Source organism: Protopterus annectens, chromosome 2.part2, assembly GCF_019279795.1.
Source record: "Protopterus annectens isolate FY-2018-M chromosome 2.part2, PAN1.0, whole genome shotgun sequence".
Lineage (NCBI taxonomy): Eukaryota > Metazoa > Chordata > Ceratodontiformes > Protopteridae > Protopterus > Protopterus annectens.
The window spans coordinates 179848856-179920944 of record NC_056730.1 but is presented as its reverse complement, the minus strand read 5'-3'; positions in this window follow the sequence as shown (position 1 = coordinate 179920944).

Below are 72089 nucleotides of genomic sequence, written 5' to 3'. Positions count from 1 at the left end.
AATGTCATTTCACAATGGCCAAACATAGCATGCAAAACTGTGGATATATCTCATAAATCTCAACAGTGAACATATCTGCACCTACCCTCTGTGATGCTGTAGTCTCCACACCTCACTAATGTCTGTCTGAAAGAGTAAGAAAGGGGCCAAGACCTACATGAAGGCCTTAAATATTGCCCTGTGGTCTCATGTCATTGGCCAATGAAAGTGCAGCCCAGTTGTTTTGGATGCAGTTATCAAGTCTAAGCCATGGAGTGGTGCACAGGCAATCATCTGTCAATGAGTATTACCTACGAAAGGCAATCAACTGCCTATGGGAAATAGGTTTGTAAGTTGCTTTACCAAGGAAGACCACAATTTAGCAAGCTATGTTCTTGAATATTTGCTCACAAAAGGATTACATCACTCTACCAGGTATGCAATACAAATCCCCATATAATAGGAGGATGCAGTTATGGGGAATAGGGATTACAACCGTAGGCCTGTAGTACATCTCTGGGAATAACATCTTAGTGATACTCTGCTGTCCAACATCTACAGGCATGCCTCTCAACTGTGCCTGCTGTGACTGAATTCACAACTGTGGCCCTCTCCCTCCCTCCTACAATTGTTGGCTCTTGTACAGAATCTAGTGGATTATGAGTTAGACATATGGACAATAAGTAAGGGTGGACACAGCTGTAATATCATATAATGTACTGTCATTCAGCTCCTTTCAGTCTCTGAATGTCACACAGGAATAGTACAGACATTATAAAGGTGTCCTTGACTGTCCCTGATGTACTCAGGCTAGGTCACTGTTTGTCGACATTCGTATCTCATCACCTGAGAGCTATGGCTAACATACCTGGAAACCCTCTATAGCAGCAATTCAGGTAATAGCCATTATTAGTGGGGAGACACAGGCCCAAACTCAGCAAAAGAGTGCACATATTGGTCATACAAAGTGAGAGTAAGAAAAGACTAACAGATATTACTGCAGCATAAGTGTATTCTGAGGGGTCTGGCATGCGGCAGGCAGATTCTCTATATTCTGACAACAACCATCAATTATTGGCCAGCCATTTTCCAGACATCCACATGTTTGTGTTGAAACGACCACATGTATCAGGCACACTTACACATTATGCAATCATCTGTGTACTGGACACAGATGATGCCTACAGGGAAGATATACTACAGCAGATTTGCATTGCTGTCTGTTATTGTGGCACACGGGTGTTGCTGGACTGTCCCCATATACTTGTAATAACACACATCTATTTGTCTGACAGGGCTGTATGGCACAGTAGTGGGACTTTGCCCATAGGGGACACACCACAGTAAACAGCATTGATGGGTGTGGAGACATACAGCACACTCTGTCACAGCACACAGGGACATACCTGGTATTGCTATTATGTTGGTGATAGCCTCATACATAGTGTGTTGATACACTATGGGTATGAGGTAGGAGGTAGCAGTGGATAGTGCAGGCAATTTAGGTTGTGCAGGGTCTGTACATAGTGGATGTCTATGTATGTGGTCCTGTGATGTGTTCCCCTCTTGTTGTCTTTCAGGAAGTATTTATCGAAGGAGGCACCCACCATTTTCAGATTCTGAAAATAATGTTATCCTGGATGGCCTCAGACTGTATCATAACATACTGCTGTCCAGGAGTCACCAGCATCATGAACGATGTGCACTGTGAGCTGACCTCATCACAGCAGTCAAGCAAATAGGGCTACAGGATAGAACCTATGAGCAGGTCTGACACCTGGCAAGAGATATGGTCAATGCTGCTCAGCAAAGAGTTGCCACTGTGGCCAGGTACCATGCTGCCACTGGTGGAGGGCCTGCAACAGAACAATCACTCTTGGCCACACAGGAATTCCTGGTGAACCTAGGATCAACCACCAGCTCCTAACCATCTATCACCCAATACATCCTGGAGGTGGGTGCCACAACATCCACATCAGAGGAGCATCCAGTTAACTTCCTGTGTTCATCATTGTAGTACTGTATAAGTCATTGTGGCAGCCTCTGCATACTAGTACATGGGTGCCAGGTCTATCTGCATTGGGAGGTTTGGTTTTAATGCACAGTTGTGCACACATACTCAGAATGTCAGCAATGTAGGCAGTATCACATTAGTCACTGTACATATTGATATACGCACATATGTCCCTGTGACAATACCACATTCGTTATTGCTGACAATACCTCTCCCTCACATTTCCATAGGTTTGTCAGGTGTGACTGAAGTCCAAGGTCCTGTACCTGGTAAGTGTGATACTGTAGTTTTACAGATCATATATACACTAAGAATGTTAAGGGCTGCCATTTTGCCCTAGGCACAACTGTTATGGTTAGCCAGAGTACAATACTTGCATGTTCGATGTGGGAGGGGTTAACTGAAGTGTATTGAATGGTAATCCCAGTTGTGTATTTGCAGGAGCAGTAACACATTTGCACTTATTTTTGAGAAGGACTATGCAGCCTGCTTTACAGGTGGCAATCACTCACAGATGTCTGCTCGCAAACAACATGGAAATGGTACATACCTGAGTCAGTGACAGTATAACTGGGATACTATGGTCAAGATGGGTGCACTGTGTTTTAGGTGTAGGTCTGTCAGATACACTGACATATTGCTTATCTCACAGGTGTATAGTACTGGCAACATTAACCAGATGTAGCTGCAGTGCATGTTATAAAGGGCCTGTCTTGTCTGTGTATGTTGTAGTCTGTTTGTGTGTTGTGCATGGGATCGGAAATAAGATGTGGTATGTGTAATGCAGTTGTGGCTCCTCACGTGTGTGTGTGTGTGTGTGTGTGTGTGTGTGTGTGTGTGTGTGTGTGTGTGTGTGTGTGTGTGTGTGTGTGTGTGTGTTTTTGTGTGAGTGTGTGTGTGTGTGTGTGTGTGTGTGTGTGTGTGTGTGTGTGTGTGTGTGTGTGTGTGTGTGTTACTATACATAATATTGCAGGTAGTAATGTACTCGTTTTGTCTTCTTCCTCACAGGTGAATGTGGGGGATGGAGTCAGTCCCCCTCACAACCTGATGTCAGTGTCTCTTCGGACTCTGATGATGATGGTGGCCATAGTGAAACACAGGTGGGGTTTTCATAGGCTGAATCTGTCCCATGGGTTGACATCCTACTTCCTCTCCCATTGTCCTCACACACAGTCAGCATTTCCACACATACCCAGTCTGCTGAAGCCACAGATACTGGACAGCCAGACTGTGGCAATATCGAACAGGAAAGTGTGGCAACTATGGCATCAGTGAGTGTAGACACTGGCCATAGCCAGAGGGTTGGCCAAATCCCACTCAAGCAAAATGACCGGGGTGCTTGGAGGAGGACTGCTGCCTATCCACCACCTGTCAAAGTGTTGCATCAGGGGTCACTCGATGCATGTTTTGATCCATCATGAAGGCACAGGCACGTTCAGAATGCAACACCAGATGGATGCTCAGGATTATGGATGCAGCACAGTCTAACATCTGTGACTCCCTCCACCACATTAGTAATGCCATTGATCATTTCAATGATGTAGTGAACAGATGGTGGGGTGAGACACTGTCAGTCTTTCACCGCACATTGTCTGTGCTGGAACATCTGGTTGGAGTAGGGCATCAGACACATGGATCTAGGTAAGCAACAGCATCTGCTGAGAGTCCACGTGGCTGTGCACAGTGATGCACCCATAGTGGCAGTATCTCCAGCACTACAGAACGGAGTGTGCTGTCCACAGCACAATGTGGCAGGCCATGGGCACATGGTCCTGAGCTGCCCCGTGGGGGATAGAGGCCCAGCAGATGCCAGTCACCATCAGGTACTAGCACTGCATCTGACCCCGGGCATGGTGGTGTCAGTGCCACTCCTGGCAGAGCCAGTTTCCATGTTCATGGCCAGAGATGGTGAACTGTCCACTCTGTCATGTATGGACCACAGCTGTCCAACATGTGCATGTATAGGGCTAGCACTGGGCTTGACTGTGTAGCTGCACACACTCAAACATCACTGCCACATGTAGGTCACCAACAGACACGCACGACACTTCTCCATGGCTCAGCTAACCAGCACTCCTTCCTGGCTCATACACATGCTGTCAACTGTTTGGCACTGCCTAGGCCTCTGGCACCCCCACATCACACCCTGTGCATGTGACGATACCTGTGCCGCATCCCTGCCATCCATGACATTGATGCAGGGACATGCAAATATGTGTCTGATGTACAGGGTGACTATATTACCTTAAATTTAGCATTGTAGTGCAGTAGTGTTATGCCATGACAGGTACTGTATGCTGGCATGTGTCATGAGTACATGTTACAGTTTGTGTACCTATGTTGCATGATGTTAGATTGGTGGTAGTGTTGCAGAATGACAGGTGTCTTACAGGACTGTGTATGTTTCTGTTCCAGGGTCTCAGTGGCTAAGCTATGGAGACTTAGTGGGAATACAGAGGTACACAATGGCATGGCAGCACAGCAGACATATGACATCAGCAAGGTATGGCTGCACACATGTGTGGTTACCTAGGTGCATATGTGTAGAACAGTGAGTCAGGGACAATGGGCCAGTCATCATAATCATGTATGCATACCCGGTGATAAGGTCTGCTACCCTTGATATGTTTCACCTGCATTTTCTCTACCTATAAATGTAGGTGGTGGTGGATAGCATTTATGCATAGGTAGATGTGAGCTATATAGAGCCAGCAGCTAGTCACAGGGCAGTAAAATGTATGACAACTGCACACCCATATGTGTACTGCTGCATGGAAATATACTTGTATACTCAAACACACAGACTTGCCCTTAGAACCCCTTCCTATCTATTAGTATACACTATAGCACTAGGTATGTATTGCATGTGCCACAGAACTTATATGTTTTAAGATTGTTAGCCAGTGCTGTTAAGGTGGATGACATCAGCAGGCCTTGTAAAGGAGGCCAATGGGGAGGCTGACAGGTAGTCACAGGGCCTGAAAATGTATAACCATTGCACAGAGATAAGCGATATAGGCATGTGTACACTGCTGCAAAGGGATATATTTAAACACACACAGTGTTCCCTTATTGAGATAGATTAGAACTCCTCTGTGTGTATATATATATATATATATATATATATATATATATATATATATATCTACATATCTATATATATATATATATATATATATATATATATATATATATATACATACACACACACACACACACATATATATATATATATGCCACATACTGATAGGGTAATCATGTGAGGGGATAGGGAGAGACAGATATGTGTACATAGCTCCAAATAAATTACTCGAACTTACACCAAACTGCTGAAAAAATGCCACAAGACAACTTGAGACTGCCGGTTTTATTTAAACGCTCAAATAAAAACACTTTTTTCGTCCCACCTGAATGTAGGACTTCTTCAGAAATACAACAACACAATGTCTTTGGGAACTTCTATATATAAAGTTCGCCCCAAAAATTTAAATACCAACAAATCCTTAAGCTTTTAAAGAAACATGCCTAAAATACAAATACAAATTTTTTTTACTCTAAAATGTTATTTGAAATATATTTTGTACTCCAACATCCTTGGAATACATCATAAATACTTTACAAATAGAAATGCAGCATTTCTAAACAAACATTGAGTTATAACAATATATAATGTCGAGCGATCTGACTTGTTATAACTCAAACTCGTTTTTTCAGCATATGTGTACATAGCTGTCTGTATGCACAGACATGTTTTCACATCTTCAGTTCTTTAGGCAGATGAGGCATCAGACATGGGCTCAAGTTAGCTAAGTGTAGCAGCATGTTCAGTGTGACTGTCAGTACTGTGAAGGTGACTCCAGGCCAGACCTACCTGTACTCCAGTCCAGGAATTTGCGTGCTGCAGCCAACTGGCTGCTGCACCTCCCTAATATTTTCTCCAAGGGATTCCCCGGCTGTGTGATGACTGTAATATATGATTCAGTCCTATCACCGTAGAGATTCTTATAGACTATACAGAGTTTTGCATCACATGTATGGTACGTTTTACATAACATTGTGATTTTCTGGTACATTAGTGACAAATCATTATAGACTGACATTAGGAAATGATGACAGACCTCCATACACATCAGGAAAATCATGCTAATGCAAGACCTGTTATTCTCTGAACTTTCTACATTTGTCTGACCAGTAGTTAACACCTTCTCCTTATATTTGGGCCTTTGTTCCACTACTGTTCATGGCTTTGTCCAGATTTCCTGCTCTAAGTGGCTGTAGGTATGATGTGATTTGGGTACATGATGTATCACCACACACAGGGTGACAGTCTTCACACCTTTCACTGTACATGTTTTTGCAGGCTGTCCAGCATTCCGCCCCATATATCTGCTCTGTTCCTCATACAGTTGTAGTTTTCCTGTAATATACTACTAAATGGAGCACACTTGAATTGTTGTAAGTAATGATGCAGTTAAGTGATGGCCTTTATATCCTGCTGCTACTCTGACCTGTTGCAACCTGCTGTTATACTAGCTACTTTCTAGGTTACTCACGGTATGTATCATGTCTGTATGTTTGGCCCTCTGTCCCTCCATTGTCTCTGGCTTTGTCTAGCTTTCTTGCAGTAACAGATTGTGGCATATTGACAGTCTGTGGGAGTCCTACCATATGAGTACCTCACATGCAAAAGGTAAGCGCAGCCAGCTTTGAACCCTCAACACCATCAACCATACTACTGTATTTAGCCCAGTGAGCTACAACAGCCACCAGAAAATTAGGTTTAATTCCTCACACTATCAGCAGCAGACAGCATACACATTGGCCCCTGCATATTGTGGAGAATAGAACATGTATTGTGGTTTGCTGATATATCCTTGCAAACATACTCTTACTGCAGTATGGGACCACTGATGTGTTGGGGGTAGGGGACTCTGCTATCGACAGTCGTGCATCTGTCCTATGACCCCCCTGTTTGGCATCTCCCTTTCATACTGCGGTGGGTTTTTCAACCATCTGGCCTAATACATATTATGGGACAGTCAGTAGTAGTGGACAGAGTACCGGTTGCCCCACGTAGCTGTTAGTTCTCTGCAAGTAGCCCACTAGCCCACTCTATTCCCTTGCGTACATTTATCAGGTCCATACATATGTTATCATAGTCTAGTACCCTGTACATTTGTTGTAAAGAAGAGTGACTTACCTTGTGAATGCAACAGTTGAGATACCTGTGTTTCAGGGTTGACTCTGCCTGATGCACACACTACACAGCCAATACATGGTAAGGTACAGTTTGTGTGGTGTGGCTGGTATCCTTTTTATTATGTATGTGAGTAGGAGTAAGGTGTCAGTCCCTAGGACCTGAGGTTGTCAGTGCATGTGCTATGTGTTGCCTCTTTGCCAAGGCCAGGGCATACTGGGCATGCCTACACCTGCCTCTCTGAGTCCCCCCTGTGGGTGTGCTGTGGGGACCTAGGCAGTGGTGGGGGGGTTGTATGTCCCCTCCTTGTGATGATCCTGCCACTGCTGTTTCCGCAGGATCATATTGTGTAGTATGGCATATACTGTGCACATCTTGTGCACATGTGGCTGGAGGGTACTGCAGGGCTCCACCAGATATATCGAAGCACTGGAACTGTGAGTTGAGCAGCCCAAACATGTGCTCTATGATGTTCCTAGTTTTGTGTGTGCCTCATTATGGCATACTTCAATAGGTGTGTGTGCATTTCTGATGGGTGTCATCGTCCACGGTTCCAGTGCGTAACCAGCATCCCCCACTAGATGGCCATACATAGGATCATATCATAGGATCATAGTAAGTTAATAGGCTATTGGCCCTGAGGCCCTTATAAGCCTAGCCAAGAGTTTATCCCATGTTTACACAAGTCAGCACCCAAAGCCCCTGTCCAGCAGGGACACAGGTGGAATCCCAGGGGTGTATTTTCTGTTTCCCATCCAAATATATGTATAAACATACAGGGTGTACCCCTGGCAAATATCTGGTACAGCTGTGATGCATGCCAGATATGGGAGTCGTGATAACTGCCAGGGCAGCTAGCACACACATTCATGATACTGCCCCGGGCATTGCATATGACCTGGCAGCTGATGGAGTGATACCCTTTGCGGTTGATGTAGACTCTACCCTCCTCACCAGGTGATGCATTGATGTGTACATGAGTGCAGTCTATGGCACCCAGTACCTCAGGGTAGTGTGCTACATGATAGAAGAGAAGCATACTGCTGGCCCTCTCCTAAGAGGTGCAGGGTAAATAAATGTGCTCACTGGCATGTGTTTGCATGGCAGCCAGAAAATGCTGGAGTACTCTGGATGCTGATGCTTGTGACACCCCATCATGTCCCCAGTTAGTCTTTGAAAAGTACCTGTAGCTAGTATTCTAAGGACTACATATACCTTTGTTTCCACTGGGATGGGTTTCTGTCTGTTGGCTCTGGGTCTAGGTTGTGGGTGGCAGAGCTCAGTGAGTTATTGTAGTATGTCCCTGTCCACCCTGTAGCACTCTACAATATCCAGGTCATGTAGCTCTAGGAAGGTTATCCTGGGCCTGAACACTCTTCTCCTTCTCAGTCTAGGCCTATTATCAGTAGCAGTATCAGCACCAACCTCAGCATCTAGCAGATACAGATGTAGCAGAGCTACAGTAGCCCCTAGCATTCTCTCAGTTAAAAATCCCAAGTCTGTACTCCAATGGTGCAGAGTATGGGGGAAAAATTAGATTGTAGGGTGTATGCATACTTTATAGTGCTCTGCTGCAAATGCAGCCTGTGTGATTGGCTATCTATGATGCATTCCACTCCACCTGCAGAGTACATCACTGAAGGGTTTGACTGGCACAGTTTAAGCGGAACAAGGGTCATCAGTAATTTATACATGATTGGCTTTCCTAGGCAATTTTTTTAACTGCCTTCCCTGCTAAGTAGTGTGGCATGATGTGCAACCCCAAGCAGCAGATATAAACAATGCTCAACCCTCAGTGGACACAACCCCATCGATGGGCATGCTCAGCACAGTGGCACGCTGCGCAAACATGCTCAAACACACTCAAACCAGCTAAAACACAAGCCCCAAAGCTAAACAAAGCTTAGCAGCACTGGATGAACTCTTCCCCCCCCCTGGTTAGCTGAGAGGTGTGCTGTGTAAACAGGCGTGGCTGAGCTCCAGTGTGCTTAAAAAGATAGTGACACACCTCCTTTTGATGTCAGCTAGCTCTCCTGTGACACCAATATGGTTCTGGGGCTACACAGATTTATCTGCAGACACGGTAACCCACTTTTGCTATTCAGTAACCCCAGCTCATTTGCATACAGATCCACGCACACAACCTGGATACTATACTATTCCAGGGCCTGCCTCCTTAGCAGCCATAGATATCTAGCATTGTACATACTCCATGCAAGGCCCTATAATGCATTATTGCCACATATTTCTTATTGTCCGTTTTTACACTTTTTACTATTTTTTTTTTTTTTGCATAATGGCATGTTTGAGTACAGCTGCATGCTGTGCAAATGTAACATGTGTATGAAAAATGAAATTATTTTGAATTACTTTTTGGACACACAGGGCATTGTTTTGACATATCTGTGCCTACTATGCATTTTCTGACCTTCTAAATGGGCTTTTACAGCCCCTGTTCAATTTCTAATTTTTTGTACACAGAAATCTTCTGTGTGCACTTTGAACACCAACACAGGGTCTGCAGGACTGCCCATCTGCATGCTGGATCACTCCAGCACCCTCATTTGCATGCAGTTCACCCGCTTTATCTATCCTTTACAACCAAGGAAAAGACTGAACTTAGCTGAAGTATTCACCTTATTCCTTCATTCAGACTTACTGTCAGCAATCCACTAGAATTCTCTACCCAGATGGGTCTGTGGAGAGGGAGATTAAGGTATTAAACACTGAATATGAAATTCCTTTATGCTGATTTAACCTAATAATCATCTTTTTGACTACATTAGTCTATTACAGGAAATATTACAAAGGTGCTAAAATAAGTGCATAACTGCTAGTATTTAGTGAGTTTTTGAACAATCGCTCATAGCCTAACCAAAGAATTAACAATACCACCAGATGTTTACCCTGATATGTAAAGGAGAAGAATTAAAATTGTATCAAATGTTTACCTTAGCAGGATCTCCACAAAAAAGGGATCATTATTAATCATTTTAAAACTGTCACAGTATGGACTTGCAGCTAAGGACAACTTAAATTCTATAAGTACTGGCATGAAACATAGAGACAGCATAAATGAACATTCAAACTGATACCAGAATCAGTGCAATGACAAAAATAGCAAGACAGTATTGTGTTATCTCTCTGGAACTAGTACACTTTGAGGTACCCTTAAGCACTGATACTCACCTTAAACTCAGAGAAGCATAAGTTATATTCCCATGTAATATATTACATAATAGGGGGTAATTGGCTAGGCTTAAAATGGCCCATAAGGGCAATTAGCCTAGTACTAATCTATGAACCTATGAACCTGTAATGAACGAACAAAGTAAATTCACATGTTCTTGACAATATAACTTTTTAATATTATCATGAGTAAAATCTTACCTGCTGGTAGCATAAAGGTAAGTAAGGCAGCAATGTATATTAGCCAGTTTCTCATGGCTTACAGACAGGAGGGCAATATTTTCTGAGACAATCTGTGAATAAAGCAGACAAGACAGCCTTACACTTTTTGCTTTACTTTACCTAGACTTACTATGCAGTGCCAGTAGGTCAGTTGTAAAAACTGTGAGTCATAAAGACCATATAAAATTTTATTTTTCAGAGTTATGGTCCTGTTATATTCTGGTTATATTCAGGGAACAAAGACATTACCACATTCTGAAGACACATTCTCAGAAATAAGTATGGACAGATCCTACAATCACAGACCCCTGTTTGCCCCTACAGGGTTAGAAGAGATTTATACACATGCTTTGAATGTGTTAAATGGAAATTATTGTTTAGTAAGTCATTGCCATTAGGACCAGGGAAGTCTAATACATGAATTTGCAGTTGGTATCTCTTTAATAACCCTTTATCCATAATTTTGATTGTCTGCAATGTATCATATGGGTTTCCATATTCAGGCAATTTTCTAGCATATTAGCAAATTGTTCAACACACCCACATAAATGTTCTGTGTATCTTAATTCTAACAGCTGTTAGCAGTTTTTAACAGTACAGAAAATGATGTAAAGGATATTGGATTCTGTTCAGAAATGGTTAAAAGAAGACTGGAGCATAGCTCTCAACCTTCCATCTCCAGAGTGTGGGACATTACTTCCCATAATATGTAACAAAAGGGCAAAATGTGGAATACTTATTAACAGCTTACTAACAACTTCAACTAAAAGATAGATAGATAGATAGATAGATAGATAGATAGATAGATAGATAGATAGATAGATAGATAGGTAGGAAACTCACAGGATGGTGAAAATGTGTTACTGTGTGCCTATAAAAGATACTGTTGATGAACTGATATAATTCAAAGTTATTTAACATGGATATCAGTTTAAAAAAACTCCCATCACTGAATGTGGGTCTGACACTTTCAGTGTGGAACTACATAAACAGCCATGTGCTGTTACATGGGAATAGCTGGGGATCCTGATAAACCCCAATCCTCTGAATTGCTCAGCCAAGTTATTTTTTTCTGCTAGGAGGAAAAAGTTGCAGCACTGACCCACTCATACCTAAGTAGCCATGATATTGGTATGTCCAGTGGAACCATGTTTGTTTGTGTGTGTGTGTGTGTGTGTGTGCATGTTTTTATGAGCACGTGTGCATGCAGGCATGTCAGTGTGTGTTCATAGGTTCATAGGTAAGCTAGACACCCTTGCAGGCCATTTTAAGCCTAGCCAATTTCCCTTTTTGCATTCACAATAACCAACTCCATTTGGTTCATAATTATATATTACTCTTAATGAGAATAACGTGGATCATGCTGTAGATAATTTGAGAGGACTCATGCATGGGATAAAACATTTAGGAGCTGCCTCTGGCTATTAGTAGTACAGGCGTCAGTCCTGGAGTAGATTTTCTGTTTCCCATAAGTAGATCTAAGCTGTACTTGAATATGGACTGGGATGAATTTTGATTTATGTGGATGGGGAATCTTTTCCAGAGCACTGATACCCTCTGTGAGATATATATATCCCTCCAAATCATTCTGTAGGTGTTGCAGAAGAATTTTAGAAACCTAGACTGAGTATTTATAATGCCATTTGACTTGGTTATGTGCAGTAAATCCATCAGTAATAATCAGGGGATGCCTTGTATGCCAGATAGAGGTCACCTGTTAGTGTCTGGACAAATATATGCCAAAGGGGGCATTATGTTCGATGAGGGCTCACTAAAGGGAGACAATGACATCCCTAGATCTGTACAGAATCTCATTGTTTATAAGCTGTGCAATATAGAAGGTCTTTCTTACAATAATGGACATATAAGTTCCAAAATACCAAACAACTGGGTGAACTCTTAGGAGAGTATTGTCAGTCCAGAAGTTCTCTATGTTAGATAATTTTCCAAATGATACAATAATGTATTTTTTGGCATTTAGCTTTAGTCCATGATTTTGGCACCAGTTATTTATTTGGGACAAACCTTCCTGCAGGATGGCCAAGTCATTTGGGAATTCAATGACTGCTCCTAACTTGCAGTCATCTGCAAACTTAGTCAGCCAGAGACCTTTGGTATTGGCTTTTACCTCAGAAAGGTAGATGCCACATAGACTGGGTCCCAGCAGAGAATGCTGTGGGAGTCCACTGGTGACTGGTTTCTTTATGGAGGTAACTTCTCCTGTGTTGGTTATCTGCATCTTATCTGTGAGCCAGCTGGAATTCCACTGGGTGACAGAGGGCTTTATTGCCAGTTTATTTAGCTTTTAAACTATGCCTGAGCGGGGAACTGTGTCAAAAGCTTTGGCCAGGTTGAGGTATGCAGTGTGTACCATTTTGCCTTGATCCATTGCTATGGTAACCTTTTCAAAAAATCCACCAGATTTTTTATTAATTTCTTTTTTTCATTTTTTTCCACAAGTACATTTTGAAGTGTGCATATGAATGGTTATTCCCATTAGTGTATGGGGTTTGTTTGTAGATGCTTAGATGTACATGCATGTCTGATTCTGTAGGGGAGTGCCTGTACTATCATTATGTGTAGGCTAATTAAAAAGATACTAGTACAGTCAGGTCTGACAACATAAAGTTCCATTTAGAGACATTTTAATGAGTTGCAGAACTGCTTGTGAGGTTTTTCTGTGTGCACCTTTACCAAGTCTCTGAATTGGAGATTCTCACCATTGAGCTAATTGACCAATCTCCATTGACTAATTAGTGTGGGCAGAAAAATGAACTAAAATGGTAAAATAAGTACCAGGAGCTACTCAAATAACAATGCTATTGAACAATTCATTCATAGTGATGAAATATTGGAATTGTGAACAAAATAAATCACCTGAAGTTTCTCAAACAGCAGTGCTGCTACCCAATTCATTCAAATGCAATTGGAGAATTCTTTTTTCCATTGCATATTGAAATACATTCAAAATATGAACATGTAAGCAGTTTGTGTTGAGGACAAACATAACCTGAAATAGTGCAGTGATTTGTAGTACAATCTTCTCCAAGTTACTAGCAATAATGCTGTCTGTGTCCAATCAGTCTTCCCTCCTTCCACTTCCATAGCATCACCATTGCCTTTGTACAGTGTAGTTTCAGCATGCTGAGCACTGTGAAGATGCAAATGAGGTGTGAATTCATTAGCATTCCTGAATGCAAAAAAAGCACTTGGTGTAGACAATGTAAACATGGTGTAGGTAGCTACACAATTGCATGCACACACCCAAGGACTGTAGGGAGGAGCAATGATGATTGTCAGCTGCTAATGGCTTGCAACTGTTACTGATTGCTCTGACTACAACAAGCAATACTGCTCTCTCTCTCTCTCTCTCTGAAGTGTTTTCATCATACAGAGTGGCCTTACAATAAAACGGCATAAGCACCTTGAGAGCTATGGGAACAACATTAACAACATTGATATTCTTGTACTTTCTTTCTAAAATGCTGATCAGCTTTATTACACATTCAAATGAAGATACAAATAAATGGCCATGACATTGCATTTCTGTAGTTAAGCTGATAGAAGGGGAATTTGTTCAGAAAATAAAGAGAAGATATAGCTGGCAGTATTGACAACCTGACATTAAAATGGTTTTGTCTATTAGCGTGAAATGTTTGTCAATATCCCATTGATCTAGACATGTTCAAGTAAATGAGAAAGGAACATTTTCTGGTCCTGTGTTGTTGACAAAGAAGAATAAAAAGCACAAGAGTATGTGTTGTTATTACACTGAGTTTCGGGTTCAGTTCCAAATAGTGTGCTATCTGACAGAGTTAATGCATATTTTCTGGGAATATATTAAGGTTGTTAACACACAGAGATCAAGGAAACTTCACAGTCCAACCTTTTCATTATTATTCCCCAATATTTGTATATTTGTTAATACTAGCAATTTTTTATTATTTTTTTGTTTTGCTCTTCATTTGCACAGGTTTTGACAAAGTGCACTGATGACTGGTAGCAGTTTGAGGCAGTGAATGAGAGTGCACTGCCCAAGATACAAACTCCATCCAGACTGAATGCAGTTGATCTGTAATGAGCTCATTCTCCAACAGCACTGACAAATAATCAACTTGATTGAAATGTATACATTATTTCTTCATTAGGTTTGATTCCCACATTGGTCAACTAATTTTTTACACTGTGTAATTCCAGAAAGTTACATGCCATCAGTAGAGCATCCCATAGTGGTACAGGTGCGCTTTGCTACAGCACTCTGAGCAGCAGTAATAGAAGACATTATACATGATGTCTGAGTGTCACTGTAGCACACGGGTTAAATGAAATGCTTTTTAAAGAAACATGAAAGAGGATACAAGGTTTGTATCCAGCTTATAACCCCATCCTGCTTTTATGTTTGCCGCTTGTGTTTTGTGTAAAATATAAATTGTTATACATGTTTTTTGCCTGCACAATTTCTGCATTGCTTACCAGAGCACAAACGGGGCTCACAAAAGAAGGAAAGAGTGAACAATTTTATTTCTGTCACATCCATTAGTGCAAACAGTTTTGGCATGTATACAATATTTCTAATGAGTGAATAATATACATATTCTGTATACCTGTTTCTGTGGCAGAAGCTGTAAATACAGTGCTTTTGGCCCCTTAAAGAGAGATTCTCTGGGCTTCAAATCCAGGCAATGCAAAGGGCAATGCAAAGGGAATGGGGAACGTGTTACACCAGTTATATGGTTTACTTTCATGAGAACATCATATACATTTTTTCCAGTTACCTTGTGCAGATGCTCACTGCTGAGCGGCGTGCACTCAAGCGTACCTGCTTAAGGAAAAAAAAGTATGTAGGAAGCCTTCTGTAGTGCAAATAGGGTTAGTGGCAATGCATGGACATCAGCAGTCTTGACAGTACTGAATGGAGAATATCCATATAATAGACAGCAGTTTCTGTAGCACAAGGTATAACTGCACTCACTTTAGCGATGGAACTCAGGTGATCTAGTGTTCAAATATAAGTCATGCTCCTTTTTATAAATGGTGTTAGAATGCAATTTCTAATAACACTTTGATTAGGAAAGTAGCACTACATACAAATGGCTATCATAATTATGCTTATTTCAAGAAAAGTGTCATTAATGCTTTGATAGATACATTTTTCTAAGTAGCATATCTCATAAGCGACTTACCTATGAACTACAGTTGAATGTGCATATGTAATTGTTTAAGCAGGATAATTATAATAATGAATTAGCAATGCACTGTGTTTAATATGTGTAGTGAATTATTTATTTTATTTTATTTTACATTTGTTGACGGGGCTAGTCTAACTGGATATATGTCCATTTTCAGTAGAGGCCCGGGGAGAAAAGCTCCAAGCACTAGCAGTGACAAAGAATACAGTATTTAGTAAATAGTCAAGCTACAGTACATTGTCTGTGTTGGCAAGAACAAAAATAGTAATAAGTCAGTTAGTAGGTTGAAGTTAATATCAATAACAGAGAGATAAACAAAGACAATAATATATATATATATATATATTTTTTTTTTTAGATTACAAAGTAAGCATCAAAGAAATAGTATGGAAGAGAAGTGTAGAGAGAGCAAGAAGGGGAATAAGATGTCAGTCAGGGTTAGAGTATGGACAAAGTCAGTGAGATTTAAGATGTTCTTTAAGATGTTTTTTAAATTGGAAAGTAGAAGCAAGGGTGGATAGTTCATTAGGAAGCTGGTTCCAGTTTTTACCTACTGTGTTGGAGAAAAGTGAGTCCCCAGCTTTGTTTTTTGACTTAGTAGTGGCAACAAGGAGCTTGTTTGCTGGTAGTGTTTGAAGATTTTTGTATGGTGTGATCAGATTAGTGAGGATAGGGGTATTGTTAGGGTGATAAAGGATCTTTTGGGTGATAACTAGTTGTTGACAGAGTAGTTGATTTTACAGTTCTAGCCATCCCAGTTGTTTAAGGTTGAGACAGTGATGAGTTCTAAATGGGGTACCAGTGGCACATCTGGCTATATTGTTATAGCTGGTGGAAAGTTTGGTAAGGTTGTTCTTAGATAGATTGGTGTATATCGCAGAAGCATAGAACAGGGTAGAGATAAGGTGGGTCTGGGCAATAGTCATTCTGGCTGATGGGGTGAGGAAGGGTTTGATTCTGTAAAGGGTGCCTAGTTTTTTGTTAACAGACTTTATTGTAGAACTATGTATGTATCATACCGCAACCTGTATTAATAACCTCATGAAAGTCCATCTATCTGACATACATTCACGAACAGTAATAATGACTCTTTCATGGGATTGCATTTCACAAGACTTCCTAAAGTCACTAACATACAGGCCTATCTGATTTATATCTCCATCCATACTGAATGCAGTTGATCTGTAATGAGCTCATTCTCCAGCAGCACTGACAAATAATCAACTTGATTGAAATGTGTACATTATTTCTTCATTAGGTTTGATTCCCACATTGGTCAACTAATTTTTTACACTGTGTAATTCCAGAAAGTTACATAACAATCAAAGCCATTGAGACTGTCAGTGTTGACCATATGAAAAATTATGAAGCATCACACATGGCATATCTCACTGCCATGTTTCACCTCTTCATTGCTGCTTGATAAAATACCTTCCTCTTTATTTGCAAATGCTTCTCTGTTCTTTCCATCACACAAATGCATTTGGCATAGTTGTGTCCTTGCACAGTAGTTATTAAGTGCAAGATTGGAATTGGGCACTAATTCATACTTAAAGTTGCTACTTGGCTTCAGCAGGCATGGGTGGTGTGGGAGATGATGGTGTTTAATTTAGAGCATAAAAGTGGGTGTTGAGGGTCCAGTATTTTTGTGGCACTTCTCATGGGCTGTTGCAGGGGGGACTATACTGGTCATAGTATAGGACTGAGGCTTGGAACACATTAGCCAAGGCTTTCTCCAATGCAACTAACATCCCACGCACTAGAAAGAATTTTTGTCACCACTATAGTGACATGTAATGGCACAAGAAGGACCTCCTTAGGCTATGGGAGGATGAGTTTAGAACTGCTAAGATTCTTCAGTTGTATAAGTGTACTAACCTATCTATATTAGATGATATAGAATACAGTACCCAGCCAAGACTGTTATTCAGTATGCTTTCATGTATCTTCTTCTGTGTTGTACAGCTCCTGTAGATATTGCAGTGAACCTTGAGGTGCACCAAGACAGATTAACTCACCTCAGAGAGGCACAGGGTATGTATGCATCAGGTCTTACTGTAAGCCTAACAATTATTGCAATTGTATGCAGTATTGCAATACTGTACAAATAGCTCTATTTATGATATCATAGCAGTGCAAATGATTAATGGTACAACAGAGTAAGACCTTCCCATCATACTTGGATGTGGCAAAGGTGTATAGACTGGATAATCATAACTGTTTATTGTCTGAAATTATATAGTCATGTGATATACCTTGGATCTAATTCTCTCTTTTTTTGTCTTACTCCACCCCTTGAGATATGGCTTAAAAATGTTCTGTTGTCATACAGTCTGATACAAAAACTAATATGCAGCACAGAGAGGTACACTGACCACTGTAGATTGGTCCACCATCCATCCACAGCTTACAGCACCGACACCCAACATTGCAGTGTCCCAAGATGTCAGCACTGCCTCAACAACCCCTACATTACCTGCAACATCTGTATCAAGTAGCTCTGCCCTGGCAGCTGGTGCACTGGTACCCTCAGGGAGTAGTGATAGTAGTGGAGGTGGTGATTTTTGTCACCTGCCAACAGCTGACAGGGCTGGTAGGGGTACAATGGAAAGGGACCTTGGTGCCGGAATCTGCCACATAGAAAAGGTGCTTTGTCACATCGCCAAGACAATGCCATGTTGAGCACCGACACAACAAACTGAGACAGGAGACAGTGATGACATTTTGAGGGTGAGGACTAGATTGTCACTGTTCTTGGGCTTGCTGTGAGTGTGCCTCCAATGTCCCCTACCTATCCTCAAAAGTAGTTTCCCCCAACCTTTTGTGTCCATCTCCATCCTTGTCTGTCTTGTTTGTCCTGTATGTCTTCACCTGCTTCCTCACATAAACTTCCTACCTGGCCCTCACATTTCTAAGTCTCTTCCACAACATTTCTTTCTCTTTGAAAGTTAAAAAAGTAAAAAAAAAAAAATTGGCACCTGTCACTCAAAAAATAATGACCAATATATAGCTCTCCATTTCATCTATGTGTCATCTTGACACAATTGATTTGGTCTAATTGGCCATACAACATTATTCTGTTGTTGTCACCTACCCTTGGTGTGATGACAGTCCAACTTTAACTAATTCTGTCTACACTTCTACACTTCTATTTTTCTAAACTCATCCTCCCATAGCTATTGTTCTCTCCCGCTACCTTCCTGAAATTCCTCTATTCTTTTTCCTGTGTCCTCCCCTCTGCTTACTCCCTCATTTCACAACTTTCCTGTCAACCCCATTTTCACACATTTAACCTGGTCAAAACATAGAATCACACATAATAGATATGGCCAGAAATGACCCATAAGAAAGCCTTCACTTTTTTCCCTCAGCATTTGTGTGGATTTTTGCAATGCACACCAGTGCCAAGTGACAGTGAATGGCTGTTCATGTCCTATGGCAAAACCCAGGCAGGTGTTGCCATCACCTGTAGTAATCCAGTTTTCCTTATGCAAAGATGCTTAAACAAGCTGCACTAACAGAATACAGAGTAAAGGCAGACTACAAAAAATGACTGGGAACAGTTACTGCAGCAGTTATTTGACATCCTTGGTGGAGTGCTGGCATAAATCAGTTGTCTAAAGATTCATTTTTGACCACAGAATCAAGGGTTTGTTTCCAGATGGATGTTACATTATTTCTTACCATGATGTTGTACTTCTATGATATATTTCATGATGTATATCTTGCTTTTTATCCTGTTAAGCATTTCCCAACATATCCATGACCATAAGGAAGATTTAGTAAACCACCCTTATTATACTCATGTCTTCATCAGGTTTCACATGTCCTGCAGCTTCTTAATCCACAGATCCATGAGTTACTGGTACAGAGCATAACAGATGAATAGTGAGGACACACCATAAACATGTGCATTAATGACCCATAAAACCACCCCTTCATAGGAGTCTTTATATATGTCTCTAGCTTCACCCCGTCTCTCTGTCACCCCTTTGTACTGTTGACTGTTCATTAGGCTGATGGATGTAAATGTCATGTTATGGCATTTTCTGGCTGCCATTACTTTGCTGAAGAACAATACCTACATATTCTATTGGCAGAATACTTTATCACTATCCCTTCAAAGCTGTTTTTCTGGCATATTTGAAACATGATTTCCTTGTTGAGGTGTAAAGATAATGATCAAGTCTGTAAACCTAATTTTTCAACTTGACAACAGTTTGAATCCATCATTAGGTGAAACTCTACCTGCCTGTTTTATGTGTCTTTCCCGTGAATTAGTTGCCTCTGTATCTATCTAAACCCCTTCTGTTTGATCAGTTGTAGTCCTCCGCATTTTTCATGACGTCTGGCAAAGAGCAAATGTACTATGTGATGCTAAATGCCTTTTCAGGTGTTATTGCAAAATGCAGTTGTGTGTTGGCCTTACATCACATTGTACATTCAGTTGACTTGTGATTTCCCTTGAAGCATGTCTCATACGTAGTAGCTATAACAGATTATTTCAGTAGGTATTACATATGCAATTTGGCCAAGCAACATATTTAAAATAGTCATTCCTAGGTATTCTTAAAGTCATGATAAAAAGTTTCCATAATAATCACATTCTGACATGATTTGTGAAATTATTCACTTACTATAGTCCAGCCCTGATTTGGCTCTGCTTTTTCATTTAGCTCACAGACTGTACACCTTCTGCCACAGGGAAAGCTAGGTTGACAGGTGGATTTTCCCTACTAAGTAATGTCTAGAGTGCTGATGGCTATGCATCGCTGCTAAGCCTGTGTGAGCTACAGAAGGCAAACTAAATTAAAGTCTTTTCACTTTTCACCGTTTGCTCGCAGCCTAATGTCAAGCAAACAGAGAAAGCAAGCAAGACATTTAATTTTTGAAATGAGCTTTGTAGCTAACATGGAAAGATATAATAGAACATGCAGAGCACCATTGAACACTACAAAACACTGGTACTTCATTGTCCCAGTTCAACATATCAAAGTATAATAACACATGCACTAACACTTTGTCAACATCCACTCAAATCTGTTTCTCACCATCGTGCTTTAGAAAGTGACTTGTAACAAAAATAAGTGTTTATACTAGATTACTTCATTACATGTAACTTGTTTAATTTACTCGTGTGAAATGCAGTGGACTATGTGGTTAACTGACCACTTTATTCTGGACAGTTTGGTCTGCACTGCAGCAGTGACAGAAATGATATACAACCACATACAGCCTTGAAGCACATAAATCATACTTTTTTATCCCCCCTGCACTGGAACATTAAGTATTGCTTGGTATAGACAGTCCACATTGCCCATGCATGAGCACATACCATTGCTAATATTAGTACTGTTCATTAAAGTTTAAATACCATCATCATAACTTGATGATCCATGAATGATTCATTGCCCATCCTGTTTGACAAGTGTGTATCTCTCATATACACAAGACGGGTAGGTACATGCCACTCTCAGTTCTGCAGTATACATTAATGACAGCATAGCTGACATAGGCCAGTCATATGTATGTATTATTGATCTTACCATTGCACTTACTCCATCATATCAACAAATACGGATTTGCACAAAATATTCAACATATCTTCTCTGGTATATAATGAGAGGCTAATCTTATCTACACAGTAGTGTCACAGTGTAAAATTCAGATGTCTGTGGTGGAGCTTGCATTAAGTACTGTGTCCTCTAGCTTGTATAGCTAGATAAGGAGAGGGTTCTAATCTCAAAGCAGTTAATGTGTGTGTGTGTGTGTGTGTGTGTGTGTGTGTGTGTGTGTGTGTGTGTGTGTGTGTGTGTGTGTGTGTGTATGTGTATGTATATGAAATTGTGTAAACGGGATCTTAAGTACTGATAGCCTGGAATTAATTTTACACTGCAGGGGTGAGTCCACAACAGTATCAGACCCTTCCCCCAACTTCATCTTCTCTGCAACACAAGGCTGATGCCATCCTCTATAAAGTGTACTCTTGCAGAATTGAAGTCAGACTTCTGTGGTGTGATTGCATTAAGTACTGTGTCTTCTAGATAGCTAGAGGGTTTTAATCTCACAGCAGTCAACGTATGTATGTGGAGTTGTATAAATATGACCTTAAGTACTCATGGCCTCAAAAAAGCAGTAGTCTAGAATTAATTTTACACTGCATTTGAGACAACATCAGTAATTTTACACTGCAGGGGTCCAAATGGAGAGATGATAAATCAGCAAGCAAAGGAGAACAGTATTGCTGGAATTCAATTCATTCTCAAGTCTTGGTGAGTGCCTTCATGAGGTAGACCCCATTTTTCACAAAAATCACACCAAGATGACACTGATATGTAGACTGTATTTTATATAGCATATATCATGGAAAAAAGTAGGTTAATAAAATAAAAAAGATAGCTGGGTGCACAAGACTCAGGATAAAAAAATGCCCAATCCTGGTAGGTGCAATGGTGCCAGGACTAGAACAACTGACAGTGTAGAATCCTCAAGACACAGAAACATTGCTACAATGGGGTTAGGCCACGGTCAGGGGGAGGATGGGCCCCTGTTGTAGAAGGAAGTAGTATTCCACAAAACCACAAAAAGTGACAAGCCAAAAAACAGCCATATATACAACAGAGTGGGCTATTGAGGACAAGAAAGAAATTATGTATTGTTACCATTAAGCAAGAAGCCCAGAACTTCCAGACAGAATATATACAAAAAGATTAAAAGAGAAATTAGAGGAAAGAAAAATACTTGCACAAGAAAACCTGTCAGAAGCTTCAAATAGAAAAAAATTGTGATCACTAATACAACAGATTTATGAAAAAATATTATATAGGCCAAGAAACCTTGTGCTGTTTGGAAAAAGAAGCAACTGAGGAAGTGTGAAATGTGAAGAACAAAATCTAGATATTTCTAAAGGTATAAAAAAGAAAAATGGACATGAGAAAGAAAGAGAGATCTGATGTGGTGTAATATTTATGCAAAGGAGAAAGCCAAATTTAATCAATACAAAAAAGCAGTCCCAAAGATATTTGAAGAGAAATACAGGCAAAGGCATCCAAATATGGAAAATTTTACAATACAAAAATAAGATCCCAAAGAGGGAACAGAGAACAGATTAATTAAGTAGAAGCTAAAAAAAAACTGAAGTTATGGAATACCTGCAAAGTGAAGGATTTAGTGTAAAAAGTCTAACACAGGTTATATCACAGCATGATGAAACAACGAGTCCCCAAAGTAAGGAGAAACAGGAGGAGCAGGAGACATCTGAAGAAGAAATATGGACATCGGAAAGAAAAAGAGATTTAATATGGTGTAATATCTATGCAAAGGAGAAAGCAAAACTAATCAATACAAAAAGAGAAGCATCAAAGATATTTAAAGAAAAATACAGGCTAAGGCATCCATATATGGAAAATTTTACAATGCAAAAAAATAAGAAAACAAAGAAGAAAAGCAGAAAAGAGGATTAGTATTGGAGAAGTTAAAGAAACAGTAACTGAGGTTATGGATCACCTGCAAAGTGAAGGATTTAGTGCACAAAATCTAACTCTGATAACATCACGGCAGGATAAAACAATGGATCTCCAAATTAAGGAGAAACCAATGGAGCAGGAAACATCTGATCAATTGCTATACAAAAATATTTTGGGGCCTTCCATAGGAAACCAGTACAAAAGTCCAGTTGGAGTTGCACAGCAAGGGAAGGAACAGGAAACTGTGGCAACTCTGATGCGGTCATTGTTGTGGAGTGATAGGCCAGTGAGCTCCCATATGAAAAAGCAATGGATGACACAGGATAAAACATGCACAGTAAGATGCTCTGGAACTTCCTGTAGAATGCCCGCAGGAAATTGAGAACAAAGAATGTGCCCTCAGCTTAGAAGAAAATGATCTGAGAAGAGTCTCTTGATTTAAGAGATGGGCAGACATATTAAGATCAATGAAAGAAATTGACCACAGAAAGTCAATAAAATATAAAAAGTTAGAAGTTTGATAAAACAAATAAACACAGTAATTAGGACTCTTCATAGAGATTCATCCAGTATAACAGAAGTAAATAGGATATATTACTGTGCAACTAAATTAATAAGAGATAAAGTCTTATCACAAAACCACAGGGCAGTAAGGAAAAGGAATGGGAGAAATCAAATGTCATCATGAATGTTTCAAATAGAGAAAATTATAAAGCAATAAAGACAAGCGTCACTGTTAGAAGAAGTAAATAGGATATATTACTGTGCAACTAAATTAATAAGATATAAAGTTTTATCACAAAACCACAGGGCAGTAAGGAAAAGGAAGGGGAGAAATCAAATGTCATCATGAATATTTCAAATAGAGAAAACTATAAAGCAATAAAGACAAGTGTCACTGTCAGAAGAATATAAAAGAGGGAACAGATTAGCAAAAATGGTCAGAAAGATAGATGTGATAAAAGCAATGCACAGTATCAGAACAGATCAGAATCTATCTTGGAGTATTGCAAATAATAAATTAAAAATATCATCACAGGCAGAAAAACGTAGATGATATGTAGATAAATGTAAAGGAAAAGTATAAACTAAGCAATTTATTGATGACCAAAAAATGCTTTATAGAGAATTGAGAAACAAGACAAGAGGAATTGAAACACCACCAAAAAAGAAGAAATAGATACATTTTGGAGAAAAAAATTATGAAGACCCTGTGGAACATAACAGAGATGCTGAATGGATAGAAGAAGTAAAAGAAAGGATAAGAAGTTTAAATGTACAGGATATGAAATGGGATGAAGTAATGGCCAGAGAGATTGAAATAAAGTTAAGAAAAGCTCCTAACTGGAAAAGCCCAGGCTCAGATGTAGTACCTAACCTTTGGTTGAAAATATTAACATCTTTACATGAAAATTTAGCCATGAATAAGAACTATTTATATGCGCACACCGAACAGACACCAACCTGGTTAACAACAGGAAAAGCAATACTCCTACTTAAGAGCAAACCTGCAAACTATAATAAAAACTATAGACCAAGAACTTGCCTTCTGAAGACGTATAAACTATACACTGGAATTGATGCTGACAGAGTTTATAGTCATTTAGAAAAAACTCAATGATGGCAATAGAACAAAAGGGTAGCAAAAGAAAGTCATATGGAACAAAGAATCATTTGTTGTTAAAGTTATAATGGAGAACTGTAAAAAGGGGAAGAATCTAAGTATGCCATGGATAGGCTACAAAAATGTATTTGACTGTATCCCACATTCATGGATAAAAAAGTTCTTAAAAATGTATAAGATACACCCTTCACTGACTGATTACATTACAGCAACCATAAAACAATGGCAAACTACTTTGCAGTTAAGCCATGATAACGAACAAATTATGATTCCAGGAATAAAAATTCAAAGGGGAAAATTCCAGGGTGACTCTTTGTCACTGCTGTTATTTTGTCTTGCCCTTAAACCAGTGGGGCACAACATCCAGCCCCGGGGCCAAATCTGGCCCTGAACGTAACACCATCCAGCCCCCAGACAGTAACCAAAAATGTAAAAAAAAAAAAGTGAAAAAAATCCTATTGCTTACTCCAGTCATGCAAACTTTCCAGCACGTGCTTACTTACCTAATTGATTTAAGTTGTGCACACCTCTAATTTTAGCTGTGGAAGCAACTGTTCTTTGTTGTTTATAACTTGTAGTCTGTAAACAGTAGTAACTTTCTGCAAGAGTTTCTAATAAACCAGAATAAAGTTAAATGCAAAGTTGATGTAGAAAACAGGCAATTTCATGACTGCTGTCTTAAGTAAAAATGCTGGTCACCTGTACCTATTGTTAACTGATAACAACTTACTTTGTTTTGAGGCGGCCCGCAGATGCATTAAGAGTTCGTGTAGTAGCCCTCCCCATAAAAAGGTTGTGCACCACTCCCTTAAACCATTAAGCTGTATACTTAACAGATTAGGCCATGGCTACAATTTTGCTCCCAGAAAACAGCAACATGTAAAGATGTCTCATCTTCTTTTTCGTGGATGCTTTAAAACTGTATAGTTCATAAGGAACTGAAAGCACAATTGCAAGTGGTCAAAACTTTTTCAGATGTTATTAGAATGTCATTTGGCCTTGATAAATGTGCAAAAGTAACCTTTAAAGCAGGAAAGCTGCAGCACCAAGAAAACATCGCCCTGGGACAGGAATGTGATATAAAAGAACTTAAGCAAGAGGGAGTGTACAAGTACTTTGGAATTGATGAAGGATCAACAATAAAACATGGACAAATATGAATAAAACTTATCAAGGAATATTTTAGAAGACTAAACTTAATACTGAAAACAGCACTGACATCTACAAATAAAGTCCAAAATATAAACCAATTTGCTCCTTCTGTCCTAACTTACAGTTTTGGAGTGACTGACTGGCCTCCAAAAGGTGCTGGATCGGCTGGACAGGAAAACAAAAAGGATGCTTCATGCTTATCAAATGATTTATAAAAATCAATGTATACCAAAACTATATATATTCCCAATTCTGAAGGAGGTATGGTTCTCCTCAAAATTGATTATATGTATATATCTGCAATCATAGGACTGTATACATATCTGCTGACCTCACAAGACCCAAATGTAGTGAAAGTTTTTAAAACATGAAGAGAATAAGTCTTAAGATGACTTCCCTGATTAGTTTAGCAGAAGCATATTGGTGCCAAGTGGGAATGGAAATCAAACCAGAAGTAGAAAAAAATCAGGTAGCAACTGAATGTGTCAAAAAAACAAACAAAAAAAAAACAAAAAAAAAGAAAGAATATAAGATGAAGCATCAGATAAGAAGGCAAGAGATATGGAAAATGCATAAATTTAGTTGCAAGTACAGAAAACTCTTGGAACAACTGCATGTTTATCAAGATTGAATGCAGGAATGGTTAAAAGGAGAGGTGAATTTATACCAAAAGACGGAAGGTTAATTAATATTGGCAGCCCAAGACAGTGGACTACATACATATTGGTTTACAAAGTCCATTGAACATATGGGAGAAACAGATAAATGTAGGTTTTGTAAAACAGAATTGGAAACAATCACATATCTTGCTTCTGCTTGTAATATACTAATGGCAGAAGGACTGTATACTGAAAGGCATAATAATGTGGCAAGACTGTTGCACTGGGGATTGTGCAAACATTATAATATTCAAGTAGTTGAAAAACATTGGAAACATGAGGCACAAAGCATTATAGAAAATGATGGTTTATATCACAAGGGATCACCTATTACCAACAGTTTAAAAACCAGATTCAAGTAAATCAGATATAGTAGTCCATGAAAAGAAGACAAAAGTAGCATTGATCATTGAATTGCTATACCCAGTAACTACAATGTCTTACGTACAGAGAGACACAAAGTCATAAAATGCCAAAATTTGCAGGCAGAAATGAGGGCAATGTGGAAGAAGAATACCTAGACAGTTCCAATAGTAGTAGGATGAATGGGTCTTGTAAAAAAGAATTTAAAACAGTACTGTGTCATCTAGATTATGTAGCTAGATAGGGGGGTTAATCTCATGTCATTTAACGTGTGTATATGGAGTTGAGTAAGTATAACAGTAACTACTGCTGGTCTCAATAAAATAATAGCTTGGAATATATTTTACACTGCAGGGTGAGTACACATCAGTGTCAGGCCCTTTTCCCAACATCATCTTCAAAGCAACATAATGCTGATGTTTTTCTCTATAAAGTGCACTCTCACACTATCAAATTCAGACTTCAGCAGTGGCGCTTGCTTTAAGTACTCCGCACTCTGGATTACTTAGCTAGATAGGCAAGGGGTTCTAATTTTACAACAATTAAATTGTATGTGTGATGATGGGGCCATTGCATCACTGGAAGATTAATTCAACAAGTGTGCTCATTTGACTCCCACTAGTGAGAAACATTCACATGGTCAGATCAATCCCAAATTCCCTTTCACTCTGTCTACAACACACTGATGAGCTCATCATTTCAATAATGCACTATCACACCACTAAAGACAGACATCTCCTGTGGCACATGCATGTAATGCATTTGTGTGTAGATTTTGCAGGTAAGCAGGTAAATAGGTAGGTAGTTCAAATACGGCAGTAAGACTCTCCTGATTGCATCTGTGTGAATCTAAATAGATGCAGGATTGTTTTACACCTCTCAGTAGTCACAGCATTTAGAAGTCCATGTAGCTGTATAAGTCATTTCTGTGCACACATCTCCTTTGCATGTCACAGCTGATGCCATCCTTTCAAAGATGTTTTCTGGCTCAAATGCAATTAAACTTCTCTTGTCGTACATGCATATAATGCACTTGTGTGTAGATTCTGTCAGCTGATAGGCAAGGAATTCAAATACAGGAATGACTTTCTGTTTCTTCATCTTACTGTGCAAAAGATGCTGTAGATACATATATGAAGTATATACAATGTGCTTGTGCTGTGCAACCACATTTTAGTGGAAATGTAAAGGTAATATACAATGGTGATGGCATGCATTGAAATGTGCAGTGCCACAGTCATCAAATAAATCTGTTGTTGTGCTTGTGTTTCAGCAAACCTTCATAAGCCTTTGATGTTAGCCATATAGCTCAAATCCTGATGTCATTGCTTATGGTCATTGTATATGTTGGCAACAGTGCTGTCCAATATGTACTATGTTCTTTTGTAAATGTTGTTTCCTGTTAAAAGTGTTCATTATACATTTCCTTTTGAAAGGCTGTATTGAAGACTGATGCTATCATTTGAATAGATCGTCATTCTATCACAGCTGCAAAGAAGCACCTCCTCAGGACTGAGTACATGAGACGATGTAATGTATGTTGTTGCCTAAGTAAGCCACGTGTTCCAATGTGGGATTATATCCACAATGGACATAATTGCTGCTCTTCCATCACAGTGACAACAGCAGGTGGCTACAGGTGTGTGTTTGGTATACCTAGCATCAAGCAATGTTGTCTGACATACAGCAAGATTCTTTCTGAGTAATTAGAGGAACACATCTTCCTTAATTCATACACATTATGTAATGATTTCACATAACCATAGATATGACAAATGGCAATGCACTTATACCATGACACAGTCATTGATCCCACTATGGTGCTGATTTTCTCAATGCTGAGGCAAGTGTTCCAAACCAGCATTGAGTGGCTGTACGTAATTGTGTCCTTTAACTGTTCTGTACGAAAGACATCCCCCCAATTATACTTTGTATGTATAGTGTGTCACATTCCTCCCCCATCAATTTTAGAAGATAAAAATTATGGACAAATGCAGTACAGGTAATTGACTGACTTCACATAGGTGGAGCTCAACAGCTTTGATAACAGTTCCCCTGTGACAAATATGGTTAATAGCTATATTGTTATTTGGAGGAATTGTAAAGCTTCATATTCAGTTCTAGCATAGGGTTTCATTCCGTGTAAATGTACTGATGTCACACAATGACCATTACATCACATCAGTCTTATCCCTTGATATATTGCATGAACACACATGAAAGTAACTTTTGATTTCATGGCAGTAAACATTTGTTCTGCCAATGTCATGGTGATAGTGCTAGCTTGGCGTATGCATTGAGACCTGCATTGTGCACAACTGTATTCCAGTTCTTGGAAGGTATGTGTGCAAACATAAAGAGAAACCCTCCTTGATATAGGACCGATCACAGTTGTGTGCACGAGCATACTTATTTAATTGATAACAGTCTGGCATGCTGATATAACATTCATTATCAGTGATCCTTTCTTAATTCAAACATTAATTTCAGTTGGTTGTGACAATATCCATTGATATTTTCTGTGGCAAATGCCAACAATACACAGCTGTGTGGAATGCATTGCATCACAGTGTGTTGTTTGCATTTATTCTTATCTGTCTGCACAATAACTGTGGGTATTACATATGTCACACTCTGCTATCGCATTTGTAATATGACACACACACCTACATTTGGGATGCATAACCATTACAATATTGAAGTGCATAATTCAACACAAGGGTGATCCTACTCGTACATGTGCTAAGGCTATTTCTGCACTGTACACAGTTAGTACACAGGGCAGTGTTAACAATGATGGACTGGACTTGATTCTTGCAAAAGGAGATTGTGGCTTCTGAGCCATTACTATTTTCCAACACATTATATTGCTGGAATGCACTCTGTGCAAATATCCCATATTGTATATACTGTCCTTGCAGATTGTCATCTCAAATTAGCATATCAATGACATTCATATGTCATGTTATTCCATTCTGTTACAATGTTAATTTATATAACTGTCACATCCTACAATATCATGTCTGATTTTTTTTTTTTACTTATATTAGCTCAGGAAGTGTGGCCATCATTAATTAGTATGACACATATTGCAAAATTTTATTCTGACAAAATTATCTTTGTGACATAACCACATTTACATCAATTATTTTAGTAGATTTTGACCATTTATCCTTAAGTCTTACATCTTTCTGTATACATCTCTGATTTCTGTGCACATTGTCCTCAGTACACATTTCCTGTCTGGTAGCCCATGTATTGTAGTTACCCTTGCAATTTCCCTCCCCTCTTAATTATTTCTATATTTATATGCATGATTTATGTGTACAGTAAACTGAGTAAACATTCCCTGCCTGTGTATGGCTTGCATTGTTTGCCTTATGTAGCTCTTTATGCTGTCCAAGTGAGCAAGCATAACAGGTTGCCCATGGGCAAGCTTGTTTGTTTACTATGTATGCTTATGAAGCTCAGCACATTTTCCTGGCCACCAGCACTGTTGCTGACCATGAAAACTTGTTTGTATTCATGTAAACATGATGACCAGCATGCATGTGGTATTAGTCCTGCTGCTCATTGCTCTAACATGTAGATATTTTGCAGGCTTCGCACAAAGCCTACATGATTGTTCATGAATCCCTGTCCCAGTTCTTTTAACTGGGTATTTAAAGAACAACTTGTTTTCGAAAGAATAGGAAGTCAAAGAGCATCTGATTTTTCATATCTTGAAAGGGTAAACACTTGATCTCCATGGCAGAGTCTGCAAGAGACTGGATACAGAGAGAAGGCTGCCAATATGTGCTGATAACTAAGATTTTTGAGGCCACTGATTTTTTTAGTAATGAATTTCTGAAGTCCCTCAAACTGCACTAGATAAAATACATGCCAAAGGGACATGTTCAATGAGTAAGATGAGATGTGAGTAAAGGGAGATTAAAACTTCTTTGGATTTAGAGGAGATGCATTTGAAATTGAGATGAGCTGAACAGAAGGCTTTCCATACTATTGTGGAGACATGACTAAAAGGAAAGGAATTATCAACAAGAGAGCCTCAATCCCTTATGACAGTGTCTGATTGGAGGGAGTATATATCCTGTATGTTATGTGAAAATGTTTTGTCTACCAAAATGAACTATACTGCATGCTTTCCCATTTAATTTAAGACTATTATCTTTGTACCAGTTGTTAACATAATCTAACCCATGTTGGAGAAATTGTGAGTCACTGAAAGATTGAATAACAACATCCAATGTACCCAATGTACAGCTTTCTATAAGCTTAAATAATCATAAATCAGGACTGCTGATGTGAAGTTCTGAGAAACAGATGCTGAATAGGAGAGGTCTGAACTCGGGGCCCTGTGATACACCACTGGTAACATTTTTTCCTTTCAGAAGTGGCACCTGTAACCTTAACCACATCACTTCTGTGAGACAGCCACTTAGCTATCCACTACGCAACATAAGGATTTATATTCATATTTATAAGTCTGTTAATAATATTTGTATGTGGAATAGTGTTAAAGGCCTCGGTCAGGTCCTGATATGCTGTATAGACTGTGTAATCACTATCAACTGCTTTGATGACATTCCAAACAAATTAATGAGGTTATAGAGACAGGACCTTCTTTGGACACAGCAAAATTGATGAGGGTCTAAGCTAATAGATTTTCAATGTCCACATTAATGAGGTCTGAGATAATGCTTTCCATAGCTTTGCAGACAAAACAAGTAATGCTAATAGGTCTATAGTTATCATGTTCCATTGTTAGGCCACCCTTGTATAGGTATTACAATGAATTTTTTCCAGCCTTCAAGAATGTACACAATGCAGAGACTTAGATTAAAGAGGTAAAGTAGGATTTCAGATAAGCCATATTAGGTATTGATAATCAGGCAACTGGTATGTTATTAAGGCCCATGTATGAAGTCTTCTTAGCTTTGAGAAGGCTGACAGAACTTGTTCCATAGTATCTAAAGGAGGTGACTGGGATTGTGGAATCCGTGAAATAGCTATAAATGTGGGGAGAGTAAAATTTGCATTAAATATATCAACTAGGATATTAGCTATTTCCTTTGGGTTAGAGTGTACAGTATTATTGTGCTCTCACCCTGAACATTGTAAAGTGCTAGCTCTTAACTTCCTGACATAGTTAAAGAACAATTTGTTGTTATTTTTTTTGGTTTTAGTGGTTATTTTACATTCTTGCTTAGCTTTGAGCTTCATAAGTCCTAAAAGCACTATCAAAAGCTAAAAGTTTTCCACAGATGGGCCGTGACAACATCCCTGGATGTATCTTAAATAGAATAAAGCACAATTTAGTCACCCCTCCTAACAACACTGCTTCACCTCAGTGTCCATACAGGTTTTGTACCAAGTGAATAGAGAGCAGCTTTACAGTCACCCCCCCCCCCGCATAAGTAAGGCCCTTCTACAGATCCAGGCAATTACAAATCTATAAGCCTGACCAGCCTCATATACAAATCCATGAAAAGACTTATCATGGAACAAATCAATAAGGACATAAGGAACCTTCAAACATTGGACCTGTCTCAGTTTTGATTTGTCAATGGCAGGTCATGTTTAGTCTGCCTGGTAGACTTTTTTGAAAAGGTAATCAAAGCAAATGGTACACACTGCATACCTCGACCTGGCCGAAGCTTTAGACACAATCCCCCATTCAAGCATAGAAGAAAAGCTAAATAAACTGGGAATAAATCCCCATGTCATCCAATGGATTGCCAGCTGTCTCACAGATAATCAAAATATGGGAAGCTGCCTCCATAAAGAGACCAGTCACCACTGGAGCCTCCCAGAGTTCAGTGGTGGGGCCTCTCCTGATTGGCATCTACTTTGCTGAAGTAAGAGCCAGTACAAAAGGGCTTTGGCTGACTAAGTTTACAGATGACTGCAAGCTAGGAGCAGTCAATGAAACCCCAAATGACTTATCCTACCTGCAAGAAGGTATACCCAAATATATAACAGATGCCAAAATCATGGACCAAAACAAAATGCCAAAAAATGCATTATCATATCTTTTGGGAAGTTATCTACCATGGGGAACTACAACATTGACAATATGCCACTAAGATTTCCCTAGTTGTTTGGGATTTGAGGGCATATGTAGACAGTGACATAACTTTCAACCAATGTTTGTCCACTGTGGGAAGAAAGACCTTATTTATGGTGCAGCCTATAAACAAAGGGATTATACCTAGATCTAAGGATGTTATTGTCCACCTTTCCTAAGCTCTTATTAGGCAAGTCATTGAGTATAACGACCCCTTTACCATGTATCTGTCCAGACAAATACAACAACTGAAACACCCACAGAGATACCTTACAAAAAGGATACAAGGCCTAAACAATATTTCTGACATGAACTGACTCAAATTCTCACCACTATACTCAGGGTCGTAGAGACTACTTAGTGATAACCTGTGCCTGGCATACAAGGCATCCACTGACTAAATACTGATTGACCTACTGTGCATCAGAAGTAAAATGGCATCATGAATAGTTAATCCAGAGATCAAAAGCTCTTGTGCAACATCAACAGAATAGTTTGGAGCAACAGTTATATCTCTCAGAGGATACCAATGCTCTGGAACAGACTCCCCATCCACATAAAATAAAGTTAATTCCTGTCCATATTCAAGCACAACTTGGATCTATGGATGGGTAACAGAAAATTTACCCTGGATAGAGGCGACTCCTAAATGCTTTATTCCATGCATGTGTACCCTGAAATTATCTATGGTATGAGCCCAGTTATTCTCATTAGGGGTTAATATATAATTATTGACCATGGGATGGGTAAGGACAATGTGCCACTAAATTCAATATGATAATTCAAGCAGCAAAATGTAAACTAGTTAGTCTTAAAATGGTCTACAAGGGCAGCTAGCCTAGTATATACCTATGAACCTAATATGGTTCCCTTAAGCCCTTTACTAGTTTGCTTAAGTAAGCTCTTAAGGTGTGTAGAGTGAAACTTTTTGTATGCAATAAGTAATTTCATTGTTTCTTTCTTGTTTGTTACATACTTTATATTTATGGGCATTCCACAATAAGGGTATGTTTTCATATATTTCATTATACTTGGTGTGGATAGGATGTACCTTATCAGTATAACTATTTAAGTTGAAGTAGAAGTCAGAAGCATAGACAGTGGCTTTAGGAATAGAATTAATCACAGAAGGATTATAGTGGAATTTATTTTTGTCACCAAGTAACTGAAGATGATTTGCTTTTGAGAAATTCCTAAATACTGACACAGCATTATTTGCAGGAGAAGTATTACCAGTTTTAAAGGAAAAGGTCATTGATATATGGTCTGATTTGACAAGAAAAAATGATACATATGAAGATGTGTAAGACAGGATGATACATATGCAGATGTGAAAGAAGTGGCCATATTTATAAGGACAAGCTCAAGGATATCACAACCCCTAGTAGGATGGTTAATTATTTATATAAGGGAGTCACATTTATAATGTCAAGGAAGCACTGGGCATGCTGATCATTGGCACTGTAGATCAGACAGTTAGGGTTGTCACCTTTTCAAATGGCCAAAGTGGGACATTTTCAGGACAAACATCAGATTTTACAGGCTGACACATACCCATGGTCAGTACAAAGGATAGAACTTAGCTTTTTTGCCTAAATAAAAGCTTATTCTTGTAGCATTTTAGTTGCTTATTCTGTTTCTTATAACATTTAGGTATTCTAAATACAGAATAACTGGTTTATGCAACTATTACATACAATATAGGACATAATTATGTCCTACAATCTCAGGAAATTTGCCATTTTTAATATTTTTTGTCAGGACACAACTGCCCAAAGAGGGACTGTCCCTCGCAAAGTGGGACAGGTGGTAACCCTACAGACAGTTGATTGATGGATAGTTGAAGTCCCCACTAGAAAGGCATTGGATTTAACGGGGATTTCAGTTAAGGTGTTAAGATAGCTAACATGCTCAAAAGGGGACACAGATGGTGTTCTTTTGCTAACTAAGCAATAATGATTAATCTAGTTTATGGTGCTAGGGATAATTAGAAGCTCAAATTTGGTGTCCTAGGGAATCTGTCATGAGATAATATCCATGACAAATACTGATATGCCCCTACAATTACCAGTAGGTCTGAAAATGAGAAAGGCGCTAAATGCAATAATAGAGGAATGGTTTCATTCCTTTGAAAGCTTGTATCTCTAACTACTCATATATAAACATGTTACATTACCTTAGACCCTCAAGTCTTTTTTAAAGTCAACATTCTTATATTATTGTTCTGTTTTGTAAGCAATTAACTTCTAAGATTTTGTTGTCCAGCTCAACAGAGATACTGGCTGGGATATGCTGTTTGAAGCATGTAAGTCTTTTTGTTACAAAATTTCCATTTTGCTGCTAGACCTTGGATGACTGGTAGGGAGGAAACAACCACCTTCTTGGTAATGTTACTAAAATTTTTTTTTTTTTTTTGTGGATTTGAGTTTTAAATACAGTAGTCTACTGTTAGTGTTGCAGTTTGGGTGAGAAAAAGACACAATCAATATGACTATAGTACAGCTAAAGATGAGTATCATTTTTGATGCAATTCTATACTGCTGTTCTCTTGGGTGAGTAAATCCAACTGCCAAGCCATTCAAAAAATGTTGCAAGCATTCTACTAGACAGCTTACAAAAACTTCAGCTTTGGCCGGCTAAGATCTAGCTGTATTCAACTGGACATATAACAGAATTTAAGTACCTTTATCTGCACATTTTTCAAATAATACGGCATTTAAATTGAGTTATTTGTGTTACATTGAATATTAACAGGACTGGATGCTTTGACTCTGCTTTGTCAGTTAGTGCTTGCTAGATTTTATTGCTGTTAATAATTGCAGGCGGGGAAGTCTCATTCATTGATAGCCTGTCACTGCCTATTTAAGTGGTACATTTAGGAATATTTTCTGCTTAAAAACTTCAGCTTTGGCCGGCTAAGATCTAGCTGTATTCAACTGGATGTATAAGAGAATTTAAGTACCTTTTATCTGCACATTTTTCAAATAATACGGCATTTAAATTGAGTTATTTGTGTTGCATTGAATATTAACAGGACTGGATGCTTTGACTCTGCTTTGTCAGTTAGTGCTTGCTAGATTTTATTGCTGTTAGTAATTGCAGGTGGTGGAAGTCTCATTCATTGATAGCCTGTCACTGTCTATTTAAGTGGTACATTTAGGAATATTTTCTGCTTAAAACTTCAGCTTTGGCCGGCTAAGATCTAGCTGTATTCAACTGGACGTATAAGAGAATTTAAGTACCTTTTATCTGCACATTTTACAAATAATACAGCATTTAAATTGAGCTTTTTGTGTTACATTGAATATTAACTGAACTGGAAGTTTTGACTCTGTTTTGTTAGTTAGTGCTTGCTAGATTTTATTGCTGTTAGTAATTGCAGGGGGAAGTCTCATTCATTGATAGCCTGTCACTGCCTATTTAAGTGGTACATTTAGAAATATTTTCTGCTTAAAAACTTCAGCTTTGGCCAGCTAAGATCTAGCTGTATTCAACTGGATGTATAAGAGAATTTAAGTACCTTTTATCTGCACATTTTTCAAATAATACAGCATTTAAATTGAGTTATTTGTGTTACATTGAATATTAACTGAACTGGAAGTTTTGACTCTGTTTTGTCAGTTAGTGCTTGCTAGATTTTATTTCTGTTAGTAATTGCAGGCAGGGAAAGTCTCATTCATTGATAGCCTGTCACTGCCTATTTAAGTGGTACATTTAGGAATATTTTCTACTTAAAAACTTCAGCTTTGGCCAGCTAAAATCAAGTTGTATTCAACTGGACATATAGGAGAATTTAAGTACCTTTTATCTGCACATTTTTCAAATAATGCATTTAAATTGAGTTACTTGTGTTACATTGAATATTAACTGAACTGGAAGTTTTGACTCTGTTTTGTCAGTTAGTGCTTGCTAGATTTTATTTCTGTTAGTAATTGCAGGCAGGGGAAGTCTCATTCATTGATAGCCTGTCACTGCCTATTTAAGTGGTGCATTTAGGAATATTTTCTGCATAAAAACTTCAGCTTTGGCCGGATAAGATCTAGCTGTATTCAACTGGACATATAAGAGAATTGAAGTACCTTTTATCTGCACATTTTTTAAATAATACAGCATTTAAATTGAGTTATTTGTGTTACATTGAATATTAACTGAACTGGAAGTTTTGACTCTGTTTTGTCAGTGCTTGCTAGATTTTATTGCTGTTAGTAATTGCAGGTGGGGAAGTCTCATTCATTGATAGCCTGTCACTGCCTATTTAAGTGGTACATTTAGGAATATTTTCTGCTTAAAAACTTCAGCTTTGGCCGGCTAAGATCTAGCTGTATTCAACTGGACGTATAAGAGAATTAAGTACCTTTTATCTACAAATTTTTCAAATAATACGGCATTTAAATTGAGTTATTTGAGTTACATTGAATATTAACTGAATTGGAAGTTTTGACTCTGTTTTGTCAGTTAGTTCCCCACCCACTCTCCCTGTTTTTGCTTTGGTGTTAATCTTGGTGGCTTTGAAACCGCCCGCCCCTCTTGTAAGTTTGTGTCTGGATACTCCTTCTGGGCCCATCTCATTTGCTCACTCAACTGAGTACAGTGAGATCATATTCTGATTTCAGGCACTCCTACTGTGTACAAAGAAAGCATCTGGTAAAGAAAAAAAATTTAAGCTTGTTTCCTGCCTTTCCTGTAAGTGGTCTAGACTGTTTGTAGGCTTCTCAGCCCCCAAGCCTTTCTGTTTTGGAGGGAAGCCTTCTAGCTTAATTTTGTTTCTTAGAACTAGCCAGTTTTTTAGTTTCAGCACTCAAATCTGTTTCTTTGAATTCAGCACTTGTTCAGAACTCGTTGTAAGCACTAAATAAGTTGCTAATTACTACAGCACTCAACTTTCCGCACTTGTCTAGAGAAAAACAGTTTTTAGTACTTAATAAATAAGCACCTATCCAGGCATGTCTAAGGGTCAGCTCCCGGTGATTTCTCCTGTCTACCTGCTGAATCTGGGCACCTTGGTGCAATGCAGCAATTGTCTCATGTACACAGACAACCCTCTCCTCCTATCACCCAACACTACAACTTGTGAGAGATGCACTTATATTGCCAAACTGGAAGCAAAGCTCTCTTCACCCAAGACTGGACTAGACAGTCAAGAGGAGAAGGTAAGCACTTGCACCACATCACACTCATCACATAGTCCCTCAAAACATACACCACCAAAACACACACATAGAACACAAAACACACACCTACATTCATGGAGGCTCTCAATAAAAACCTGCCCAAGCATCAGGGACCTCCAAAGCAGAAACACAAGCAAACTCCACCCCTCAACACAACCCAAATGACACATAGCCCACAAACTCAGTGTGCCACTCAACCACAGCCCATAAGGCATAACAACGTACCCAACACTCTAGTCATAGGTGACTCTATAGTCAGGCACACTGATGTTCCACTCACCAGGCTAAACAAGGAGAAAGTTACTGTCAGCTGCTTGTCAGGTGCCAGGATCCGCCACATAATGCACGCACTCAGGTCACTCCACAACAAATACAAATATGACACTGTCATTGTCCATGTTGGTGTGAATGACCTGAGACGTACCTCCCTGGACTACATGAAAAGAGACATGGAGGAGCTCTCCGATCTTGTAGCCTGGGCAGGTATAACCCTGGCCTGAGTAGCATCCTGCCATCACCCAGAATGATGCGACAGTACAAGGACAAAATGATTGACTTCAACAATTGGCTAAGCTTCTGGTGTCATTCTAAGGGGATCCAGTATTTGTCTGCCTGGGACGACATGATCGATAGACCACAATGCTTTGCCAGAGATGGCTTGCACCTGTTGCCCTTGGGGTTCCAGATACCGGCTAAGGCTCTTGCCACCCTTATAGTGCCTTTTTTAGGCAAGGTTCAAATAACAAATTCACCACCGTAACAGGTACAAGCAAGCAAAATCTGAGGGTAATGCTACTCAATGCTAGAAATCTAAACCTCAAAATGCACTCACTCGAGGCACTTCTTAAAATGTAGAACATCGACATCTGTGCAGTGACAGAGACCTGGTTCAAAGCTCCAGAGAGCACCCCTGCATTACCAGGCTATAATTCATACCGCACCTTTCAGCCACTTAACCCACAATGAAGCACTAAAGGTGGAAGCGTGTCTATATTCATTAAGGATATCCACACCTCCAGGCTAGTTGAACAGCATACTGCATCCGAGATTATCCAAGTGCAACTAACTCTGGGCAAGACCCCAATCCAAATTGTAGCTTCCTACAGACCTCCCACCATGTCCCAGGATTCCCACTCCTCATTTCTTGATAAACTGGAAAGTATTAGGGTACAACCTACACCCTAATAATGGGCGATTTCAGCTACCCCACCATTAACTGGGAAAACTACTCATGTACCAACTCTTTTGCTCAACGTTTTCTGGAATTCATAAATTCCAACACCTTGGATCAACTTATTCACACCCCCTCCAGGGGCAGTAATATCCTAGACCTGGTCATTACCAACATGGGCATCCGGTGTTCCACACCAGAGGTCAATTCCTCGTTGGTCAGATCCGACCACAAGCTAATCACCCTAGACATCCACATCCCGCCCCATCCTCAATTAGGGAAACCATCATAAAAAACTTCTCCAAAGCCAACTTCACACTTCTTTAGACAGAAGTGGCAAACTTCATGACACCCATGCAGACGGACAATAGAGTTATGACTGCTGAATCCTACACAAATGCACTTTATAAGCACTTACACGAGTGCATGGATCATGCTATCCCTAATAGAACCAAGATGCTATCCTCCAAAAAAAGGAAGCCAATCTGGTGGTCCTCTGCCATAAACAAACTCTACAACAGAAGAAAGAAACTGTTGCAAAACAGAATAAAATCCCATGACTGGAGGAACGCACTGGTCAACCTCAGTAAAAAGCTGAGCTCCCTCATAAAATCCTCCAAAGCTAGTTACGAAAACAAAATTGCCACTAACTTTAAAGACAACCACAAAGCATTCTATAGCTATGTCAAAAATCTCAATGGCAACACTCAGATCTGCTCTGAGTTACAGCACAATGGCACTAAATATACAGAACCAACTGATATTGCCAACATCCTGGCAGATAGGTTCAGTGCTAACTTTACCCCCTATCACCCCCTAGAGGACCCATCTCTATACCAGAAGAATGCAAAGTTCCTGTAATCATGGCTGCACAGGTAAAATACACACTCTCCAAAGCCAAGAACACAGCATCCATGGGACCTGACAATATCCTAGGCTGCGTTCTACATGAACTACAGAATGAACTGGCACCCTATCCAAGTACCATGTTCAGTCATAGCCTCACCTCAGGCTTTGTGCCCACTGAATGGCGCACTATGACAGTTATCCCACTCCACAAAGGGGGAACCACGATGGACCCCGGGAACTACCGCCCCATTAGCCTGACGAGCCTGGTCTGCAAGGCCATGGAACATATCATCATGGAACTCATAAACAAAGACATTGGTAATCTCCAAACTCTGGACCCTACCCAGTTCAGATTTGTAAAATGCAGATCATGTCTCCTAAACCTGATTGACTTCTTTGAAGCAGTCACCAAAGCCATAGATGAGAGTAAGGTGGTTCACACAGCTTATCTAGATCTCGCCAAGGCTTTTGACACCATCCCCCACTCTGGAGTTATAGATAAGCTCACTAAACTAAGTATAAATCCCTATGTCACAAGATGGGTTACCAACTGGCTCATAGACAGAACCCACACTGTGAAAGTAGCAGACTCCAAATCTGACTTCAGACCAGTGACAAGTGGAGTACCACAGGGTTCAGTCCTGGGTCCTCTCCTGTTTGGTATCTACTTCTCTGAAGTACAGACTAACACAGAAGGTCTTTGGCTAACAAAGTTTGCAGATGACTGCAAACAAGGAGCCATAATCGAAACTCCTAACGATGTGGTCATACTACAAAAGGGCCTCACTGAGACAGATGCCTGGTGTCAAAGCCATGGCCTGAAGCTCAATGCCAAAAAGTGTATTGTCATCCCCTTTGGTAAAAACTCTGTACCCATGAACTACCACATAGCTAGTAGTCTACTTAATGCTGAAAATGTGATAAGAGACCTTGGGACACAGGTGGACAGTAGTCTCTCCTTTGATAATCACATTGCCACAGTGGTCAGGAAATCCTTCTATGTGACTCACCTCATCACAAAAGGTTTCTCATCCAGAAAAAAAGAGGTCATTGTTCCCCTCTACTCATCACTCATTAGACCCATTATAGAGTACAATGCTCCTTTTGGTATGTACCTCACAAGACATCTACAATAACTGGAAAGGCCACAGAAATACCTCACAAAGAGGATTACTGGCCTCAAACAGATGGCCTACGCAGACCCTCTCAAAAAAACTCCAGCTCTACTCCAACGCATATCGCCTACTAAGAGGTGATTTTTGCCTAACATACAAAGCTATGTCAAACCCAGAGCTGTTGGACATGCTCCACTTAAAGAAATCCCAATCCCTCCGAGCTACACGCTCTCGGGACCTAAACCTTATCACCACAATAAACAGAACGTACTGGATGGATAGATTCCTGTCCCAGAGACTTCCCATACTCTGGAACAGACTACCTATCTATGTCAAACAGAGCTCCTCATTAGCACTCTTCTAGAAAAATCTTGATGATTGGATGGGAGATAGGAAATTCACCCCGGGGATCACATCTGTGGCTCTGCTCGACAGGGGAATATTAAAATAATTTTCTTGGGTGGCAAACGCCATGGTACATTTTTGGCTAGGCTTATATAGGCCCTAGGGCCAATAGCCTAGTACCCTCCTATGAACCTATGAACAATAAGCCTGACAAACTGACTGATGGCAGCAGTGCTGAATAGACAAAATAAAAGATGTTCATCATTTGTTCTTAGTTTCGACCACCATTTTAAATGAAAGCACTAAAGTCTAGTCAACAGTCATCCAACACATCAGTCTACAGCACCAGGTACTCATGTGCAACTGCAATTGCTAAAAACTGCAGATGCAGGTTAGTGCTCATATCCTGCTGCTCTGCACTGTTCTGTGTGTACAGCGACACCTGCTAATGAAGTGATCTGTTACTTCTGCATGTTGTTGCTGTTGCGACTTTTGGCTTATGGTTAGGGGTCGCCACAGCGGAACTCCAGTCTGCTAATGTTTGGTAGTGGATTTTTACATGCCGAGTTACCAGCCCTGATGCACAACCTTCAATGAAGGCATGCCCATTCACGCATGCCTCCACACAGAAGACGCTCTAGCTGAGAATTGAACATGACAGCATCTTGCTGTGAGGCGACAACACTACCGCAGCACCACTACTTCTGCATGTACACTTTTGATTAAACATGGGTAGATTTTCCCCACAAATCATATAATTTTGCTCATATTAGAAACTCAGGAATGTATAATTGTCAAATGCTGCACCCTACATGCATTGCTGATGAGACAAAGCCAACCATATGAACAGTAGTCACCTAAGGGTGTAGCAAGCAAATTGCATTTTATACTCACAATCTCTAAGTGTTGCCTCCTTGGACACCTATCACTTGAAATTTGACAGATCTCTCAAAATGCTATCCTTCCAGTACTTAATGCATGTAAATAACCGTTTTAGCTGTTCACCCTACAATTTTTAAACATGTTGTTTTTAGATTAGCAAAATTGCACCAGTTGGAGGCATTCATATAGACAATTGTAGACATAATATAATGTAAAAAAAGCCATATTGATGTGATGCTCAGAAAAAATGCACCCAGTAGAGTACAAAGAGTGTGCTTGGCTACACCCTTGCCATTGCCATCCAGAGTTTACAAGGCAAGTAAAGTGGAAGTAATAGTAATAATAACAATCCTATTAGACAAGCAAAGACAGATAACCACTTTCATTTCTTGATCTTGTTTCAAATTCATTTTAACACTATGTTTCTGCTTTAGGTCTTTAAGCTTATATTAGTAATTCCGGTACATGGTTGCACAAAATTTTTGTTGTTTTAAGTGGTCTAACAGTAGTTATTTAAGCCTAGTTTCATTGTTATGTACTGAGTGAATGCCCAGCTAGTTAAGGACTTGCCTTTGGGTTAAGGCAGTTCCAGGCCAGTCATTTTTGAGCAAATGGTCTAATTGTTTTCCCTCTCACCTGCCCTGTGTAGGTCTGTTCTTAAACCCAGTGTATCTGTTGCTGCCTGCCCCTTATGATAATTTGACAGCATAATTCCCTCCCTCTCCCCATTTATTGGCTGTTGACAATAAGCACATAAGCATCATTTTACAAGCTCTCTCCCCTTGAACTACTTACCAGGCTAAAAGGCCTTTGATAAAACTGAGTTATAGTGAGTGTACTGATACTGCTTGCATTGATTTTAGTATCAAATTAGTGATTTTATTTTACTATAATTAGTTTACTGGTTCTTGCTGGTGGCAGAAGGTTTCCAGTAGGTGTTTGTATTCAAATTTATATACTCAGTAACAAGCCCACCCAAACATTATTCTAAACCTCAACTACAAGCAGTTGCCTTCAGATTCATTCCTGTCAGTATCATAGACAAGTACTTCCCCACAACTTCTCTAGCCTGTCTGATTGAGACATTGCTGCCTTATGATCATCTATTACTCAAACGACATCACACAGTGTGGAGAGATGTACATAATTTCATACACAATAAACTCAGACACCAAAATCGCCAGTAGTACACCACACATCACGCTTCTCCAAGGGCATCACAATACACATAATCCATCATATGCTGAGGTTCTAAAGATTAACTTGCCTAAGCCTCAAAGACCTCCAAAACACAACACAGGCAGAATGTACACTTAGCATGTTAAGCCAACTTCTTTGCATAGCACAAGGAGTCCCAAAATCACAGATGCTGAGCCCTTAATGCAGGCATCGACCCAACGAAACATTCTTGTTATAGGCGACTCCACTGTAGGACATACAAATGAGCCTTTTACCAGGCTGAGCAAGGAAAATCTTACGGTTAGTTGCTTGCCTGGTGCCAGGATACATCAAATCATGCATGCATTCAAGTCCATGAACAACAAGTACCAGTATGACTCTATCATAGTTCATGCCAATGTCAATAACTTGAGGTGTACCTCCCTGGACTATATGAAGACAGACACGATGGAAGTCTCAGACTACGTGTCCAAGGCATGTATGAGCCTATCAATGAGCAGCTTTCTACCTTCTCTATGGCTGATGCCACAAATATGAGCAAAAAATAATTGACTTCAATAATTGGCTTCATTTTTGGTGTCATTCAAAGGGATTCCATTATTTGTCAGCCTAGGATGATATGCTCGGCAGCCGATGCTGCTTCATCGGGGGATGTCTTGTGTCTTGCATCTGTTCCGTGTAAGGTTTCGATTACTGGCAAAGATATTTTCCACCCCATGACACCTTTTTAGGCAATGCCAACCTGATAAACCTACACATATAATGAAACAAGAAAAGGAAAATATGAAGGTGTTACTGATCAGTCATAGGAGCCTGTACAAGAAACTCCACTCAATACAATACCTTCTGACCCTGGAAGACTCTGATGTCTATGTATCGACTAAGATGTGGTTTAAAATAGCAGAGAGCACTCCTGCCATCCAGGGCTACAATGTCTTCCACACATTTAGACCAGCTACTGGGCAGGAGGGGAGAAAAGGTGGAGGTGTCTCAATCAACATCCAGAAAAGACTCACATCAAGGCTGGTAAAGCAGCATGATGCACTATTCACAAAAACCCTATATAATATCATGTCCAAATAACTATCTGAAAGGTTCCATACCATATATTAGCTAGCTATAGAGCTCCCACTATGACAAAAGAATGCCACAATGCCCATCTACAGCAACTAGAATCACTCACTTTTAAACCCAATATCATTTTCCTATGTGATCTTAACTACCCAGCTATAGACCGGGGAACCTACACTACCACTAGGGCACAAGCAGAGAGATTCCTAGACTTTGTCAGTACAAATGCCCTGGAACAATTAGTCAGAGCACTCAACAGGAGGAATAACATCTTGGATCTTGTCCTTACTAATATGAGAGCATCTTTCACCATCCCTTGTGAATCATCATCACTTGTTAGGTCTGACCATAAAGCAGTCTCCTCTGAAATAAAACTGAAACCAGAGATTCCTTCCGCCCAAGATACCTTTAGAAATTTCTGTAATACAAACTACCTACCTCGAAGTGATACATTAGCAAGCTTCAAATCCCCACCAAACCCAATTAACTCCACTGAATACTTAGAAATGTACACCACCATGCTATTCCAGAATGTAAATAGCTACACAGATGCACTGTACCCCATAGAAATGAGTACATGGAAAAACCCCAGAAACAAGCCACACATGGTGGAAGCACAATATCAACACACTTTATAATAAAAGGAAAATAATTTTGACTGAAAGTAAGAAGAGTAATTCCCAGAATGTTAGAGCCCTTGCTATTGAAAAAAAACAAACAACTCAGGAGCAATCCACCAAAGCCAAGTCTGAGGCTAAGAGCTTAATCACTACACAAGACAGCTCAGACACACTCTTCTGAAAAGGGCAAATGCACTTATTTCTTGTTTTTACATAATAAGCCATAGTTTAAACAAACAATAGAATGTTGAATCCTGTTTTCTTATTTTTAATAAGTATGCAAAGTGATCTTTGAGATGGATCTTACATTAGAAGTTATGACAACAGTCTATTTTAGTAATTCATATGCCGTTATTGTTCCTATGCAGCTAGTTTCACCCCCTTTTTTTGCCTTGTTCTTCCTTAAGGAAAGTGTACACTCCGCATAAGGCTGGAAAACTACATTTCCTCGATACTAGGCTGTGGACTGGCTTCAATAAATCCCACATGGCTCGCTAATACTGTGTCCACATTGAGGCACAATATGCACATGATAATGTGCCAATTTTATTCAGTAAATGGCTGTACAAGAAGTTTAGAGCTACGCAAACCAGGTAAACATTGGGGCATGCTGACTAGTGCATAAGCAACTTAATTATATGCTAATCAACCAATCCAAGCTGGTGGAGCTATTCAGCAAGATATAAAGCAATTGTGTAGACTTCATATAGCCATTTGCCCTATACCCCAAAATCTTTTGGAATACAACCACAAAAACTATACTGGAAAGAAAGAATATTGGGGCTGCTGCTGCTCTTGTTCATGTGTATGTGCAACATGCACAACTTTATGCTGCTGTTGCAGCTAATAGACCTTGATCAAGAAGGAGAGGGATGTTTAGTCCCCATTTAACTTTTCATAGTCTGCATGAGGTGGAAATAGTAGAGTGCTACAGGATGGATAGAGATACACACCAGAAACTCTGCAACCTCTGTCTTTCTCAAATAAGAGCAAGAGAAAATCAAGGGGAACCACTACCTGTGGAGACTAAGGTATTTGTAGCACACAGAAATTTAGCTAGAGGAACCTTCCAGAGACCAACAAGGGACAAGCAGGGGGTGTCACTGGCATCAGCATCCAGAAATCTACACCATTTCCTGAATGCTATGCTAAAGCATGCCAGTACTATATATATTTCCCCATACCCAGAGGACAGAGCTAGAGCTATGCATGAGGTCTAACCCATAGTACAATTCCCTGAAGTCTTGGGTGTGATAGACTGCACTCATATTGCTATCAAATCACCACCAGGGGAACAGGGAAGGGTCATCATCAACAGAAAGGGGTTCACTCCATTAACTACCAGGTCATGTTTATTGCTAGAGGAATCATTCTAAATGCCTGTGCTGGCAACCAGGTAGTTAGCATGATTTCTATATCTGGTACACCTTACAGCTATATCAGAGATTTCTCACAAGTGATGTCCCAGCAGGCCATTTACTGGTATGCATTGGAACAATGGCTGATGACACCCATCAGAAATGCACATACACACACATGGAGGAAGGCTATAATGAAGCACAAAGTCAAACAAGAAACACCACAGAGTGTGCTTTTAGGTTGCTGAAGTCACGGTTTTGGTGCCTTAATAAATTTGGAGGGGAGACTGCAGTACAATCCCAACACATGTGCCAAAATTATTAGAGTGTGTGCTATCCTACCAAAATCATCCTGTGAAAACAGCTGCAACCTGATCACCAAGGGATAGGGGCACAGATTCCACCCCCACTGGCACAGTTGCCACATCCACATGCAGGTGAGGAGTCAGAGGGGAACCCCCAGCTGTTGTGGATGTAGGTAGATGTAGATGTGCATAATATGCCCATGCCCTGGCCAAGAAGCAACGGACAACACACATGCCAAGCACCTAAGGGGTACACCTTTTATCCTATGCACATAAATAGATTAAAATTGACACCAGGCAATGCTCACCAATGTTGGTAGGGCTTGCCATGGGCATCTGAGAAGCCTAACACTACTGTTAGTTACATGTAAAACCCTTTGAATTGGATGAAAAACACAATATCAGGTGAAATTGCAAAAGCAAATGGGAACAGCACACTGTGCTTTTAGCATAAGCTTACCAACCCACAAATGTAAAGCATTACAAAAACTGCCTATGTCAACAGATATGCAGACACATCAACCTTTATTTTCCTACTGCCTATATAAATACATTCTTAATGTTAGAATGTAAATGTATTTGAATAAGCGAAACATACCTTCGCAAAATTTTTGCTTCTTTGCATCTCCTTCAAAGAAATAGCAGTCACAATCTTCTCTCTCTCAAAACAGCCTCCTCACCTTCAAGTTCCCAAGCTACACAATTATCATTTTATATAGTATATTCAGCCCTCTGAGCACTTTAAAGATGCAAATGAGGTGTGAACACATTAGAATTGCTGAATACCAAACTTTTGAGTTTGTGTAGGAAATGTAAACATAGTGTAGCCTCTACACCATTGTTAGGTGCTAATGGCTTGCAGCTGTGAATGATTAGTCTGACTGATGCAAAACACAGTAATTCAAAGCCATGCTTCCCTGAAGTGGATGTGTCACTGTGGATATATTTACAAAATGTGAAACTAACTGCAGTGAGCTTTAACAAAACTAAACATCCCACATGTATATTTCTTTGGCATAACAGCACAGTTTCCTGTCTTTGTTGAAATGTCATGCTCACTATCATGCATTTGTATCACACCTTCAAGAAAAATTAGAGGATAGTCAGTAGAGATTGCATGTCTGATAGTAAAGCAGAGATAAGGGATTTCCAGAATACAAAGAGAAGGCAGAGCTTCAGTTTTGCAAACATATTCATAAATATTGTGTGATCATTCATTCCACTAAATATGTTATCTATACACTTATAGTCAACTGAGAATGTCCAACTGTATGGACTGTTTAACACTGGTTATGGAATGCGAATTATTTGAACACTGGTTATGGAATGTGAATTATTTGTATGCACATTATTTGATTTCTATTGCAAAGATATGTCTGTGACAAAGAAAGATAACCCACTACAACTGTGCTGTGTAAGTGCAATAGTCTAATGCTTCAAATCCAGAGCTAATTGTTTAACCTTTGTTTCCCTTTTATAGCCTTTTTTATTTTTATTTATTTAGTTTTTTTTGCCTTTACTAAGTGTGTGGTGCATGATATAGTACAAACACAGCTCACTGCTTAAGGAAAAACTGAAAAATGTAATTTCAGTGGCCTTATAGAGTGCAAACATGCTTAGTGCCATTACACGGTGATTAACACCATGCATGGTAATGACTGCAGAAATTCCACCTGTTAGCTGGTTGTTTCTGTGGCACAAGGTATAAATAGAGTGAACTAAAAACAGAAAGAAGAGGTAAAGCAATGTTCAAGTCCCACAGCAGATGTTTTTAATGAGGGAGGTCATAATGAGTACTTACACAAGGAATATGTGTTTGCTATCGCCTTCTCCATTTGCACTTTGCCTACTTGAGTGCAAACATGGCTCTCTACTTAAGGAAAAAAGTGAAAAATTTTATTTAGTTTGCCTTCCTACATGCAAACAGGCTCAGCAGGGATGCATGGCCATCAGCACTCTGGACAGTACTGAGTGGAGAAAATACACATGGTGTCTAGCTTTCCCTGTGGCACCAGGTGTAAGCGCAGTGAGCTCATTGTCAGAACACAGTTGTGCCAGTGTTCAAATCCAGCAGACTTTTTATTATAGTAAGGGGTCACATTGTCATTGCTACCAAAACTTTGATTATAAAGGTAATACTACATACCAATAGCTGTGTATAGTAGGTTGATTGACAGAAATGTTGGCACTACTTGCTTGCATACACATACTTTTGTAGGTATCATAGCTCATTATTGACCAACATATGAATCCCAGTTGGTTATGTGTATAACTGGTTTAGCATAACAATGATAATTATGTAATAAAAATGCACTTGCATATCTCTGATGAACACAATAGTTTACTGACACTAGACCCCTCCCATAACCCAATTATAACTGTAAAACAGAATGTATTGTGAGGTATGTATCATAACTTCAGACTCTATTACTAAAGTCATGCAAGTTTATCCATTTCAAATCTATTGTCAGACATTAGTCATGGATCACAGCTAAGAATGCATGAGCCAGGGCCTTGTCACACACATACATGCCTAATTGAAGTCTAGCAGCAGTCACTCTTAAAGCTGTATATCTTTAATGACCACAATATGAGCAAAAGATAACTGACTTTAATAATTGGCTTAGTTTCTGGTGTCATTCTAAGAGGTGCAATATTTGTCAGCATGGAAAGAGATGTTCAACAGACACTGCTTTGCTGAGGATGGTCTGCATCTTTCCCCTCTAGGCTTTTGAATATTAGCTAAAACATTGTCCTCCTCCACAGTACCTTTTTCAGTCAATGCCAAACTGAAAGTACTTCTGACATAGCAAGTCAAAACCAAGAACATCTAAAGGTTAATTGCTCAGTGCTACAAGTCTAAACAAAAAACTCCACTCCCTAGAAGTTTTCTTTACCCTAGAGAATATTGTCATCTGTGCAGTCACTGAAACATGGTTTAAAGGTGCGGTGAGCACACCAATAGTGCAAGGTTGCAATGCCTTCTGCACATTTAGACCAGCTATTACACAGAGAGGGACTAAAGGTGAAGGTGTTTTGATTTACGTCAAGACTAAATATACCTCAATGCTGGTCAAACAGCACAATGCACTTGAGCTTTTCTGTGTTCAAATCACCATAGGCAAAATCCAATACCACCTCCTTGCAAGCCATAGGTCCGCCACCATGACCCAAGAAACCCATACCATGTATTTAAACTTATTGGAAACACTCACCATCCAACCTAATATCATATTAATGGGTGTCTTTAATTGCCTATTAACTGGGAATCATATATGCCACCAAACACACAGGCACAGATATTCCTGGATTTTGTAAACACAAAATCCTTAAACCAGATTTTCAATACACCAGCCAGGGGTGCAACCATACTGGATATGGTCCTCTCTAACACGGGAGAGTGCTGCACACCCTAGTGAAATGTTCTCTGCTAAGATCAGATCACAAAATAGACTTCTTTGAAGTAAAAATAAAACATGGAACCCCAGCTTACCCTGAAATATTCTGGAATTACTCTAAGGCTAACTTCCTACTATTAAGTGATAACCTGGGAAAAATATCAAGCTCCCATAAACACTGAGAACATTGCTGCCTACACAGATCTATTCACAAAAACCCTATATAAACATGTTAATAGCTGCAGTGAGACAGCTGCACCCACCAGGAAGAAGTGCATAACTAAATAAAAAAACAAATAAGCCACCCTGGTGGAAGCAGAAGGAAGAAAACCATGGCAAAAATTAGAAGGTGCAGCACCCAACAGCGTAGAAGCACACTCATCAAACTAAACAAACAACTTAGAGGACAAATAAAGTCTACCAAAACCAAATGTGAGGTATATTTAGTCTCCCAGGCCAAGGACAAACACAAGGAATTCTTTTAGCTATGTTAGCAACTTCAAAGGCAATAAGCAATTGTGTGCAGTGCTCATTGTAAATGGAGCTACCTATACTGAGCCAGAAGACAGAACAAACCTACTGGCTGGCAAATTCTGTTCCAAATTTACACCTGTGTCCTTGACTTTCCCTCAGGAAATACCATCAAATATAACTCCCCTGCAATCAGTAGGGAATAGGTTCTTAATGTTCTCTCTAAGGCCAAGAACACTTCATCATTGCGCCCTGGCAATATCCCAGGATGTTTTCTAAATAGCAAGAAACATAACCTATCAGCCATTAGGAATTGCTATTTAACTGTATCCTCCAAACAGGCTTCATGCCTCAGGAATGGAGAACAGCAACAGTCATCCCTCTGCACAAAGGTGGGCCCTCTACAGACCCATAAGTCTCACTAGTTTCATATGAAAATCCATGGAAAGAATTATCATGGAAATGATCGTTAATGACATAGGAAACCTCCAGACACTGGACCCAACCCAATTTGGTTTCATCAAGGGCAGGTCATGCCTACTCAACCTGGTGGACTTCTTTGAAAAGGTCAATACAGCAATGGATGAGGGCCAAATGGTTCACACTGCCTACCTTAACCTGGCATTTGACACAATACCCCACTCAGGCATTGTTTACAAACGTAAGAAGTTAGAGACAAACTCCTATTTCACTCGAGGATAGCCAGCTGGCTCACAGACAGGACCCAGTAAGTTAGAAGTGGGGAGTCCACCTCTACAAAGAAGGCCAGTCGCAAGCATAGTCCCTCAGGGATCAGTCCTGAGACTGCTCCTTTTTGGCATTTACTTCTCTGAAGTTGAGGCCAATTTCAGTGGCCTCTGGCTGACTAAATTTGCAGATGATTGCAAATTAAGACCTGTTATTGAATCGCCCACCGACACAAATGTTCTCCAGGAAGGACTGACACAGACAAACAGCTGGTGTCAGAGACATAGACTAAAACTAAATACCAAGAAATGCATAATAGTATCCCTTGGGAAATCATTCATCCCTGGTAACTAATATATTGACAACATACCCCTAATAGTTGTCCCAGTAGTCAGGGGACCTGGGGACACACATAGACAGTAATCTAGCTTTTGACCATCATGTGTCTACAGTAGTGAGGAAATCATTCTATATTCTACAACTTATAAACAAAGGTATGACATCAAGGTCCAAAAAAGTCATTGTTCTACTGTATTCGGCATTCATCAGACCTGTCATTGAGCACAGTGCCCCCTTTGGTATGGCGTCTATATTACGTGATCGAACAGTGAAATATTTGAACATGTAATAATCAACCCCTAAATGTCGAAATGCCATAATGTCGAACGGCAAAAAAAAAAAAAACATAAAAACACCCAAACAAACCATAAAAACAGTCTAAACAGGGGGGCAAGCCCCCCTGCACCTCCACACCCCCCACTACTTATATATACCAACTCCAAGATTGCATGACAGTGCAGACAATGGAAAACTTCCATGTCTGCACTGTACGGAGATCTCCATTGAACCGTTTGACATTCCGATGTTTTGACATTTAGGGGTCGATTATTATGTGTTTGAACATTTCACTGTTCGATCACATAATATAGACCCTTTGGTATGTACCTAACCAGGCACATCTAACAATTGGAATGTCCACAGAGGTTCTTCACTAAAAGAATACAGGACATAAGTAAAATGTCCTATGTAAACCACCTCAAGGCCCTATCCCAGTATTCTCTCTCCTACAGGCTATTGAGGGGAGATCTATGCCTGGCATGTAGGACATTGTCAGACCCCACTCTGATGGACCTCTTGTATATCCACAAAACAAACAGCACCAGAATTAGCCATTCTAAAGATGTAAACCTTGCCTGTGATATAAATAGGACCTGCTGAAGAGACAGATATGTATCCCAGATACTACCCCTTCTCTGGAACACGTCTCCATCCATGTGAAGCAGAGTTCCTCCCTAACCCAATTCAAGTGTAACTTAGACAATTGGATGGGAAAGAAGAAATTCTTGCCAGGTTTGGCACCTATGTCTCTAATGGACATAGACAGCCTGTAAATGGTTCATCTCCCTTGCCCTTGCTTGTAAATGTTTCACCTCCCAAGACCCTGTTTACACTTATCAAGAGTACCAAAACTTGTAAGAGATTTGGAAAACACTGATAGGCATAAAAAGGCCCTTGGGGTCATTAGCCTAGTAAACACCTATGAATCTATGAACCTATGACCATGGCTGAAAAATACTTCCTCTATGGCAATGTGAAATAATCACCTTTGTGAAAATGTATGCATTCTCTTTTACATAGGTTTGAATCCCCCTTGTACAAATTACTTATAACAGGGTGTAAGTTCCAACAAAATCTGTGCCAAGTCATCCTATTGATCCCCCAAAGTCAAGACTTAAAAGCCAAGGCATTGAACATTTCATTGTCAACCATTGGACAAAGTGTGATTAGGTATAGCATCACACATGCAGAAGATCACTGTCAAGTTTTACTTCATCATTGCTGTTTCATAAACTCCCTTCCTCTTTATTTAGCAATGTCCATCTTTGCTTGCCATCTCAGAAATGTGGTTGGCATAGTTGTGAGTGTTCTTGCGTAGGTCTTAAAATATAAGATCATAATTTGGCACAGGGCCATTGCTATTGTTGTTGGAGGACCTCTGCAGACATGACAGGCAATGGGGATGATGGTGCCAAATTCAGGGCACAGAGGTGGGGTGTGGAGGAGTCCAAAATCTTTTTTGCACTCCTCAAGTGGTACAGCTGGATGCCACTGTACGGGGATTATACTGGGTCTCAGTACAAGGCTGAGGCTTGGAATAGCCTAACCAAGGTTGTCTCCAGTGTGACTGGCATACCACACATACTGGGGATCAGTGTAGGCACCACTACAGTAACCTAAAGAGGTGGAAGCAGGTACAACTAGACCAGTGGTTGGATGAGTTTAGAATTGCAAGCACACCCCCCCACACACACACCAGTTGTGTAAGTATACAGATCAAGCAACTTGAAATGATACTGAATGGTGTAGCTAGTCAAGACTTGTATGTGTAATGCTTTCATGTCTCTTCTTCTCTCACTCTATTTTACAGCTGGCGAGGAAATAGCAGTAAACAGGGAGGTGCATGATGAAAGACTGGCAAGACTCAGAGAGGAAAGGGGTATGTCTGCAGCACAACTTACCCTGATTGTATTAATTATTGTGATTCCATAGATCAGTAGCAAATTCAGCATGCATACCTGAACTGCAGCATGCATGTTTTCTTCTATAACTGTTGTTTACTGTATTAGGCAAGTGTAGTAGTGTATTCAGATTATCTGGGTTCAATATCCACAACTAACCTACAGATTCTCATTTAACAAATATTCTCACAGTTGAAATGCAGCAATATTGTCTTTAATGCTACATTGTTAACTTACTCTGTAGTATCTTTGAAAGCATCTATGGAATATGTGTATATTCCAAGGATTACTAGTAACAATTCACAAAAGCCATGGTGGTACAGCGGTAGCATTGCTGCCTCACAGCAAGAGGTTCTCCTGTTCGATTCTCAGCTGGAGTGCCTTCTGTGTGGAGTCTGCATGTCCTCCCCGTGGTCGAGTGGCCTCTGAAAGACATGCGTGAATGGGCGTGCCTTCGCTGAAGGTTGGGTGTCGGGCTGGCAACTCCGCACCATAAAAATCTACTGCCAATCATTAGCGGACCGGAGTTTCGCTGTGGCGACCCCTAACTGGGAAAAGCTGAAAAGACAAACAAACTAGTAATACTTCACAATCATTTTTGGTAGTGTGAAAGCTCTATAGCTGGGATAATAATAAATAACTATTGTTACTGGAACCTAGTCGGACATTCCCGGTCAACAAATGATAAATAAATAAATAAATAAATAAATTGTAATGAAGAATGAATGTGACATATAATGGTTTTAATCATCTCTTTTCTTTTTTGTCTTACCCCAGCCCTTAGCTCGTCTTTTGTTTCTTTTTTTTGGGGGGGGTTACCTGGAATCACACTGTTCTAATGTCCTAACTTTCTGCCAAAAAACAAATGTATTTTAGCACAGGGAGGGCCAACCACTGCAGCTCGGGCTGCCAATCCTCCACTGGCTGCACACTAACAACCGGCACCTCTAGGATTCAACTTAGCAGTACTGTTTCCACAAACACTGCCCTATTTGGTCCATCCTCATTAAGCAGCAGTTCCCCCAGCTGGTGGTGGAGTGGTACCCTCCAGGAGTACTAGTGGAGTTGGTGATTATGTCACCTGCCAGAAGCTACCAAGGATAGTGGAAGATCTGATAGAGAGTGGCCTACTTGCCTGCATCAGCTGAGTGTAGAATGTGCTCCTAAAAATTGAAAAAAGACACCCACATCAAGCAGTCTCACAGACAACTGAAGTATAGTTCTGAGGGTGAGGACTAGATTCTCACTGTTCCCACACTTGAGTGACATGTCTCCGATGTCCCCTATCTACTCCCAATCATGGTGTCCCACAACCTTTTTGTGTCCATTAGCATCCCTGTGTCTGTCCTGTCTGTTTGCACCTACTTACTCACTTACCCTACATACCTAACCCACACATTCCTAAACCCCTTCCCCAACACTCCTCTCTTTTTGAAAAAAAAATGGGCACTTGTCCCACAAAAAAAATGTCCCATACATAGTTCTCCACTTTGCATATGTGTCTTCTTGACACACTGGATTTGGTCCAACTGGTAATACAACATAATTGCATCGTTGTCACCAGTCCATGTTGTGGGTGGTAGTCCAAATTCATCAAATGTTGGCTACCTGCATACATTATTATGGTGAAGAAGTGGATATCTATGGTTTTCTTTACCAATCCCCTCCTGCAAATGTCTGTGTTGCTTCACCTTTGTTCCTCCTTCTGTTTGTCTCCCCATTTCACCACTTTCCTATCAACCCCATTTTTGCATATTTAATCTGGTCAAAAAATAGAATCACACATAACACACATGGCCAGAAATGAGCCATAAAAAAGCTATCACTTTTTGTCCTCTACATTTGCACAGAGTTTGACATCCTGCACAAGTGCCAAGCAGCTGTCGATGGCTGTTCACTTCCTATGGCAAATCCTGGAGAGTTTTTGCCATTGGCTGCACTAATATGGTTATCACTGCAAAGTACTGCTTAAACCCACTGCACTAGAGGAGCATGGCATTAAAACAAAGGCACGACTTTGAAACATTTTATCTGGCAGTTCTAAGACTGCTGGCTGTAACAAAGTGCAATTTCCTATGTGGAGTGTTGTCATAAATCACTTGACAGAAAATTGATTTTGCCCATTGTGACATCCCTGCACTGGTCCTGTAATCAAGGAGCCTCAGTCCTCACCACTGGCAACAGCTAGGGGATGTACACACTGGGAGGATGACCAGTAAACACACAGTAAAGTGCAATTTCCCTTAAGAACACACAAAGATCACAGTCAGTCTGGGGCTGGTTTCTTCCTCTTTTTCCAGATCCCCAATAAGACTACCCACTGGCACAGCTATAGGGTTAAGATCTCAGCTGAGGGGCCAAGCCAAGACCACCAGCATCTTTTCTGTCCAACCAGTGCCATGTGTCCCTGATCAAGTAGCTGACACACACACACTTTGAGATTCAGTTTATATACAAACACACACACACACACACACACACACACACACACACACACACACACACACACACACACACACACACACACCAGGGAAGGTTGGCACAGGTTTACTAACTATACCCCCTTCTGCCCAGACTATAAGGTAGTTGTCACTGCCACCAACCCCCTACTTATCAGCTACTATAAGGCCCTTACAAAGGGTGTCCAATCCTATTGTATAATGTTACTATTATCCAAATGGTAGTCTGACCAAGACTTGCAAGGCTATTTAGGAGTGGCCTGTACAGTGTCACCAAATACATATGCAAGTACTCAAACAGCTTACATATGTCTCACAAATATCAGCCACAAAGATAGGTTTAAATATATTTAATAATAAATAATAAAAAATAAGACAATACTCAGTCAATCAACACAGTAACTTCAGAGTTCAAAATCACAGGAAATATTTTAAAACAACATTGCAGGACAGTCTCAAATAAATACAGAAAACATCTAAACCAATCTTTACTATATTCACATCTATATCTAAGAGAGATACTATGCCCCAAATCTTACAGCAAGGCAAGTGCAGATGATGATGATGAGTGGATGTTCTTGCTAGGTCCAAGACAAAATACAAAATGCACAGTCTCTCTCTGAGAGAGCTTCCAAATCAATATCAAACATCACTGCTGGGCTAGTTTGGATGACATCATCTTTTGTCACCTGACTTCAGTTCCCAGACTGAAACAGAAACTAACAGAATTTAACATCTCTGTGTTAAAAATGCATATCTCTTAGATGTTTGCTCAGAACTGTGCAGCTGCTAGAAAGTCTTAAAGCAGTAAAACACATTTACATTTTAAACCTAGTAATTACTTCTCTTTCAAGACAATACAAAAACTTCTAGCTCTAGACATTGTGCCTGCTACACCATAGCAGAGAGGGAACTTTTATAGCACAGTCATAAAGCAACTTAATTTCAACTTATTTTCTTGCAGTTTTGCAAATTAACCCGTTTATGTTCCAGCTTCTATTGTTAAAACATAGATTTGCACAGGTATATAGTTTATATGCATTTCTGTTCTAAGTCAGTAGGGCATGCTGTAGTCACATTTTAGCTCAGTACATAACATACAGTTCTATATAAATCATATCAATATTCACAAATGACAGAATTATTTACAAAATTCCAGATAGTTGGGCTGGCAATATTTCTCTATATCACATCCATAGCATCAAGGTTCAATTCTAAATGCATCTCACATCATTTCTTAGTGTCATGTTATATGTCTATCATGTGTTTACTCACCCACATCTTAACATTTGCCACAGTTATGAGTTCTCATGGAGATATACTGAATACTTGCCAGAAAAAGCATTTGAAGTGACATCCATCCCCACAACTATGACATATTTACCCAGCCTTGTTCTGCTTGTCATAAACCTGTTGCCCCTCTCCTATCCCTTCTTTATCCCTATGTCACTCATTTCATGCTACAGAGCATGGCAGGTTAATAATGAGAACACACCAAAAATATGTCCATAAATGTTCCATTACGCAAAACATTGTTATGTGTATGTCCAGCTCTCCTTGTATTCATGCCTTCACTCCCGCCCCTCTTTACATGTGTGTGTCTATTAGGCTGATGGATGTAAAGGTCATGTGATGGATTCTGCGTACTGTCATGACTCTGCTGATGGATAATACCAATATGTTACCTTGATTTAATAAAATATCAATGTTCCTGTAGTCTGCAAGGTGTTAAAATTTGCTGTAGGATTTCTTTTGTGTCATGTTCAGGTGATGAGCAGATGTATAAACATATATTTGTATCCTGTCAAGCCTTATACCCAGCCATAGGGAATGCTCTCAATGACTGTCTTCAGAGGTCTCTTTCCTGTGTATCTGTTGCCTATCCATCTGTCTACTCCTTCTCCTACATAAGTATGATACGTCTGCCCATTGAGCCACAACTGAAATAACTGTCAAAAATCAATTCACACATGTCACCATTATATTTCAGATGTCCCACATCTTCTTCAAACAGATGTATATGAACGCAGTAATCATTGTCACTCTATATCTCCTATATCCTTTTCTCACACAATTCATGTTACAGAGCAGGATATATTTGGGTGGTGCAGGGGTACAGTGGTTAGTGTTGTTGCCTAACAGCAAGAGGTTCTCTGGTACAAATCTCGCCTGGGGTGCCTTCTGTGCAGAGTCTATATGTCCTCCCGGTGTGTGTATGGGTTTCCTCCAGGTGATCCAGTTTCCTCCCAGATTCAAAAGACATGTGTCTGGAGTGTTTCAGTAAATAAATAAAATATTCTGAATGAGAAGGCACATCATACCAACACACCATTAGGATGTTCATGAATGTGGCAAAACAGTACTTCCTACGTCATCTATAGCCCTGTGTCTGTCATCATCTCCTCTGTCTCATCAGAATATATTGTATCATATTTAGTATGATGATGGATGAAATGCTCATCTAATATGATGTGAAAACTGTCCTTACTGTGAAGAAGCATACTGCACACACTTTTCAGGGTATCTGGCCTTACACAAATAGTTAGCATATCTGCTGAGTCATACTAATCATTTCAGAAGGTGTACCACCCCTTGTCCTTTGTAGCAAGCTGTACACACAGTTAACTTGTGATTTGCAGTGAGGCCTGCAAAACAGCTTCTAGTTGTAGAAGTGTATTGACGTAAGCATTACTGTTACAAATTGGGGAAGGCACATACTTTTGTGTAGTCATTGATAGTCGTATTTGCAGTCCTGATTACATTTGCTTAGCTAATGATAGCATTTGTAAAAAAAAAAAAAAAAAGACAATCATCGAGATCTGAGCCCTGACTTACTTGTACTCTGGCCAGGAACTCATTGTTCTTGCACCCTGTACCATAAAGAAAGCTATGCAGCGGGGATATTTCCCACACTCAGTACTGTCCAGAGTATTGATGGCTGTGCCTCGCCACTGAGCCTGTTTGCATACAGGAAGCCATACTAAATTACATTTTTCACTGTTTTCCTTAACTCATTACAGCTGGCGATGCCTGTAGGAGCTTTTGCAGCTACATCCTACTGACACCTCAAGGCATCAAGCATTGCTTGTTCATATGTGCATTAATAATTTTGAAACCATGCTACATATACAAAGTATTAACATGTTTCATATTAAAGCTTTCACAATGGCATACACAACCATGTTGCTATATGACCTCTGTCTAGTGCAGGGAAAGAGATATTAATTACTGTTCATATAATATATTTTACATTGTCATAAGTGTCATGCTTTTCTAAATATCTCAACAACCAAGGTGCACAGACAGAACTGCTTTGTCTCATATGAAACTTCTCAACTGGCTGAACAAAATGCTACTACCAGTATGAGTGTAACTTGAGTGATTGATGAGATATTTTAAATTGTTTACAAAATATTGCAGATGTAATAGTAACTATGTTTACTGTGACTTATAAAATCCAGCTTAAAACTTAGAACCTAAAGAATACCACCACTATAAAAATAGTTTGCGCAGAATAGTTTGCCATTTACACTTTTTTTAGTAACACCTATGGTTCCAGAGATATGAACATTTGTTTGAAATGTGAGGACATAATTTCATTATATCAAAAAGCTTAGGCTCTGCCCTTTGGAAGTTACAGTGCAAACTTCCAGAGCTTCATTGGAGGAAATGAGTTAGAAGTGCATTTGCTCGGCTCTTAACATCTCACAAACAGGGAAGGCAAGGCCAGCCATTATTTATGTACTAAAGCTTTGGCCCCAACGTCGCAAAGATAGACTACATCATGCACACCATACTATCTGCCAGCAATTTCTCCCATAACATATCTTGCAAGCCTGACTCATGAAACATTAACAATAAACAGATGTACTTTGCAGTTAAACCCAATCAGGTCAGTTACTGTATGTCCCTATTGGCGAACAGTTTGGTAATGAGCACCAGTAAACATATCTACTTCATAAGTCCAAGCTTAATTCCTCAAATTCAAATTGTGAAGAGGTGGATAGCATGTCTAACTCTGGTTAGTGGTCTGTAATCCTCCAATACATGGAAATACATTCATAAACGCAGAAGGGCAGTGACGTGTGCTTGACTGAACACATACTTTCTGATATCCATGTGTGCCCTGCAACAATGTACTTGCCAATGATATATTAGTACTCAGGCCATTGTCAAACAGACTCCAGAATTACATAGCCTTACTCTATTTTTACATTTAGTATGGGTTTATAGTGACAGGGGACATTTGTTATGCATGATAATATCCCACTGTCAGTATCTTGGATTAAAGTAGACATTCCTTCATCAGAATATGAGAATATGAAGACACATAACTCCATCACTGCACTACTGGTATTTCTCAAGTGTGTGTGTCTCATCTACCCAACATACTGGAAAAACAGGTACATGTCTGTCTTACTTTTGCAATATGCATTCATGACAGCTTATTTGACCTAAGTTGCTGGGATGCATTTACTTTTGCAAATTGTGCTCACACAATCATATCCCAACTCCTGGCTTTGCACCGAAGTCTCATAACAATATACGTTACCTGCAAAACTATGATGATGTCATCCTCTATAAAGTGCACTCTGACAGTATTAAAATCAGACTTCTGTGGTGCTGCTAGTGTTAAGTATTGTGTTCCCCAATACTGTGTTCTTCACCTTGTGCAACTAGGTAGGTAGGGGTTCTAATCTCATAGCATTCAACTTGTGTTTGTCTATGTCTGAGTGAGTGTGTGCGTAGTCAAATGAGCAATGAGTCAAGGTCCTGCTAAACTCATTCAAGTAGTACTCGGGAGATACTTTTACACTGCTACATGACTACACAGCAATTTCAAGCAGCCCTCCTAATATCCTCTTCTCAGCATACACTGATGACATCATCCTCTATAAATGCATTACCATTAAGTACTGTGTCCTCTAGCTTGTGGAACTAGATAGGGAGGAGTTCTAATCTCACAGCAGTCAACATGTGTGTGATTGCCTCCATTTTTTTTAATTTCTCCAATTTTTGGGGTTTCTAATACCATGACGAGAATGGACCCCATTCTTAAGTCAAAATACAATTAAAGTTCATGAAATTAGTATTGTTTCACTCTTTGATGTCAGCCAAAAGTGCTCTTCGCAGCACCCACAATGTGTCCAGTAATGACTCCTTCTGCGATTTATATGGAGTTACATGTATTGGTAGTGTATCTAAATAGGATTGTAGACTTTTTTTATAAGACCCATTGCTCCTACTACTATTGGAACTATCTGGCTATCTTTCTTGCACATTGCTCTCATTTCTGCTTGCAAATTCTGATATTTTATGACTTTTTGTCTCTCTGTATGCAGGGCAAAGTAGTCACTGGGTGTGGCAATTTCATTGATCAATGCTACTTTTGTCTTCTTTTCCTGGACCACTATATCTGGTTTTCTAGCATCTATCTTTTGAACTATTGGTAATGGGTGATCCCATGTGATGTAGACTTCATCATTTTCTATGATGCTTTCTGGCTCATATTTCCAGTGTTTTTCAGCCACTTCAATACCATAATGAATGCAAAATCCCCAGTGCAACAGCCACACCACATTATTATGCCTTTCAGTATACAGTCCTTCTGCCATTAGTATGTCACAACCAGCAATGGGTTGTGCAACTGTTTCCAGAACCCCAATAAGACTACCCAACTCTGTTTTACAAAACCTACACTTGTCTGTTTCTCCCACATGTTCAATGGACTTTGTAAACCAGCATGTATGTAGCCCACTATCTTGGGCTGCCAATATTAACCTTTCATCTCTTGGTTTAAATTCACCTCTCCTTAACCATTCCTGCATTTATTCCTGATCAACATGAGGTTCTTCCAGAAGTTTTCTATACTTGCAACTATATTTATGCTTTTTCCACATTTCTTGCCTTCTCATCTGGTCCTTCACCTTATATTCTTTCTTTTGTTTTCTGGCACATTCAGTTGCTGTCTGATTTTTATCTACCTGTGGTTTGATTTCCATTCCTGCTTGATGCCGATATGCTTCTGCTAGCCTAAGCAGGGAAGTCATCTTAGATTATTTCTCCTCATGTTTCAAAACCTTCACTATGTTTAAGTCTTGTCAGGTCAGCAGATATGTGTGGAGTCCCATGATTGCAGATCTATACATGTTATCAATTTCAAGGAGACCCATCCCTCCTTCAGAATGGGGAATATACAATCTCGGTATGCACCGATTTTTATAAATCATTTGGTGAGCATGAAGTATCCTTCTTGTTTTACTATCTAATCTATCCAGCACATTTTGGGGTCAGTAAGTTAGGACAGGAAAAGCAAATTGGTTTATCGCTTGGATTTTGTTCCTAGATGTCAAAACTGTTTTCGGGATTAATTTATGTCTTCCGAAGTACTCCTTACTAAGTTTTATTCGGCATTTGTTCATGTTTTATTGTTGATCTTTCATCAAGTCCCAAATATTTATACACTCCCACTTGCTCAAGTTCTTTTATATCACATTCTTGTCCCAAACTGATGTTTTCTTGGTGCTGCAGTTTTCCTGCTTTAAAGGTTGCTTTTGCACATTTATTAAGACCAAATTACATTCTTATATCATCTGAAAACGTTTTGACAACTTGCAGTTGTGCTTTCAGTTTCTCATCTGATGAGCTATACAGTTTCAAATCATCAACAAGGAGAATATGAGAATTCTTTGTACTTTGTTGTTTTCTAGGAGCCAAATTATAGCCATGACCTAAGCTGTTAAGTAGACAGCTTAATGGATTAAGGGCAAGGCAGAATAGCAGCTGTGACAGAGAGTCACCCAGGAATATCCCCCTTTGGATTTTTATCCCTAAAATAATAAGTTGTCCTTTATCATGGCTTAATTGCAAAGTGGTCTGACACTATTTCATGGTCACTGTAATGTAACTGATCAGTGTAGGGTGTATGTTATACATTTTTAAGTACTGTTTTATCCATGAATGTGGGATAATCATCATCATGATCATCATCATCCCCTTTTTCCCATTTTACATGGGGTCGGGGTATCGTATTAACTCACCTCTCTCTCTCTCTTGCCAGTGCCACTCTCCTGCCTTCTTCAACACTCATGCCTGACTGTCGCAGATCTTCTTTCATACAATCCATCCACCATCCAAATGCTTTTTTGTAGTCAATCTTTTTACAGTTCTCTACTATGACTTTATTTAACAACAAATGATCTATTGTTCTGTATGACTTTGTTTTACTGCCCTTTTGTTCTGTTGCCATAATGGATTTTTCTTTTAAATGACTATAAACTCTGTCTGCATCAATTCCAGTGTATAGTTTATATGTCATCGGAAGGCAAGTTATTGGTCTAAAATTTTAGGGTAGCTTGCAGGTTCACTCTTAAGTAGGAGCATTGTTTTTTTCTGTTGTTATCCAGGTTGGTGTCTGTTCAGGGTGCTCATGTAAATAATTCTTACTCATGGCTAAATCTTCATGCAAAGATGTTAACACTTTTAACTAGAAGTTAGGTACTGCATCTGGGCCTGGGGTTTTCCAATTGAAGCCTTTTCTTAACTTTGTTTCAATCTCTCTGGTTGCTACTTCATCCCTTTATATATCTTGTACCTTTAAACTTCTTACTCTTTCTTTTACTTCTTCTATCTATTTAGCATCTTTCTTATGTTTCAGAGGATCTTCATAGATACTTCTCCAAAATGTATCTATTTCTTCTTTTTTTGGTGGTCTTTCAATTCCTTTTACCTTATTTCCCAATTCTCCATAAAATGTTTTTGGGCCATCAATAAATTGCTTATTTTGCACTTTTCCTTTATATTTGTCTACGTATCTTCTAAGTTTTTCCGCTTGTGCTGAGATTTTTAGTTTATTTGCGATGGTGCATGATAGATCCTGATCTGTTCTAATAGTATGCATTGCTTTTATCATGTCTATCTTTCTGAGTTTTTGTTGATCTGTTCCCTCTTCTCTACTCTTCTAATAGTGACACTTCTTATCTTAATTGCTTTATAGTTTTCTCTATTCGATACTTCCATGATGGTATTAGATTTCTCCCCTTTCTCTCCTTCACTACCCTGTGTTCTTGTGGTAGATCATTATCAGCTATTAATTTAGTTGCACAGTAATATATCCTGTTCACTTCTGTATTGTTGCAGGAATTTCTATGGACAGTCCTAATTAATGTGTTCATTTGTTTTATCAAACTTCTGACTTTTTGGGTTTTATTGACCTTCTGCAGTCTATTTCTTTCATTGATCTTAATATGTCTGCCTCTATTAAATCAAGCACATGTTCTCTTAGCCCGGTTTCTTCTAGAATGAGGGCACATTTTTTTATTTTTCATTTCCTGTGGGCATTCTTTAAAAAGTTCTATTACATCTTTCTGTGGCACATTCTCTTCAGTTTCATCCTGTGCCATCCAGTGCTCTGTTAAATGAGAATTCACTGGCCTATCACTCCTCAACATTAAATGCGGCAGAGTTTCCACAATTGCCTGTTCCTTCCCTTGCTGCCCATCTTCAAGTGGATGTTTTATTGGTTTTCTGTGGAAGGCTCCAAAATATCTTCATATGGCACCTGACCAATTGCTTCCCATGTCACTGGTTTCCCCTTAATTTGGAGTTCCATTGCTCTATCCTGTTGTGGTGCTTTCTGAATTAGATTTTCTACACAGAATCCTTCAATTTGGAGGTACTTCATGACCTCAGTTTGTTTCTTTAACTTCTCCATTACTGATCTCCTTTTCTACTTTTCCTCTTTGTCTTCTTAATTTTTTGTATTGTAAAGTTTTCCATGTCTGGATTCTTTTGCCTGTATTTCTCTTCAAATATTTGTGGTGCTGCTCTTTATTGATTAGTTTTGCTTTCTCCTTTGCATAGATATTACACCACATTAAATCTTTTTTTCTTTCCCATTCCCATATTTCTTGAGATGTCTCCTGATCTTCCTGTTTCTCCTTACTTTGAGGACTCGTTCCATCATGCTGTGATGTAACCTGTGCTAGACCTTCTACATCAAATCCTTCATTTTGCAGGCATTCCATAACTTTTTCTGTTTTTTAACTTGTACTTTACTAATCTTCTTTTCTATATTCCACTTTTTGATATTATTTTTTAATGTGAAATTTTCCATGTCTGCATACCTTTGTCTGTATTTCTCTTCAAATATCTTTGGGGTTGCCTTCATTTTGTTGATTAATTTGACTTTCACCTTTGCATAAATATTGCACCATATCAAATCTCTCTTTCTTTCCCATGTCCATATTTGTTTTTTATGCTTTTCAAAAATTTCTAAGATTTGTTGTTTATATTTTTGTACTTCTTCAGATACTTCTTTTTCCAAACAGATCAAAGTTTCTTGATCTATATACTGTTTTTCAAAAATCTGTTGTATTAATGACCCCAAATTTTTATTTGATGCTTCTGTTAGTTTTTTTTTGCGGAAGCATTTTTCTTACCTCTACCTTATCTCTTAATCTTTTTGTATATCTTGTGTCTGGAAATTCTGGTCTTTTTGCATAATAGTAGCAATATATAATTTCTTTCTTATCCTTAATAGTCCACTCTGCCATCTTTATGGCTCTTCTTTGACCTACCATTTTTTGTGATTTATGTTGACTGCTACTTCCTTCTACAATGGGAGGGGGGCATTCTCTCCCTGGGTCTGGCCCAATTGTAGGAATGTTTCCATATTTTGAGGATTCTACACTGTCATTTTTTTCCAGTCCTGGCACCAGTGCGCCTACCAGGATTGGGCACTTTTTTTATCCTGGGTCTTGTGCATCCAGCTATCTTTTTTAGTTTTTGACCTACTTCTGTCCATGATATATGCTATGTAAATACAGTCTATATATCAGTGTTGCCTTGGTGAAATTTTGTGAGAAACAGGGTCCACTTCATGAATGTACTCACCAAGACATGAGGATGAGTTCAATTTCAGCACTACTACTCTCCTTTGCTTGCTGACTTTTCATCTCTCCATTCAGACCTGGACAGATGGAGTCTGTGTGTGCAGACTCATGTCAGCATAAATCTGTCTACTGCTGTCACCCTTCAACTATCAGTCTGAAGACAACCTAGTGGACTTCTTTGAGAAGGTCACCAAAGCAATGGATGAGGGCGCAATGTTTCATACTGCCTACCTTGACCTAGCCAAGGCATTTGACACAATACCCCACTTGGGCATTGTTGACAAACTCAAGAGGTTAGTTACAAACCTATATGTCACCTAGTGAATAGCCAACTGGCTCACAGATAGGACCCAGGAAGTTAAAACTGAGGAGTCCACTTCTACAGAGGTCAGTCACAAGTGGAGTCCCTCAGGGATCAGTTCTTAGACCACTCCTTTTTGGCATTTACTTCTCTGAAGTTAAGGCCAATGTCAATGGTCTCTGGCTGACTAAATTTGCAGATGATTGCAAATTAGAAGCTGTCACTGAATCTCACACTGACATAAATGATCTCCAGGAAGGGCTGACATGAACAACTGGTGTCAGAGCTATGGACTAAAATTAAATGCCAAGAAATGCATAATAGTATCCTTCGGAAAGTCATTCACACCTGGTAGCTATCATATTAACAACACACCCCTTAGAGTTGACCCAGTAGTCAGGGACTTGGGAACACACATAGACAGTAACCTAGCCTTTGACCATCACGTGTCTACAGTAGTGAGGAAGTCATCCTATGTTGCACAACTTAGAAATAAAGGCATGGCAGCTACAACCAAGGAATTCATTGTTCCACTGTATTCATCATTCATCAGACCTATCATTGAGTATAGTGCCCCTTTGGTATATACCTAACCAGGCATATCCAACAAATGGAACATCCACAGAGGTTACTCACTAAGTGAATATAGGGCATAGGTAAAATGTCCTATGCAGATCGCCATAAGACCCTCTCCCTGTATTCTGTCTCCTACAGGCTGTTGAGGGGAGATCTATGCCTGGCATACAGGGCATTGTCAGACCCACTCTGATGGACCTCCTGCATATCAGCAAGACAAACAGCACCAGAATTACCCATTCTAAAGACTTAAACATTGCCTGTGATATAAATAGGACCTGCTGGAGAAATAGGTATGTATCCCAGAAACTACCCCATCTCTGCAACAGGCCCACAGCTATGTGAAGCAGAGTTCCTCCCTAACCCAACTCAAGTGTAACTTAGACAACTGGATGGGGAACAGGAAATTCATCCCTGTCTTGGCACCTATGTCTTAAATAGACATAGGCAACCTGTAAATGGTTCATCTCCCAGGCCCTAGCTTGTAAATGTTTCATCTCCAAGGCCCATGCTTACACTTATCAAGGGTATCAGAACTTTTCAGAGAGTGGGGCAGAGCCTAGAAGGCCAACTGAGAGCAGTGAATTTTGAAAGCTCCATAAACTAGTATAATAGTATAGGAAAATGTTATTATTTTCAAGTTTAAAATGTCAGAAATCTATAGACAAACTACTAAACTACATAAATATCAATTTTGGTGGAAATATACAAAAAATTTCCTGTCAAGTAACTTGGAGATATACTGAGTCACTGAATATGAACAACTCAAGGAATTTTCATCCAGATGCTGCTTTGAAAAAAGAATTGCAATTGATGACATCTACCTTACAGGAAATATCTTTGAAGATGGATGGCTTTAAAGATGAATTAGAAAACCTTAAATTAAATTCTCAAAAACAGACTTATACTCTTAAGGAACTATTCTAGCAACACCATGCAAAAATAAATATAACAATATTTATATATTATAATTTTTATATTTATAATATAAAACACTAGAAGACATCCTCTCTTGGTTTAGCTCCAACATCAAAAATGAAACCTACATCCTTGACGACATGAATATTAACTGGGCCTCCTTCCTCTCAGATACCCCAACTCATTCAATCAACCTTTACAATTTCACCCAACTTATAAACCTTCCAACCAGGCCAAATAAAGATGGTACCTCTGGTAGTATCATATATTGGATATTAACAACCCACCCCAACCATACCATTAATGCTGGTATAATACCAGACCCCCTAAGCAACCACCTACCAGCCTTCGTAGACCGCCTACCCTCACACATAGAAAAACAACACCAATTCAACCAATCCCGCAACCTAACCTCCTTCAGTCCCAAAATCTTCTCAGAATGCCTTAAGATTACTGACTGGTCTCCTGTAAGAAGCCTTCCACTAGATAATGCTGTATCGTATTTTAACCATACCTTCCTTACCCTACTAGATAAACTAGCTCCCTTCCAATCCAAATGCATCAGAACTAATCCCTGCCCCTGGCTATCCCAGGAAACTAAACAGATAATGAATCAATGAGACAAAAAGTGGAAACAGTACCAAAAACAGAAAAACCCCAGCACCCACCAAGAATTTAAACATCTACGTAACCTAGCCAAAAATAATAATAAATGATCGCAAAACCTACTACTGCAATCTGCAATCCAAGCACTCATCTAACCCAAAGAAATTCTGGACCTCCATCTCCTCAATTCTCAACCCCGGTAATAAAGCCAACCCTTGCCCTGATCCTAAGCTCAACAGCCTTGAAACAGCCACAATATTCAACACATTCTTTATAGACTGCATAGCTAACCTATCTCCACTTTTCCTTACCCCCCTACCAACACAACCCCTTCACTCTGCCCCAAACCACCCCACTCACCCTCCTCCACCTCCCCTATTCTCCCTTAAACCTGTCTCCACTAACACAATAAAAAGACTACTCCTAAAACTAAAACCATGCTGCAATGCCCCAGACAACCTTCCAGCAAATTTCCTTAAACTATCCATTGAATCAATAGCCTATCCCATATCTATTCTTATAAATAGATCTATACAAGAATCCTATGTATCAACCATCTGGCAACATGCATTCATCATCCCTCTCCACAAAGGTGGTAAGAACACAGACACTACCAACTTCAGGCCCATAGCTATACTCTCTCCTCTCTCTAAAATTCTAGAAAAAAACATCCACTCCCAACTCATGCCATACCTAACCCAGCACAACCTCCTCTCTCCCACCCAACATGGCTTCTGCCCCGGCCACAGCACCATGACAGCCCTCCTTTCCTTTCTTGAGACAGTCAACCTAGCACGTGACAGTGGCAAATATGTATCATCACTGTTCCTAGACCACTCTAAGTCATTCGATACCATCTCCCACTCCCTACTCCTGTCCCAGCTCTCACACTTGCACCTCTCTCCCTCAACCTTAGCCTGGTTCTCCAGCTACCTTTCCATGCACCAACAGGCTGTGCAATGGAAAGAGTCAACCTCCCCATTCTTACCCACACCCACAGGAGTTCCACAAGGATCTGTACTGGGCCCACTCCTCTTTAACATATTCATCAACAACTTCCACCACTCCATCCCTGATGCCTCAGTTATCCAATATGCAGATGACTCTACCATCACCTGCTCAGCCTCCTGCCCCTCCAAACTTCTACTCAAAACCCAAATAGCCTTCTCCAAAAACAGAATCATGGATGCAATCCAATCACCTAGCATTAAATGCTAACAAAACACAACTAATGATTTTTACTCATACCAAAACCTCCCAATTCAACAGAGACCTATTTTTCATCCAAAGCCATAATAACACCCTCCCTAGAAATCATTCCCAGTACCAAGCTACTTGGCTTTACCATTGATGAAAACCTAAAATTCAACTCCCACATCCTCTCTGCAATCAAAAAACGCACCAGAATATTAGTCTCCTCTACAGACACAACTGCTACCTCACCCCCTCCTCCCGACAAACCCTTGCATCTACCTTCCTTCTCCCCTCTCTCTTGTATGGTGTTCCCCTATTCTCCATCCTACATCTTGGCCTTTGTTCCAAACTCAAAGCTTGTTACAACAAAATCTGCAAATTTGCAACCAATTCTAAGAACTCTTCCCATCACTGCCACTCTCTACACACCCTCAACTGGCTAGAACTCCCCAACCACCTAATATACCTACAACTTACAACAGCCCAAAAACTCATCTTCAAACCAACAGAATGCCCTTCTCTTGCAAAATCTCTAATACCCTACACACCCAGCTGCTCCCTGAGATCCAAAGGCCAAAACCTCCTACAAGTGCACAAACCCTTACATCCACCTGGCCAACTACTACTATCCTACACCATAGCCAAACTGTGGAACTCTCTACTATCCCCCCACTATGTAACTTACCAAACCATAGCAACTTCAAATCCATGCTTCTCTCCCATCTGTCCTCCAAATGGGAATGTCCTTCACATGTTCCCACCTAAAACACCCCCACCACTAACTCCTCACCTATATCAACTTTTCTTTGCCAAAACTAATGAATTGTCATAGGTTTTTCTCTGTACATCTTTCTTAAAAATATTATGCATGCAAGCCTCTGGCTTATCTTACACATATTCTCAAACTGACATTCTCTTAAATGTAATGTAACATATATTTTATTGTAAAACTGTGATTTCTGTACAGTTTGTACTATGTAACTTATCTTGTCTATTGTAATGTTGTGACTTTCTGTATTTTGTAATGTTGTGACTTTCTGTATTTTGTACTATGTACTGGAGCTTTTCTCCTCAAGTCTCCACTGAAAAAGGGCCACAAGCCCAGCTAGAGTAACCCGGTTAACAAACAATAAATAAATATAGAGGCTTCTCTAAATGACATTGAAGGGAGACACAAAGAGGAAGAACTCCAAAAAGACTTTCTGCTTAAACAGAATACATGGCTGCTTAACAAAATAGATGACTTAGAAAACAGGGAAAGGAGAAACAACATAAGGATCTTTGGTCTGCCTGAAAACACTGAAGATGACATTATTTCATTCTTAACAACCTGGATTCCTGAATTATGAGACTTGAAAGAGGGACTTTCATTTGGAATTGAAAGGGTGTATAGAGCACTGAGAAAACCTGCTTCTAACTCAACAAATACTCCACCTAGATCCATAGTTATATAATTTATTTCATTTCTAGACAAGGAACTAATATTAAAATCTACTTGGAGAAAATCACCCTTAAAATACAATCAAAGCCTGATAAGGTTTGACAATGATTATTCTTCCAGAATACTAGAACAAAGGAAAAATGTCTGGCCAATAATAAAACTGTTAAAACAAAACAAAGTTAAAGCACAGCTGACCTTTCCAGCCAAGATAATAATACTTTTTTGCCAATGAGATGAGAACCTTTAATGAATTAGAAGCTACTATATTCATCAAAATCAGCAACATAGTGTCTATCCCAGAAGAAATGGAATGGATGGCCACTACTCTTAAAAGAATAAAATAAACAAATACTTGGACTGATGCTAGAATGAAGAAAGAAAAAACTGATTCCAAGATATCTGTCCCAAAAAATAAGTCTTACAACTACATCTCTCAAAG